This window comes from Macaca mulatta, chromosome 10 (genome assembly GCF_049350105.2).
Source record: "Macaca mulatta isolate MMU2019108-1 chromosome 10, T2T-MMU8v2.0, whole genome shotgun sequence".
Classification (NCBI taxonomy): domain Eukaryota; kingdom Metazoa; phylum Chordata; class Mammalia; order Primates; family Cercopithecidae; genus Macaca; species Macaca mulatta.
In genome coordinates this window covers 98,296,588-98,362,402 of record NC_133415.1, presented here as the reverse complement: position 1 = coordinate 98,362,402, position 65,815 = coordinate 98,296,588, and the positions used below count along the sequence as shown (strand labels likewise).

The 65,815-nt window shown below is 43.7% G+C and overlaps 2 protein-coding genes across 2 annotated transcripts; one reads left to right on the top strand and one right to left on the bottom strand.

Annotated features, from left to right (window-relative positions):
- The first annotated feature begins 6,386 nt into the window (after window positions 1–6,386).
- SPINT3 (serine peptidase inhibitor, Kunitz type 3) lies at window positions 6,387–10,120 on the top strand. The gene is made up of 2 exons (XM_002798117.4): window positions 6,387–6,856; window positions 9,587–10,120. Exons 1-2 carry the CDS (start codon window positions 6,781–6,783, stop codon window positions 9,778–9,780), a joined length of 270 nt encoding a protein of 89 aa, XP_002798163.1. The 5' UTR covers window positions 6,387–6,780; the 3' UTR covers window positions 9,781–10,120.
- A 27,568-nt stretch (window positions 10,121–37,688) lies between these two features.
- Window positions 37,689–49,458, bottom strand: WFDC2 (WAP four-disulfide core domain 2). Its single transcript, XM_015148938.3, has 4 exons — window positions 49,196–49,458; window positions 48,521–48,664; window positions 39,126–39,278; window positions 37,689–37,850 (listed from the first exon to the last, which is right to left on the bottom strand). Exons 1-3 carry the CDS (start codon window positions 49,269–49,271, stop codon window positions 39,127–39,129), a joined length of 372 nt encoding a protein of 123 aa, XP_015004424.3. The 5' UTR covers window positions 49,272–49,458; the 3' UTR covers window positions 37,689–37,850; window position 39,126.
- Between the last annotated feature and the right edge of the window lie 16,357 nt (window positions 49,459–65,815).

Here is a 65,815-nt window from a genome sequence, read left to right as displayed (position 1 = left end):
TCCTGCCCTTGAACATAGATTCACACCATCGACTCCCTTGGTCTCAGATCTTTAGACTCAGACTAAATTACACCATCAACTTCCAACTTTCCTGGGGCTCCAGTTTGCAGATGACAGATCATGTGAGTTTTTGACCTCCAGCCTCTATAACTGCAAGAGCCAGTTACACACATACACACACACACACACACACACACACACACACACACACACACACAGAGTCTTATATTGGCTCTGTTGCTCAGGAGAACTAGTATACAGACAAGTTTCCTTACCTCGACTGTACAGCAGCAACCCAATTTCCCCTTGGTTATCAGGATTAACCACCCATCTGGTGCAGTGACACCCTCCCCTTTCTTTTGATTAAGTGGTATGAAAAGCCAAAAATATCCAAGGGGCAGTGTTTGCTCTTAATTCTGCAAAATCCCGACAGTGTTTTCCTGTGGAAGCATTCCTCCCTTGAGCACTAAGACCACCAATCCCACTAAGCCCAGGATCGGGAGGATGAGAGGCAAAAGTTCGTCTAGTGGGTTATTATTAGATGTGAAAGTCAGAGAAGAATCCCTCTTAATCCTGGGCTAAAATTACAATCATTTCGGGAGCTTTTAGAAAATATTGATGGGCAGGGTGTGGGCATGGGAAAGGGGGTGGGGAGGGAGGGAAAGACGAAGGTAAGACAACAGATAAGGACCACTTCCATCAGGGACGGGTCAGTGTTTTGTTCTTACTAGAATAGATACTTACTCTGAACACTAATCTGCCCTCCCTGCATGGAACGCTTCTGCCAGAACTACCATCTGTAGACTTATGGAATGCCTTATTCACTGTCATAGTATTTCACACAGTGTTGTTTCTTATCAAGGAACTCATGTCATAGTAAAAAAAATTATAGCAATAGGCCCGTGCTCATGGTATTCACTGATCGTATTGTATTTCCCAGCATCCTGAAGCAGCTGGTTTGATAGTACCTTGCAGGATGGGGTGCAAAGGTTCTATAGGCTGTATATGCTCTGAATCAGCCTCCAATATATGGTATCCTTTCTCCCATAGTCAGGATTAATGTGCCCAGGAATAAAAGGGTGGAAATGGGAGTGGGCATTACTCACTTTTATCCCTGGTGACCTACTAGCAAAATTTTTGCTTCCTATTCCCATGATGATATAGTATGCTTCCCTAGAAGTCTTAGTTCCAAAAGGAGGCATGCTTTCACAAAGAAAACCAACAATGATTCCCTTGAACTGAAAGTTAAGACTGTCATCTGGCTACTTTGGGCTCCTCCTGCCTCTGAATCAATAGGCAAAGAAAGACATTACTATGTTGGCTGGGGTTATTGATCCAGACTACCAAGGGGGAAATTGAAGTACTGCACAATAGAGGTAAAGGAAGAGTGTATCCAGAATACAGAAGATTCTTTGGGGCAACTCTTAATATTACCATGCCCTTTGATTAAGGCCAATGGAAAACTACAACCGAACCCAGGCAGGACCATTAGCAAATGGCCCAAACCCTTCAGGAATGAAGGTTTGGGTTACTTCCCCAGGTAAAGAACAATGACCAGCTGAGGTGCTTGCTGAAGGCAAAGGCAATACAGAATGGGTAGCGGGGAAAAGTAGTTATAAATACCAGCTATGACCACGTGACCATTACAGAAACAAAAACTGCAATTGTCATGAGTATTCCTCCATATTTTGTTATGAATATAGGTGTGTATTAAGCAAATATCTTTGTTTTCTTCCCTCTCCTATTTCCTTATTATGCAACATAAGATGTATTGACTTTATTCCATAGTACTTAAGTATTGTTCATTTTACATCATAGAATTTTAAGCTATGAAATATCAAGAGGAGTAAATGTCACTCAAAAACTATGTTGTCTTTGGGGAAGGGGTTGGTGTATTTCCATTGTCTGCAGGATAATTGTATCATGTTAGGTGGGATTATAACCTTGTAATAGTTTTTATTTTAAGATTAAGTATAGCCTAAGGAGATCTGTATGGGTGCCAGGTTGACAAGTAATGGACTTGTGATTGCTCATTTTATGTATCATCTTGACTGGGCCATGGGGTGCCCAGATATATGGTTAAACATTATCTCTGGGTGTGTCTGTAAGGGTGTTTCCAGATGACATTGACATTGAAATTGGCAGACTGAGTAAAGCGATTGCTCTCCCCAGTGTGGATGGGCCTTAACCAGTCTGTTGCAGGCCTGAATGAAATAAAAGTCAGAGTAAGAAATATATATTTTTTCTGCCTACCTGCCTTCAAGTTGAAACACCAGTTTTCTCCACACTCAGACTTGAACTGGAACGTATGCCATTGGCTCTCCTGGTTCTCAGGCCCTCAGACTCAGACTGGAGCTTGCATAATTGGCTCTCCCAGTTCTTAACCCCATGGACTTGTATCGGTGCTGTGCCATTGGTTTTCTTGGGTCTCCACCTTTCTGACTGCAGATCTTAGACTTATCATCCTCCATAATCATGTGAGCCAATTCCTTACAGTAGAAAGTATATATATGTGTGTGTATATATATGTGTGTGTGTGTGTGTGTGTGTATCCCATTTTCAATATGTTACCATTAGGGAAACTAGGGAAACATTTAAAAATGTTAACATTAGGGGAAACCATATTATTTCTTACACCTGTATGTGAATTTATAATTATCTCAATAAAAATTTGAATTAAAGAAAATATAGGCAAAATAAAGACTTTCCCATATAAACAAAAACTGAGAGGAGGTGATACTTCTCTCGAACTAGACTTTATCCTTAAGGCTGAAAGAATATGAGACCAGATAGTAATTTGGATCCACAGGAAGGAATGAAAAACACCCGAAATGGTAAGTATGTGGGTAAATATAAAGTGTGTATATGTGTGTATAAGGGTGTGTGTGTGTGTGTGGTCTTCTCTTGATTATAACACTGCTGTAATAGACATAAATGTAATATATATGACAACAAAAGCACAAAGAAGGGGCAGGAGCTAGAGCTATACTGGTGCAAAGTTACTATATTTTCCCAGAATTAAATTAATTGCCTGACATATGGTGCTCATAAGATGTTAGTCCCCTTCTTCCTTCTAGAAAAGAGAAAGGTCATTTGGAGGTTAGAACCTGAAGGGTGAAACTTTATTCTTTCAAAATCCCACCCTTATTTACTTCCTCCTTCCTTAAACCAGTCAAATTAATGGATCTCAATCAAAAGTAAGTTAATTGGGGCCAGGCCCAGTGGCACGCGCCTGTAATTCCAGCACTTTGGGAGGCCGAGCTGGGCGGATCACTTGAGATCAGCCTGGCCAACATGGTGAAACCCCGTCTCTACTATAAATACAAAAATTAGCCAGGCGTGGTGGCGCATGTCTGTAATCCCAGCTACTGAGGAGGCTGAGGCAGGAGAATCTCTTGAACCCAGGAGGCGGAAGCTGCAGTGAGCCAAGATCACACCACTGAACTCCAGACTTCCAGACTGGATGACAGAGCAAGATTCTATCTCAAAAAAGAAAAAAAAAAAAAAGGAAGTAAGTGAATCGGAAGTGGAGCAGGGTTGAAATATTACCTATGGTATACAGTGTTCACTCTTCGGGCCCAGGCTTTGCCATTATGCAATATGTCCATGTAATAAACCTGCACATGTAGCTCCTGAATTTATTAATTTTAAAAAAAAATAATGTAATGATTTTTCACATGCATGTACACACATATGGTTGACATAGGGTTAGTAAGATTCCTGTAATGAATATAAGTGCTAGATAACTAGCTAGGGCTGCCTTCTAGCTGCTCTAACATGTTTTTAATAAATCTTACTCTTGCCCTCCCCTTTCTGGAATTACAATAACACTGCCACCCAGATCTCCTGAGAAAGAGCCAATTCACTGAGTCATGACCAAAGATCCCCAGGGCAACCTGAGTACAGAATGAGCTTTTCAAGGGCCAGGTCTTGTTGTACCTACCCACAAGGCCTGTTTGGTCAAACGAGTACAGACGCACCTCATCAGGCACTGCCCCTCGCTGCACTGGATCCTTATCATGCTGTTAATGTTGGAAATATTATTATAACTTTTTCAAAAAGTGCTTCTATCTATTGCTCTTCTGCAGGGTTTCCTAACCTTGGCGTGATTAACATTTGATGCCAAATGTGAGGGCTGTCCTGAGCAGTATAGGATGTTTAGCAATATCTCTGCCTTAACATACTAGAAGCCAGTAGGTGCCCCCAATCAAAAATGTCTCTAGACATTGCCAAGTGTCCTTGGGGGCAGTATCACTCCCTCCCCTGCTCTCCTGATTAGTATGTTTAAAGGAAACTTCTCACTTCCTGATCCATTGCCCCAGAGGAGGCAACACTGTAGGAAGCTCTCAGCCAAGGAGCATCAATAGGCACTCCCGCCTTTCCTCTGCCTGCACAAGTGACAGTCTATTCCTTTCTTCCTTCTATCATTATTTTGTTTTCTGATGAACAGATTTGATCACCCAAGAGGGCTAAGAAAGGAGATATCAAGGATAATGCTGGTGGACCCCTCAAGGTGCAAAAGAAGTTGGACCACAGAGATGTTGCAATGTAGGCTTCAGAGGTGCCTTCAAGGAAATAAATGTGGGGTAAACAGTAAAGATCAACAGATAATGAGAGGGTCGACCAACAATTGCATAAGCTATAGTTAGAGAAAGCAATGGCCAAGGAATGAGTATCATGGCTCCAGGGAATTTAAAGAAAAGGAAGAGCTATAACTAACATGCAAAGGTGGGGAAAACATTTCTGTAGGAACTAAGTATGCTGCTGATTCAGTTGGCACCCTCATTTTCAAAAAGGCATCATTGCCACACACACACACACACACACACACATCCCTTGCAAAAGACATGTGCCTGTGTGTGCATTCACAATGTGTGAGGCATTTGAATATTTATTGAACACTTGTACCAATTCTGGGAACTATGCTAAAGCCACATAATTAACCCCAATTTATAGATGAGAAAACTGAGGCTGGAAGAGGTTAAATGACTTGCCCAGGTCAAGAGTAGCTGGACTTAAATCAACCCAAGTGTCCATTACTGGATGGATAAAGAAAATGTAGTACGTATACACAATGGAATACTACTCAGCCCTTACAAAGAAGGAAATCCTGCCATTTGTGACAACGTGGATGAACCTGCAGGTTACGTGAAATAAACCAGGCACAGAAAGACAAATACCAGGTGATCTCACTTACATGTGGAATCTAAAAAAGTTGAAGTCACAGAAGCAGAGAGTAGAATGGTGGATACCAGGAGCTGGGGGGTGGGAAGTATTGGGAAGATGCTGGTCAACAAAGGATATGAAATTTCAGTTAGACAAAAGGAATAAGTTGTGAAGACCTATTGCACAGCATGGTGACTATAGTTAATAACATATTGTACACTTGAAAATTGCTAAGAGAGAAAATTGCTCTCTTTCTATATATATACACACACACACACATATATTTCAAAACATCATATTGTACATCATAAATATATAATGTTCCTCAACTTATGATGAGATTGTAGTCTAATAAACCTATCCTAAGTTGAAGATATCAGAAGTTGAAATACATTTAATACACTTAACCTACCAAACATCATAGCTTAGCCTTACCTACCTTGAACTTGCTCAGAACACTTACACTAGCCTACAGTTGGGCAAAATCATCTAACACAAAGCCCTTTTTATAATGAAGTGTTGAATAGCTCATGTAATTTATTGAATACTGTACTAAAAGTGAACACAGAATGGTTGTATGGGTATTCAAAGTACTGTTTTTACTGACTGTGCATTGTGTTTGCACCATCATAAAGTCAAACATTGTAAGTCAAACCATTGTAAATTGGGGACTGCCTTTATACAATTTTTATTTCTCAATTAAAAATAAATAACAATAAATATATGATAGAATGCTTCTTGAAAAAGAATAGCTGGACCCATCACAACCTCAGATTTTAAATCTGAGGCTCACTAAATTTCAGTAAAGCATGCTGGCTTTGTCTTTCAAAAGAAATTGGATATCTAGAGAATCAAGGAAAGGAGACAGGTGGAATGTACTGGATTCTGGGGTGTGTCTCTAGAGAGCATGACCCTCTGAACCAAACAAAGCTGGGCCCTCCTTCTACATGGTGCCTTTGATATTTCTATTAAAATATACTGAGTCTGCTTCTCTTCCAAGTAGGTGACTGTTTCTGACTTCCAATATGTTTGTGTGTGTTGTTCCCATAATTTCCTGGGAGCACCCAGATGGGATGGAGGCAGCATCTAATACTTTGCCTGGTGCCGTGTGGGTACTTGATGAATGTTTGTTGAATGAATGAGGGATACAAGAGCACTGAAGCAGACAGACCCGGGTCTCAGTCCAGTCTCTGAAACTTGCTGTAAATGTAGCAGTGGTCAAAGTAGCATAACCTCCTCTTATCTACAAAATGGGAGTTTTAAGTGTTGTGGGATTCTTGTAGAGACTTAAGGGAAGCAATGTGTGAAAACTATTTTTGCATGGTGCCTAGAAAATAAAAGGTACTAAAAAATGGCTACTGTCTTTTTAGTATTGTGAAAAGGGCTTCCACACTGAAGTGGTACTAAAGTAGCCTGGTTGGCCAGATCAGATAAGGCCAGGAAGAGAGAGGCGAAGCTGTGCTTTGGATGAACACTCTGTTCCTGAGGCAGCCCAGCCCCATGAAAAGCCTGAGTTAAGGGTGAATGAGCTGGATGTGGGGCCAGGCTCCTCCCCTTGGTCCCTTTTCTCCCTAAAATGGCAACCCCAGGCTGAGCCACTGGCTGAGTGGCACCATGCAGCTTCAGGCCTCTCTCTCGTTTCTCCTGATTCTCACTCTCTGCCTAGAGCTTCGATCAGAACTATCACAAGGTTGGTATAAAATGTGGGATCTCAAAGAGTAGACTGGGAATCAGGCTGAGGGTGGGTAGTGGTGGGGGAGGTGGTGCAGCACCAACAGAACCCACTTCTTACCTTACTGGATTGAGAGTCAATTCAGTTCAAGTCACTTCATCGGATATATGTTGGGCACATAGTATGTGCCAGACACTGTCCTAGGTGCTGGGGTTAAAGCAAGGAGCCTAAGACCCTGCCTTTGTGAAATTAAGATGTTAATGGGAGAGAGACATACAATACCTAACACACATGATAGATGATCAAAGTGCTATAGAAAATAAAACAAGCAAAGCAGGAAAAGGGGCCTTCAACATCTGGGGTGGGGCTGGTGGCAGGCTAGGAGAGGTTGGGAAAAGGAGATCAGAGCCAGAATTTGAGAGTGAGGAACTTAGCCAAGTTAGATGCACTTGTCAGAAATGGTTCCTTCCTGGACCACTTTCTCTGTGGAAGCTTGGAATCTGCAAATGGAAGTGGGGAGATGAAGTGCAGTTATAGCTAAGATAATCTGCTGGAAATGGGGATGGTAGGCAGCAGTTTCCAAGATTTTTAAGCAGCCAGTAGGATTCCCTGTATAAAAATGCATATTAGAATACACAAAAGGGTAAGAAAGAAAGTAAAAAATTATAGAAATCTTACCTTCTGGAGATTATCACTGTCAATGTGCCAGTGAACATCCTTGCACATGCAAGCATAGTTCTCTGCATGTATGTACATGGAGCTATTAATGATAGATTCTTAGATATAAATGGAACCGTAAACCTCCCAATAACCCTATAGATGAGTGGTTCTCGAGTTTGTCCCCTAGTCCAACAGCAGTAGCAGCAGCAGCATCAACTAGAAACATACTAGTTCCCAGTCCCACCTGATCAGAAACTGTGGAGGTACGTCTCTCTAATGAGCCTTCCAGATGATTCTGATGCATACTCGAGTTTGAAAACATCTGCCTTAAGTAAGAAGAATGTAGTGGTTTACAGGATGAGCATACCTGGAGTCAGACACACCTGGGTTCTGGTCCTGGCTCCTCTACTTACAAACTCTGTGCCTCAGGAACATCATTTATAGCCTTTCTGAGCATCAGTTTCTTCTTCTAAAAAAAAGGTTAACCACCTTTTCTGATATATGTCAAATAGTCTGATGTATGTCAAGCTCTCAGTACAACTTAGCTCTTAATAGGTTCTTGTAAAGCACTTAGAACAGCTTCTGTCACACTCAAAACACACACACACGGTGTCATTATCTACTTTACATAAAAAAGAAACAAGTCAAGTGATTTTCCTTTGGTTTAATGGAATGGAAGAGCAGAGAAGCAAGACTGAGAAAATTAAGAGCAGATGGGACTCCAGCCCCTACAGAGTCACCTGTAAGGGTCTAAAAGCCAATGCTGCTGCAACTAGGATGTCTTAAGAACATGCCCCTCCACCTCCCACCTTGATTGGATAAGCTATTCTGTCTCCTTCCCATTCTCCTTCACCCTTAGCGTTAGCCTTGCAGGTAGGAGGATGAGACAGAGCCTGAACCTTTCCAAGTCCTAGGTTGCTGCCTGAAGTTCCACCATAGGTGTGATCATTCATCCGTCCATTCACTCATTTTACAACAACCAAGATGGATGGAGAACCTGCAAGCCTTTGCAGTCGAACCATGCTGGGTTTGATTCTTGGTCCTACTGCTTCCTAGCCTGACATTAGGACAGATACTTCATTTCTCTGGCCTTAGTTTCCTCACGTAATGTTGGAAGTTCTACTAGCTACCACGAAGAGTAAAACTGCCCACCTGGTGACAGAAACATACAAGGAGGGCACAAAGAAACTTCTAATCCTGCCCCAGAGGAGCTCAGTGGTGGTGGTGGTGGTGGTGGTAGTGGTGGTGGTGGCGGTGGTGGTGGTGGTGGCGGTGGTGGTGGTGGTCTATTAACAAATATTTGCTAAGAACTGAGAACTAGGCCTGTGTTAGGCACTAAGGCTGCAGAAATGAGTACAATGAGATCCCTTTTCTCAAGAGTCTTATTGGTTAAGCAATAGAATGATTAAGAGCAGCTACTATTTACTGATTTATTTTCTATTTATCAATGCTTTTCACTGGTAATCTCTGACCCTTCAATAAACCAAAAATGTGGATATTATACCAGCATTTTTGCAACGAAGGAAATTGTCAATGAGATAAGTCATTTGTCCAAGATCACATAGCTAGAAGATAATTGAGACAAGTTTGAACCCTCTGAGATTCAATCTTGCTGTCAGATTCAAAGTCTGTTTTCCTTCTGTCACGGGATATCGATTCTAGAATTGATTATGAGACAGGAGGTAGGAACCTGAGGATCTTTATTATCAAATCCTATAAAATCAGATCTGGAAGGGCACTCAGAGATGATGGGGTTCAACTCCTTGATTTTACAAATGAAGAAATGGAGACATGAACAAGTTAGGTTTATACAACATCACACAGCAGCAAGTGGTTTGACTACAATCTCAGTCCACTTGAATTGGGTTCTCAAGCCTGTGATTCTCACCATATCAGGCTACTCTCAGAAGTCAAAATGTCAACTTCTGTGTAAACAGATCAGACCACGGTTGGGCAGAAAGAGGTACAGAGCACAGCCATTGTAGATGACCTCACAATTGTGCCCAGGGCTGTCACAGCCCCTGGCATATGAGGCAAACAAGGGGAAGGTGATGGGTTTGGTCTCCTTCAAACACTTTCTCTCTTCAGACACTATCACGGATCTCCTCCCAAATGTATGCTCTTTTCCTATGGAAAAGGGCCCTTGTCAAGCCTACATGATTCGATGGTTTTTCAACTCTGAAACTGGTGAATGTGAATTATTTGCTTACGGAGGCTGCAGAGGCAACAGCAACAACTTTTCGAGGAAAGAAGAATGTGAGAAAATGTGCAAGTTCACCTGATTTTCTAACAAGAACACAGCCTTCCATGGATTTGGGATTGATCTGAGGGCCATAGAAGGTATTTTTTTTTTTTTTTGTGAACAAGAGATTCATTCCTCTACCCCTACATTTATTCTCCCTGATGTGCTCCTAAAAATGCTTCATCTCTGTGCCCGAAATTCTATAAATGTTGCAATCAAGTTTAAAATCTCAAGACCTCCTTTTTAAAACATACACGTACTTACAAATACACTGGGGAAATTTAGAGCAGTCATTCACACCTTAGTGTGAAGTACTGCTTAACCCACTGGGAGATAAAGGTTTTGAAGGAGAAAGGGGTGGATTTGGAAATTTGGGTAAGATATTGGAAGGGCCTATATTGGACAAGGAGGGGATTTCAAGTCTTGTGAAATAAGACACAAGGAAACAACAGAAACCAGGGAAGAAAGGGGAATTGGGGAGAAACTGAGGATGTTAAGGACATTTTAATTAAAAAAAAGAAAAAGTAGTGGGCCGGGCATGGTGGCTCACACCTGTAATCCTAGCACTTTGAGAAGCTGAGTGAGGTGGGTGGATCACGAGGTCAAGAGATCGAGACCATCCTGGCCAACATAGTGAAACCCCATCTCTACTAAAAGTACAAAAATTAGCTGGGTGTGGTGGCTCACGCTACTACACTACATAGTCCCAGCTACTCGGGAGGCTGAGGCAGGAGGATGCTTGAACCCAGGAGGCAGAGATTGCAGTGAGCCGAGATCATGCCATTGCACTCCAGCTTGGTGACAGAGTGAGACTCGGTTTAAAAAAAAAAATGAATTTTTATGAAAGTTATTATCTACTAAGGCTAAACTCCATCTTCCTGCCAAGGGTTACACGGGGAGAGGAGTGAAGAGCCCTGGTTCTAGAGTTTTTTGGTTTGCCTTAAGCAACACCAATTACAACAACTTGGAGGGAGAGGAGAAAAACACAAGAATCATCTCATTCATTTATTTCAAGAGGGCCCACAGATGGAGAGGGACTTCTTTAAGATCACAGGGTGGGAATGAAACAGAGGCATCCTTGGTCTCACCAAAAGGTCTCTTCCATTGCATTGTAATCCCCCTAATCCATAATTTTTCCAGACTTCCTCCGGGATGGAGGGCAGAATTGAAGAGGGAGCATTCATGTGGGCACTGTCCCTTATTTACCACTGTGATTCAGGGTCCTCCCCCAAAGTCCAAGTCAGCTCCTTCCCATTGCCCAAGGAACAATAACTTGAAGCCATTATGCCAGGCCCCATGCTAAGCTCTTCATAAATAATACACATAAACCTCAGGGTAACCCTAAAAATCAGTTTACTACTCAAAGCATGCTCCAGGAACAGGTAGCTTCCAGGTCACCTGAGAAATTGTTAGAAATGCGGAATCTCATGACCAGCCTCGTAACAAGATTCCTGGGTGATTTGTGGGCACACTCAAGTTTAGGAAGCAGTGGTAGATGAGGAAACAAGGATAAAACAGAGCAGTAATGTTTCCAGGGCCACACAGCTGGAACGTGGCAGAGCTGGTCATTGAACTCTTGTCAGTACATTTGCAAAGTCCCTGGTATAATGGCTATGCTTCACTCTGTCATGGATCTCAGAATTTCCCCCATGGGGCTGATTTCCAGTTAAAGGTTTTATCAGAAAAATTTTAAAACACCAAGTTATGCTGCCAAGGCAACAAACACATCTCCCTTTTGTGGAGGACACCAGGAAGCAGGATTCCTGGATCATCTCTGGGAAGAGTCTGAGACAAAATCCTAAATGTCTCCTATGGCCGCTGTCTTCTTTTTCCAGGTTGGAGAGCAGCAGTCACACAACCTACTGAGGACTTCCACAAAAGAGAGCTTACCTCATTCCTAGCCCCTGGGCTCCATTCCACCCACCCCCACTCCCTCTTCCCTTCTCAACATTTCACAAGAGGGAGCATTCTCGATGGCTATCACCAATCAGATATTTTGTCTTACCAAAATGTTCTAGAAATTCCTGAATTGCTCAACACCTAAATCACTGGCTTTAAGCTCTGTCTCCTACTCATGAAACACCAGAACTATCTGGCCTTGAGATTCAGAAAATGTGATCATTGTCTCTATAATTCAATTGTGTCTGCATTAACCACCCCATCTTGTCAGAGAACCCTAAATTCAGGCTCGTGTACCCAATGTGTGCCAACACTGACACACAGGTGCTTGGAAATAGAGAAACGTTTATCTAATTTGGTCAAAGCAAGAAGGCAGGAAGGCAAGATCTCTCCGATTTACCTTAAGAAAAAGAAGCAGAGAGTTATGTGGCTACAGAGTAGGAGACGGGGAGTTTCAGGGAACCAAGGGGCAAAAGTCTGTGTTTCTTCACTCTCAGATAACACTTGAAACAATCAGACTTCTAGGAGTCAGCAGCTTGTCACAACATCCTTGAAGACATTTATTTCTTCTTGGATACTTTCTTTGTGACCCTGAAGTTAACTCCCCCTGCTTGACAGAGAAACAGTACATCAGCAGTTTATAATTATGTTGTGGGAACAAGGAATATTGGGCAAAAAGCAAGTGCAAGCAAACACAAGGGCCTGATCAGAATTTTCATTATTTCAGTCACTAAAAATGCTGGGATGCTGAGATCTCAAGGGGCCCTGTTACAAATCCCCACTGCCTTTTTCCATTCCTCACTTATGTAGGAAAAGGGGTGTCATTCTTCTCTGGCTACTTCCTGCTGAAAAGGGGCAAAGGTGTGGAAACTGAAGAGCGGCACCTATCCACCTGAAGTTGAAAGTATTTCCAGGGGCCGGGCCCATATCCTGCATACTGCAATTCCATTATCTGGGTGCCGTTACCTATTATAGTCTTGGAACAGCATCTTAATCTATATTTGATGATGACATTAATGAAAGCATGAGTTACAATAACGATAAGATAGATGGATGAGCCAAAAGTAATGATACCAGAAAATATAGATCGGATCCCTTGTGAGATCCAAGAAAACAATCCAGAATACCAATCACCTAATCCTAGTTAATCTTCTTTTATCTGTTGCCACCATGAAGTTTGCTCTCTTATTGTATTTACATGCATTTCAACTTCAGCTGAGGTGTTAATATAAGTGAAACAGGAGGAGTTGGCCTTGTTCAGCCAGCAGGTAATCTAATGCGATCCCATTATCTAAACAACTTACAACTTTAGCTAGAGAATCCAAAGACTTGCTGTGCTGTGATAGCAGCACGTTTCATTAGCTCTAACCCTTAAAGTAACGGACACATTTCTAAGCACGTGGTTATGAGCAGCCACTCCTCACCATGAAAGCAAAGTATATCTGAAGAAGTACCCTGTGTCATCAGGAATCCTGGCAAATCTGCTTCAGAGACCACCCTGTTCCCAACAGACAGACTCTCCTTCCAGAATTCCTTGGGAGACCCTGGGCAACAGTTTTAGGGAATTTGTCCAGTATTTGGTAACACTTTCATTGTGTACCAAGAAAGATATCACTGAGTATCCTAACAAACATTGTCCATGATCTCCTCTCCTAATGCACCTACAGGCCCAGGGTTGGTTTTCCTGACTGCAGATAGAAACATATCCCTCAGGAGCAGGCCGGGTATGGTGGCTCACATCTGTAATTCCAGCACTTTGGGAGGCCAAGGTGAGTGGGTCACTTGAGATCAGGAGTTCAAGACCAGCCTGGCCAACACAGCAAAACCATGGCTGTACTAAAAATACAAAAATTAGCTGGCTATGGTGGTGAATGCCTGTAATCCCAGCTACTCAGGAGGCTGAGGCATGAGAATTGCTTGAATCCGGGAGGGGGAGGTCGCAGTGAACTGAGACAGTGCCACTGCACTCCAGCCTGGGTAACAGAGGGAAACTGTCTCAGAAAGAAAGGAAAGGAGAGGAGAGAAGAGGAGAGGAGAGGAGAGGAGAGGAGAGGAGAGGAGAGGAGAGGAGAGGAGAGGGGAGGGGAGGGGAGGGGAGGCTAGGGGAGGGGAAGGGAGGGGAAGGGGAAGGAAGGGGAAGGAAGGGGAAGGAAGGGGAAGGGGAAGGGAAGGGAAGGGAAGGGAAGGGAAGGGAAGGGAAAAGAAACCTATCCCTCAGGAACACAAGGCACAGTGTCAGTAGTTGAGGCAGTCATTAAAGCCGCATTTCCTACCCCTGGATCTGTTAGACAGTTGCCACACTCAGGTAAGGCTGGGCCTATCCATTGTCCTTCCTGTGCAATGAAACTGGGGTCAAGTGGGGTGCTATCCAGATCACTATCCAGTGAGAATTGTCACAAAGGTCATGGTGACTCACCCAGGAAATGCAAATCCAAAAGTACACCAAAGTCAGGTACATGTCTTCACTCCAAGGGATCATTGCACCAAAAGTGGTCACTACTGGCAGGAAAGGAACCAGTGAGGGGTGTCCCCCAGGCAAGGTGCCTGGGCAGCTTTGGGGACTCCCTGTGCATGCAGATCCTGGCTGGAACTGCCCGGCCATGGGCACAAGGTTCTTCCATAGTCGCCAGAACTGTCATAGAACCCCAGATTCAGGCTTGTGTACCCAATGGGCAGCTGATGCCAACATTGATACACGGGTGTTTGGAGATGGAGAAAGGTTTATTCAGTGTAACCAAAGCAAGAAGGCAGAAGGTAGGAACTCTCAACTCCACCTTAACAACAACAACAAAGTGGGCTTTTAATGTGGCTGGGGAGTAGAGGAGGGGAAGTTTCAGGGAACCAAGGGGAAAAGCCTGTGTTTCTTCCGTCTCAGGTAACACCTGGAACAACTAGACCTCTGGGAGTCAACAGCTAGTAACAATATCCTTAAAGGCCTTCATTTCTTGCAAACCTTTTCGTGACCCTGAAGTTATCTCCCCGTTTAACAAAGAAACAGGACATCAGCAACCGTTTGTTTGCAACAAATAATTTTGTTGTGGGAACAAGGAATATTGGGCAAAAAGCAAGTGCAAAACATTTTCATTAGTTTAGTCACTAAAAATGCTGGGGTGCTGAAATCTCAAGGGACCACAGTCTCATGACTAAAATTGCATCATTCTATCTATACTCAACAACTCCAGACAAGACACACTTTCAGCACAGGCAGAGATAGACAAGTTAGTCCATACGCTCATACAACACTTATCTGCTGTTCCCCCACCTTTTAGTGGTCCATCTATCATCCATTTTTTAAAACGGAAATAGCCTCCCAACTGGTCTCAGGGCTTCAGTCCTTGTTCTCTACAGTTTATTCTTGAAAGAACAGCCAGAAAGATTCTTTATGTCCTGATACTCGGCTACTAACAATCCTTCATTGACTTTTCATCTAACTCAGAGCAAAAGCCAAAATCCCTATGAGTACAGTAGTTCTCCCATATTTGTAGTTTCACTGTCTGTGGTTTCAGTTACCCTAGGCCCAAAAATATTAAATGGAAAATTCCAGAAATAAACAATTCATAAGTTTTAAATTGCACATTGTTATTGGGGTGAAATCTTGTGCCATCCTGCTCACAATGTGAATCATCCCTTTGTCCAGTGTATCCACCCTGCACACATTACCTGCCCATTAGTCATTTAGAAACCAACTCAGTTGTCAGATCGGCTGTCACAGTATTGTAGTGTTTGTATTCAAGTAACCCTTATTTTACTTAACGCCCACAAAATGCAAGATAAGTGATGCTAGAGTATTGTTATAATTGTTCTGTTTTGTTATTATTGTTGTTAATCTCTTACTATGCCTAATTTATAAATTAAACTTTATTATAACTATATATGTATAGGAGAACAACATAGTGTATATAGGGTTCAATACTATTCGTGGTTTCAGGCATCCATTGAGGGTCTCAGAACACATGCCCCATGGATAAAGGCAGACTACTGAACTTGCCTCAGGTTCCTTCCCAAAGATTTCTGGCAGGTGCTGTGGACAGCACCCCTATTTCCCTTCAGGAATGAAGTGCCTATTACCCTACCTGGGAGTTTGGTAGCTGATGGTTCTCAGCTGAGTTCCTCTCCTCTATGGAAACCAAAGAGTCCAGATACTACTTCTCTCTTTTGACTGGCTGCTTGAGTGCGACTGTGTGACATGAACTTAGCCAGTCAGTTGCTCCTACCCTGGACTTTGGATCTGGAGGGAGTGATGCAAAGACCCAACAACTGTTGAGAAAATTTTTATAATTGTGATGGAGGTGGTGAAAGTCTGGAGGTCAAAGAGCATTGAGTACCTGGCAGTGAAGTGCAATTTGTAGCAAGAATGAAACTCTACTACAAACTCAGATATGCTCAAAATGTCTTTTAAAAAATTGTAATTGGTCCCTGTTTGCAGATGACATAGAGGACATGATTGTATATTTAGAAAACCCCATCATCTCAGCCCAAAATCTCCTTAAGTTGATAAGCAACTTTAGCAAAGTCTCAGGATACAAAGTCAATGTGCAAAAATCACAAGCATTCTTATACACCAATAACAGACAAACACAGAGCCAAATCATGAGTGAACTCCCATTCACAATTGCTTCAAAGAGAATAAAATACCTAGGAATCCAACTAACAAGGGATGTGAAGGACCTCTTCAAGAAGAATTACAAACCACTGCTCAACAAAATAAAAGAGGACACAAACAAATGGAAGAACATTCCATGCTCATGGATATGAAGAATCAATATCGTGAAAATGGCCATACTGCCCAAGGTAATTTATATATTCAACGCCATCCCCATCAAGCTACCAATGACTTTCTTCACAGAATTGGAAAAAATACTTTAAAGTTCATATGGAACAAAAGAGCCCACATTGCCAAGACAATCCTAATCCAGAAGAAGAAAGCTGGAGGCATCATGCTGACTTCAAACTATACTACAAGGCTACAGTAACCAAAACAGCATGGTACTGGTACCAAAACAGAGATATAGACCAATGGAACAGAACAGAGCCCTCAGAAATAATACCACACATCTACAAACATCTGATCTTTGACAAAGCTGACAAAAACAAGAAATGGGGAAAGGATTTCCTATTTAATAAATGGTGCTGGGAAAACTGGCTGGCCATATGTAGAAAGTTGAAACTGGATCCCTTCCTTACACCTTATACAAAAATTAATTCAAGATGGATTAGAGACTTAAATGTTAGACCTAAAAACCATAAAAACCCTAGAGGAAAACCTAGGCAATACCATTCAGGACATAGGCATAGGCAAGGACTTCATGTCTAAAACACCAAAAGCAATGGCAACAAAAGCCAAAATTGACAAATGGGATCTAATTAAACTAAAGAGCTTCTGCACGCAAAAGAAACTACCATCAGAGTGAACAGGCAACCTACAGAATGGGAAAAAATTTTTGCAATCTACTCATCTGACAAAAGGCTAATATCCAGAATCTACAAAGAACTCAAACAAATTTACAAGAAAAAAGCAAACAACCCCATCAAAAAATGGGCAAAGGGTATGAACAGACACTTCTCAAAAGAAGACATTTATGCAGCCAACAGACACATGAAAAAATGCTCATCATCACTGGCCATCAGAGAAACGCAAATCAAAACCACAATGAGATACCATCTCATGCCACTTAGAATGGCGAGCATTAAGAAGTTGGGAAACAGGTGCTGGAGAGGATGTGGAGAAATAGGAACACTTTTACACTGTTGGTGGGACTGTAAACTAGTTCAAGCATTGTGGAATACAGTGTGGTGATTACTCAAGGATCTAGAGCTAGAAATACCATTTGATCCAGTGATCCCGTTACTGGGTATATACCCAAAGGATTATAAATCACCCTGCTATAAAGACACATGCACATGTATGTTTACTGTGGCACTATTCACAATAGCAAAGAGTTGGAACCAACCCAAATGTCCATCAATGATAGACTGGATTAAGAAAATGTGGCACATATACACCATGGAATACTATGCAGCCATAAAAAAGGATGAATTAATGTCCTTTGTAGGGACATGGATGAAGCTGGAAACCATCATTCTCAGCAAAATATCACAAGGACAAAAAAATCAAACACCGCATTTCTCACTCATAGGTGGGAATTGAACAATGAGAACACTTGGACACAGAAAGGGGAACATCACACGCTGGGGCCTGTCATGGGGTGGGGGGAGGGGGGATGGATAGCATAGGAGATATATTTAATGTAAACGACGAGTTAATGGTTGCAGCACACCAACATGGCACACGTATATGTAACAAACCTGCATGTTGCGCACATGTACCCTAGAGCGAAAGGAAAATTAAAAAATAAAAAATTGTAATTGGCGGCCAGGCACCGTGGCTCATGCCTGTGATCCCAGCACCTTGGGAGGCCGAGGTGGGCGCATCACCTGAGGTCGGGAGTTCGAGACCAGCCTGACCAACATGGAGAAACCCCATCTCTACTAAAAATACAAAATTAGCAGGGCATGGTGGCACATGCCAGTAATCCCAGCTATTCGGGAGGCTGAGGCAGGAGAATCACTTGAACCTGGGAGGTGGAGGTTGAGTGGAGATCACGCTGTTGCACTCCAGCCTGGGAAACAAGAGCGAAACTCTGTCTCAAAAAAAAAAAAAAAAAAAAAAAAAAAAAAATTGTAATTGGCCTGAATTTTCATTTTGATCTTCCATTTAACCAGATAATGGAAATTAATTTTTGTGATTTCATTAGTTTGACCGCCACATACCCCTAAGGGTTGCTTCTACATTCCAGTGCACTGGCTTAAGTCCAAGGCATCCAATGGGAAATGTGCTTGATTCTTGGTCACTATCATATATACACACTGTTTTATTCCTGCCAGATATTTTTCTGGCAGGTAACTGTTGCATCCTCCTCATTTGATGAGAGCTCACTCAGTGACTTATATGCCCCATAGAGCTCAAAAAATACCTCACTGCTCTATACCATCTAGGGCTATCGGAAACTCAAAGGGACTCTCTAAAAACCCTATACATAGACCTCCCATGTTCCAGTTTCTGATCTACCCTGCAAGGTTCTCAGTTCTAACTAGTAGTTTTCCTTAATTCATACTTCCTAGTTGTGGAAGTATACCCTGGCTGTGGTCATTTCTCTTGATTCCCAAATATACCTGGTACCCTATCAGCCTAAGGGACTTGGCCTAAGAAGCCCCTTCTCAGGATCCCAAACCACCATCCATTTCCTTAAGTTAAGTTCCCTTCTAACTCTCTTCCTTAAACCTCCAATGGGGAGAATTTTATACATCTACTGGGGTGGGGACGGGGGCGGGGAACAGAAAGAAAGCAGGGGTTGTTAAAACCTGATTCTGGTTTTTCATACATTCTTTCATCTCGTGATCTGCATTCACTCTGATGTAATTAAAACACTTTTTTCCCAAAATTAAGGTTCTAGCTCCGATGGTCTAATGATCTCTAAGATCCCTGATACCCTTAATTGCTCAGTTGTCTCCAAACAAGCCCTTTGTCTTATATCTGAACCTTCTGTTTTGAACTCTACAAGCCAAGAATTTAAATATTCTGTGAGCTGTGTAATGCTGTCCTGTCTCCTCCCCAGGCATGAAGTAGAATGCCCAGGTGCCAGGAGTGAGGGAAAGACCAAAGAGAAGTAGATCTACAGGAATAAAGCTCCAATTAGCATCTCAAAGTAATATTCCTCTCCATATGCCTTTAATTACTTTATATATGTATATAAAGTACATATACTTTATATATAGTAAATAATACTGTATATTTTTGTGTAAATTTATGTTATTTATAAATTTATATATATATGAAAATAGTGAAAATAGTACTCATATACAATAGAGTATATACTCTATATATAGTGTGTATATATGTGTGTGTGTGTATATATATATGTAGAGAGAGAGAGAGAAGGAGGGAGAGAGAGTGTGTACTATTTTCACTATTTTCTACCAGGGTTTTTTTTTTCTACCAAGAGTTTTACTTAGCATTACATTATAAACATTTTCCCAGGTAGGTGAATATCCTCTGGTGTCATTTTTAATAGCTACATAATATCCTGATCTACCAAGCATTGTAATTTACTTAGTTTACTTGGTTTCCAGTGGTTCATTATTACAAAATAGCACAAGGTTAAACACAAGCACAGATACCCTTTGAAAATAACATCCTGTGATTCTGTGAAGAGACAAACTCCCAAAGAGAAAGCAGTTCTGTTCCAGTGGGGGCAGACTGGACACACCATTCTGTACCACCAGGGCAGGGATTCAGGGGAACTCTCACGGCGGATGAGGGAAGAGGCAGGACACAAGGACTACAGAGCTAGTCCTGTGGATCAGGGTCTTCTACAAGGATGAAGTCTAATTGTTGGCTGGCTGGGGCTCAACTAGGGAAGGATGCACTTCCAAGCCCACTTACATGGTTGCTGGCAGGATTCAGTTGCTTGCAGGTCACTTCCAGTTCATTGGTCAGTGGGTCCTTTCAGAGAGCAGCTTATAACCTATAGATTGCTTTATCAGAGTGAGCAAGCAAGAAGCTCCAGAGAGAGTGAATAGAAGGTAGAAGTCATAGTCTTTTGTTTTTAGATGGAGTCTCACTCACTCTGTCACCCAGGCTAAAGTGCAGTGGTGCAATCTCAGTTCCCTGCAACCTCCGCCTTCCAGATTCAAGCAATTCTCCTGCCTCAGCCTCCCAAGTACCTGGGATTACAGGCGTGTGCCACCAAGCCTGGCTAATTTTTGTATTTTTAGTAGAGGTGGGGTTTCACCATGCTAATCAGGCTCATCTCGAACTCCTGACCTCAGGTGATCCGCCCGCCTCAGTGTCCCAAAGTGCTGGGATTACAGGTGTAAGCCACCAAGCCCAGCCAGCCTTTTTTATTGATACATAACTGTTATACATATTTATGGAGGGCATGTAATATTTTGATACATGCACACGATGTATAATAATCAAATCAGAATAATTGGTATATCCATCACCCAAGGCAGTTATCATTTCTTTGTGTTGGGAACATTCCAAAGTTTCTCTTCTAGCTATTTTCAAATATACAATAAGTTATTGTAGTCATAGTCTTTTGTAACCTAATCTCAGAAGGGACATCACAACACTTTCCATGACATCACTGCTCATTAGAATCAAATCACTAGGTTCAGTCCACACTCAAGGAGGAGAACACACAAAGGCATGAAAACCAGGAAGTGGAGGTCATTGAAGTCATCTTAGAAGTCTGACTACCATCAGGAGCAACTTGTCCAGAGTCAAATGCAGTGAGAGCTTAAAGTCTCAATTCTTGGCTGAGAGTGGTGGCTCACACCTGTAATCTCAGCACTTTGGGAGGCAAAGGTGGGCTGTTCACTTGAGGCCAAGAGTTCAAGACCAGCCTGGCCAACATAGTGAAATCTACTAAAAATACAAAAAAGTTAGCCAGGTGTGGTGGTGCACACTTGTAATGCTAGCTACTTGGGTGGTTGAGGCATGAGAGTCACTTGAACCCAGAAGCAGAGGTTGCAGTGAGCCAAATTTGCGCCACTGCACTCTAGCCTGAGAGACAAAGTGAGACTCTGTCTCAAAAAAAAAAAAAAAAAAAAAAAAAGTCTCAGTTCTAGAATTGGGAAGATTTGTTTAGAGAAACAGGGTGGGCAGCTTTACCATCATCTGGTTATGATGGATTGTAAGCTTGGACAGATGTAGTGGCATTGAGAATTCAAAGCAAAAAAATAAGAACTAATAAAAACACACTGCTTTGTTTCAAAAAAGTTTTACAGTTTCATATCTCTTCTCTTTAAATCAGTAAGAAGGCCACACTGTGGGGAGAAAATCTCAATTCTTGGGTCTCTTCCCTCTCCTCTCTTTCTTCCCTGAGATTTATTCACAGGTAAAGCTCAGGGCTCATAGTGCCTGGTCCCTATCAGTACAAATACCCAGTAGTTCTACATCACCATGTCTGGATTCTGAGAGCTGTTGTGATGTAAAAGTTGCTGGCATGCAAAGACAAACAGATAAACCTAACTCTCTCAAAGTATACCAGAGGCTAGTGTGTGCCAGATATGCTATGTGGGCACTGGGAATAACCCTCCTGACATAATATTGAGGTCCCATTAAATTTTTAAAATCACACTTGCTAGAGAAGAATCTTCCAAATACCCCTTGGGGCAGTGGCAAGCTCCTCAAGTCCTTTAAAAATGTTTCTAGAAAGAATGAAAGAAATATATGGGATAGAGAACAGTTTAAGACCATATATTAATGCAGATTTATAGCCTCTTTTTACCAGTTGACAATATTAGGTAAAGATTTTCTTCTATCGTTAAATATTCTGTAACATAATTGCTAATGTGTGTAGAGGTTTACTTGCACTAAGAGATCATCATTTATTTAAACAAGCTTCAATGGTTACATGTTAATGTTAAATGTTAAAGGTTGTTGAATTTTTCTCGATATAGTAAGTAATCACTATGGGCATTTCCGGTTGTTTACTCATGATAGAGTCTAAGTGGAATTTCCGGGTCAACAGTGGACATGCATTCGAAAAGCTTTTGATACAAAATACTTAAAATACTTTAAGATTTTAATACCTACTGTTTATGAAACACTTAGGATATGTCAGGAACCAACTTAAGTGTTTTGCATACGTTATCTCATTTAATATTTCCAACAGCCCTGAGAGGAAGATTCTATTAATAACTGTATCTTACAAATGAAAAAGTTGAGGGTCAGAAAGATAAATTACTTGCCCAGAATAACAAATTAGGAAGGAATGAGGATGGTGAATTAGACTTTGAATCAAAGTCTAATTCTAGAGCCAATGCTTTTAATCAGTTTGCTATCATTAAAGCTCAGGTCTGCCATGACCTATTTACCTCCCCATCCCATAAAATCCCCTGGACCTCTCCATGTAGACTACACAGAGATATTCCAGGCCTGCCTGCTTCTACTCTTCATGTTTACAGCTTGTAGGTTCTTGAAAGCAGTGACTTTGCCTTACACATTTCTTCTCTACAGTAAGCCAAGCAAACTGGCCTGCACAGAATAAGTACTCAACAAGTACTTGTAGATTAGTTTTGTAGACATGATACCATGGAGGAAAAGAGGGACCTGGGATTTCTTTTTTAGAGTTAAAGTGTTAAGCTATGAATCACAGCCATGAGTCTCATAATCTCTGAATTATGGAAGGAGGGAAGGAGAGAAAGAAGGATGGTGGGAAAGTGAAGCTTAACGCCCTCTCGGGTGTAAGACACTCCACTAACTAATGGAGTAAACCCTGGCTTAAGACATTTAACGCAAACCTCAGAGAGATCAGAGCCCCAAACCTCCCCTACCCGCATCGTGTCCACAGGCTCAGAAGAGTAGATGGAACACAACACCAAAATGTCACATTGTAGGCAAGGATAGGAAGCCAAAAAGGGCTCAATAAAGGTAGACAAAGGGTCAAGGATAGAATTAGAAAATCATCATTTAACAGCTGGGCATGATGGTTCACATGTGTAATCCTAGCACTTTGGGATGCCGAGGTGGGAGGAACTCTTGAGGCCGGGAGTTCAAGACAAGCCTGAGCAATATAATAAGACCGTCTCTACAAAAGATATAAATAAATAAAAGAAAATAATAAAAGGAAAACATCATCTAGCAACCATTAAATAATCATTCTTCCCACAAATACTTATTCATTGCAAATGGGAAAATAGGCAGCCACTGTCTCACTCAAGTAATCAAAGTTAACACCCTTAGTAACAAAACAAATCAACAGCATGTGCCTCATGGTATGATCCTCCACAAAGAACACAGTATCTTTTCTATTATATTCCTGCCAGAAATGCATAACATGAATCTAATTGTGAAGAAATATCAGATAAACTCAATTGAGAGACAGTCTATAAAATAGATGGCCTTTAATCGTCCAAAATGTTAACGTCATGAAAGACAAAAAAAGATTGAGAAACTTTTCTAGATGAAAGAAGATTAATCTGCTCCTGAACTAAGTAATTTAAAGAAAGAAAAAGAAAGAAGATTAAAGAGGTGTGACAACTAAATGCTTCGTAGGATCCAGGATTTTCTTTTGTTGTAAAGGACATTATTGAGACAATTGGTAGAATCCGAATAAGGTCTATAGATGGGCTTTGTAGACATGCACTCAAGTCACACAAGGCCCTGGATGCAGAAGGACCCTGCACCCAGGTTGTAATTCCCTGTGGTCATTGTCTTAAAATTCTCAGTTATTTAAACTTGTGTTTGTAAGTGAAGGTCAGTTAGGCAACGGTGCATGCTCCAGGAGCTAGGAGTCCGGACTCAAGAGCAGTCCCACCTCTGGTTGCCTTCCCGGGATGGGTTCTCAGCAGCTCACCCTCCACCCACTGGCACCATGGCTCTGCTCAGCCCTCCCTTTTCCACCTTTGCCCCCTGACTGCTGCTATGCACATGGCAGTTGAATCACATTGGCAAGGGGAGGCCCATGTTCTACCGTTGCCAACCACTCCCAGTGGGGCCTTGGGAAAGGGTGCAGGAAGGGTCAGAGTTAGGTGTGCACATCCTGTGGCATTTCAGGGAATGCCAATTACTGTCCCAGTCCCGGGCTGGCAGCAGCACAGTACATTCAACCGGTGACTTGGCAGGAGCGAGCCTCTCACCTATCCCAATCCTGTACTGAGCATGTCTTAGCACAGAGGTTGCAATTGCTTGGGGACTGCCCATCCGTGGGTTAGTGCAATGGACCTGTGGACAGGGAAGATTGGTTTCCCACCCCCAGCTGAGTCACAGAGCTTCAGTCTGGCAGCTGGCATGAGGAGGAATCCGGCAGCAAGAAGAATCCTCCAGGATACACCACCAAGTAGCAGTCAGGGACCCTAGGTAGTTCTGAGGGTCTGCACTGCTCCACAACTATCCCCGTGCCTGAGGGATAGTGACAGAAACAATAAATCAAAAGCTCCATGACAGGTCTAGAGAGAGACTCTGCAAGAAAGAAGAAAGTTTTTTGAGTACCTTTAGTGATATGTTTTCCCCTGTTTTTTTGAACAAGGAGCTCCACGTTTTTACTTTGCACTGGGCACCCCCACTGTTATGTAGCCAGTTTTGCCATAGATACTAGTATAGGTACTAGTACTGTATTAATGTTCATTTCCTGAATTTGACTATTGTACTGAGGCTATTTTAAAGAATACCTTTATTTTAGAAAATTCATTGAAGTATTTAAGATGTCTGCAACTTATTCCCATATATTATGAACAAATGTGGGGTGTATGTGTGGTGTGTGTGTGTGTGTGTGTGTGTGTGTGTGTGTCAGAGAAAGACAGACAGAGAGAGGATTAAGAAAAATGTGGTAAAAATGTCAGCATTTCGGGAATGTGGGTGAAGGGTATACAGGAAATCTTGGTACTATTTTTGCAACTTTTCTTTCTTTTTGTTGTTATGAGACAGGATCTCGCTCTGCTGGCCAGGCTGGAGTGCAGTGGCGTGATCACAGTTCACTGCAGCCTGAAACTTCTAGGCTCAAGAGATCCTCCTGTCTCATCCCCCTGAAGGGCTGGGATCACAAGTGTGCACCACCATGCTGGGCAAATTTTTTAATTTTTTTGTACTCACGGGGGTCTCTCTGCGTTGCCCAAGCTGGGTCTCAAACTCCTGAGCTCAAGTGATCCTCTTGCCCCAGCCTTCCGAAGTGCTGGGATTATAGGTGTGAGCCACTGTGCCCACCCATGCAACTTTAAGTCTGAAATTATGTCAAAATTAAACACTGAAAGAAAAAAATAAAACATAAAGAAAATGGTGAAGGATAAGTCACCACAGTGGTATATAGTGGTATCCTATGAAACCATAGAGAAAAGTAAAAGAAATGACAGTGACTCTGCTAATCTACCACAGCTGAATGGGAATCCCCCAGAATGGATGGAGAACTGTCCTTCTGATAAGCATACGCTCACCTAAGTCATATATTAAGAAGTTGAGAGATTTCTATTATTTCAAACCAGAGTCTCTGGCCCTACAACATAGATCACGAATGAGCCAATCTAGGGTTTTCTGCGCTCCAACCACTCAACCATCCCAGGCACCTACCATGAGGCTGCAGAGCTCACCGGACATTTTGTTTTGTTTTTTTGAGACAAAGTCTTGCTGTGTCGCCAAGGCTGGAGTACAGTAGCACAATCATGGCTGACTGCAGCCTTGACTTCCTGGGCTCAAGGGGTCCTCCCACCTCAGCCTCCAGAGTAGCTGGGACTACAAGCATGTGCCACCATGCCTGACTGATTTTTGTATTTTTTGTAGAAACCAGCTCGGGCTGGTCTTCAACTCCTTGGATCAAGCAATCCTCCTGCCTCCGTCTCCCAAAGTGCTGGTATAATAGACATGAACTACCACACCCGGCCAACCACTGGGGTCTTGTTTGAAGTAGGTCCTGTGGTGCCACCTAGCTTCACAGAGCTCTACTTGCTGAGGAAACCACCGACCTTTCCATTTGTACTTACTCTGAGATTGATGGAAGAGGGCAGTTGTCTTCATTGTTTATCCCCCAGGTGGTGTAAAAGTCCCAACCCTAACCCATAATAAACCACAGGCTATGGATTGTTCATCCAGGGAGAAATCCTCTGAGGGGTGTTCAAGATGTGAAGGCCATAAACACTAGGGCAGAGCAGCCCCAGGGGGCCCATCTCTTGCAAGTTCACCAAGTTTTTATGTAATGAGCTCATCCCAATGGGTCTGGTGTGGCTGGGCCCTGGACATTTGGGGGTTAATGTCTCAGCTGGGGAGGGAAATATACAGAAACTTGTGTGTCTAAGACCTGTATGCTCTGCAGGCAGAATTTACTAATGCTATGCTGTTCTGTGGAAAAAGTCAGCGTGCTGCCGGGCTCGGTGGCTCACGCCTGTAATCCCAGCACTTTGAGAGGCAGGTGGATCACTTGAGGTCAGGAGTTTGAAACCAGCCTGGCCAACATGGTGAAACCCCCTCTCTACTAAAATACAAAAGTTTGCCAGGCTTGGTGGCAGGTGCCTGTAATCCCAGCTACTCAGGAGGGTGAGGCAGAAGAATTGCCAGAACCCAAAGGCAGAGGTTGCAGTGAGCCAAGATCGTGCCATTGCACTCCAGCCTGGGTAACAGAGCCAGACTCCGTCTCAAAAAAGAAAGAAAGAAAGAAAGAAAAAGTCAGGGTGGGGGGTGGTGTGGTGCATGCTGAGCTCCTCCAAGCACCACCTTTACTAGCTAAGCAAAGCAGACCCCTATCTGCTGGCCAATAGGCTGCAGCAATGACTAGAGGGCTCGTTTTGTTTGCTTCTGTTTGTTTTGTCTGCCATCGCTCCATTTGCACTTTTTCTACACTCTCTCTCTTTGCCGTGACCTTAAGGTAGAATTATAAACTTGGTAAACACGGTGATGAGGTGGGAAAGGAGGAGGATATTTTTTTTGTTTGCCATTTGCTTATTTTTCAAGTTAGGGTCTCCAAAGTCTGCATCAATGGACAGGACAAGCGGAACCACGCAGCAGTCCAGCAGTCACAGCACCAGCAGGTGCAAAAGTGAAGAGGGGAAAGCTGGAGCCATTACAACTGGTATGGGGCTATGGGACTCGGTGCTGCAGAAGCACTGAGGTTGGTAGAGTGGGGCTGATGGATGATGGTAGCATTAGGGTGAAGGGTGAGGGCCAGGCTGGGGGCAAGAATTCCAAGACTGGCAGTAGGCAGGAAAGGGTAGCATTACTAGATCCTAGCTCTACCACAATTTCTGTCTTAATAGCATGGATTGTGTTTAATAGCGTAACCGAGCAGTTTGGCTTCAAATTGCATTTTAACACTTTGTTTTCTTGCCTCCTTTCTCCCCAATCTCAAGATATCACTTCGAGACAAACTGCATATGTGTTTCCTTTCATCTTGAGACACAGCCTTGGAATAGGCTGTAAACCTCCACTCTCTTTCTTTCCCCATTCTGTGCCCCCACACCTTATGCACATTTATTTATCCAGATGCTTGTTAAGCACACATCATATTCACTTACCTGGTCAATACTTTCCTTAGAAGCTTCAGGGGCTGGATCCTGATACGGACCAGATACTCCCAGCCACAATGGTGCTGGCCCTTTCGCCAGACAGAACAATAATTCAAGACAGGCCATAGGAGTGGGTCACCCCACCTGATACCTCCTAGCCCCCTGCCTCTTCTGCATTCCGACCCTCTCTTTAAAAAACCCTGTGTTCCCTCTACAAATTATAGAGTGGAAATCTTTGGAAAGAATTACATCCACTTCTCCTCTATCTAGCATGGATAATAAAATCTTGCTCTCTTTTTATCACACCTCATTCTTATTATACTGGCTTCTTTTTACAAGAGGCAAGCAGCCAAACCCTTCTGCCAGTTACAATAGCGGGCAGCCTCTCCAAGAAGCAGTGTATTTTGGGCTCCAAGATCCCAAATCACTGGGCTATGATTGAATCCAATAATTAGCTCCTCTGACACTTCTGGACACCATGTTCTGCTGGGATGGCCCCTGTAAGGACTTAAGCTCATTTGCAAATAATGGGTGTTAGGACACCTCAAAATCTGAAAGAGATCTTGTCTCCACTCTTGACCTCTCCTCACTTAAACCAAGCCCTAGGTTGGACACTACATAAATGGAATTGGACTGGGTTTGAGGCTTAGAGAAATGAACATTTAAATCATATAGCAGTTGCATTTACTGCAATATGATCAGATGATGCATTTTCAGAAAAGCAATACAGAGGACACAAGATTGGGGGGATTTTCAATGAGTGTTGCTTCTCTAACCTTCCAGTTTCCTCAAAAGGAATATTTGGGGTTGTGCAATCCTACTAGATAGAGGAAATCCCACATGGGGGTTGCCAAGTTTCTTACATTCGCAACATACCACCCTGATATGTTGGGTCAAGCAGTCTTCACCATCTTGATCTAATATCCGGGTTATAAACACAGTTTCTTACTGCACAATTAGTACCATCTTCCTACAGAAGCTATATGAAACTGAGACAGCACACTTGCACAGTCCCGTTGTGACAATGTAATAATGGCCAGTACCCAGTATGACAACATGTAGAATTAGCTATTTCTTGGGCCTCAAAGCCAAAGAGGAACTGAGCCCAGGAGGTGGGCCAAGACCTCTCTCAATGTCCTGCAGGCACTTCACAAAAGCTACAAGAGAAGCTCTTGTAATCACTTAGAGAGGATGGCACCCCTGTAGATGTCAGTCAGCCTGTCTCCCTGGCCACCCTAGTGCTTGCTCAGGGGACTCATAAACAAAGCACCACTTGACGGTGGTGGGGAATAAGCCTGGGGCCAATAACATGGACTTCCCACTTAGCAAGGCTGATCTGCCTATTGACATTTACGGTATACCAGCAGTGTACTCCAGCAGTGAGCCTGCTACCGTGGTGGCCAATCTAAGCCCTGATATAGTGCCATTAACCAGAGAAGATGAACCAGCTATCTGGTCACAGGTACATGAGACCCCTTCAAAAGCATGGAGGCAGGGGTGATTGGCCCTCACGGGAATAGATATTCTGAATTTGAATTTTATTTCAAATTTTATTTCTGAATTTGAATTTTATTTCCTTGCCTTCCATGCCTGTGCCAGTACTGGAATCCATGGATTTGTGGAATTTCTTAATCACAGTGACTGTATCCCATATGATATTGCTTCTAGCAAATAACTCCCCATTCATTCATTCATTCAGTCATTCAATTAACATGTATTTATTGAGTGCCTACTATATGCCAAACACAAAATGGACAAAGCAATAATCTTTTCCCTCCCACTTCTTGATCACAAACACTCTGAGAGCTTACATTCAGAGTGGGGCAAAGATAATAAATATTATATTCAGGGTGGGGCCCAGAAAATAAACAATAAGCATAATGCATAATTTAATTATATAGACTAATAGTACAAGGTGCTATGGGGAAAAAGTGAGTAGAATAGGGGGAACTGGGGATACAGAGATTGCAATTTTAATGAGGATGGTCATAGTGGACCTTTTTGAGAAGGTTACACTTGAGCAAAGACTTGAATGAGGTGAGTGAAGGTTAACCATACAGATATCCAGGGAGAGCGCTACAGTAAAATAAAGAAAGAAAGGGCCTGTTATTTCATGGGATTCACCAGTTTTATCATGTTCTCCATCACCTGGGTAAAGGATGGGATTGGGTTAGAAGCCCAATTTAGGAGAGTTAGAGTCCCTCTTAAGACAAAGAGGCTTAAAGGCCCCTATTAATAAAAAGCAAGGACGCTTGACCAAACTTGGGTTAAAGGCTTAACTTAGAAAAATTAGAGTCCCTTCTAAGACATAGGGGGTGGCTGGGTGCAGTGGCTCAAGCCTGTAATCCCAGCATTTTGGGAGGCCAAGGTGGGTGGATCACCCGAGGTCAGGAGTTCCAGACCAGCCTGGCCAACATGGTAATCCTGCCTCCACTAAAAATACAAAAATTAGCCGGGTGTGGTGGTATGTGCCTGTAATCCCAGCTACTCGGGAGGCTGAGGCAGGAGAATTGCTTGAACCTGGGAGGCAGAGGTTGCAGGGAGCCGAGATCATGCCACTGCACTCCAGCCTGGGCGACAGAGCGAGACTCCATTTAACAACAACAACAAAAAAATTATTTACCTTATATACAGGTAATAAATGCATGTATAGACGCATACACAAATAATCTGAGGCCCGCAGGTCACTGCCACCTCTATCGGCACCATGGGACTGTGAATTCCAGTGGGGCCCAGCCATTCTCCCTCAGCCATGCCTGGATCTGCAGGTCCCAACACAAGCCTCTCATCCAGCAGCCGCTCAACAAACACTCAATCCATCAGGCCCAGTTTTTGGAGAAGGCTGGGACTCACCTTGAGGGAAAGGATGTCCTCTGTGCGGATGACGAACTCGTCCCGCTCACGAAAGATGCCCCCTCCGCCACTCTCGCCGGCCTCCTAGTCCGTCTCCCCACACACGGCCACCGCCTCCTGCTTCTTGGCCAGGTACAGAGGCCAGGTGTCCGGCAGCTCGGGGTCCTCGGGGGATGGGGGGCGGTCTCCTCCGGAGGGGCAGCCAGTGGGGCAGCGGCTGGTGGGGTGGGGGTGGAGGCGAGGGCACAGCTGATGGAGGTGCCAGAGGCGGTGGTGAGCTGAGTGTGGGGGCCAGCAGCGGGGGTGGCGAGCGCAGGGCTGGCTGTGGCTGCGGAGCCGGTGGCAGAGGCTGAGGAGTCGGGGCAGGAGGTGGAGTGGGTGGAGGTTTCTCTTCCAGCAGCAGGGGCTCTTTCTGTATTCTGTAAATTTTCTTTCTGTATTTTTCTGTCATAAAGAGGGGTACCTTAGGATGAAACACAACTCCAGCTTGGGCGACAGAGCAAAAACTCCGTCTCAAAAGGAAGGAGAGCGAGAGCAAGCGCGAGAGCGAGAGCAAGAGCAAGAGCAAGAGCGAGAGCGAGAGCAAAGAAAAGAGACAGTGGGTTAGAGGTTCCCCTCAGTAACATCCCTCTTGGCTAGAAATGGATTTGGCACTGTGAAATGTTAACCACTATTCTCTTTGGATTAATCTGCCTTGCACTCTTTGCTGATGGCTACAGGTGACAGGATTAGGCATGTACAGGATCATGGAACATGGGGAACTTTTTTTCTCCCCAAAGGGGGAAACTTGAGAGCTGAAGGGACTGCTGGAAAAGATCCCTTTGTGACTGACAAGTATCCGCCTGAACTTTCGATTCAGTGTTGCTGCAGTGGGTGGGTATTTCTCTGGCCTCCCTGAGCTCCCTGCTTCCCCACCCTGCCTCAGACAAGGCTTCTCTCTCTCACTCTCTCTTTCTCTCCTTTTCCTTTCCTGTCTTTTCTGTTACTTAAGGAGACTATCTGCTCTTCCATCTTACCCAGAAACCACATGTTGAAATTCCTGGTGGGAGGTCATTCCACCCCACTTTGAATGGATTAAAGATGACAAGGCCCAACGGGGAGCAAGTTTGAGTCTTGCCAGTTAGATATTAGGTGCCAAGCAGAGCGGCTAATGTCTATGTTTTGTCCCACGTAGTTTGCTCTGGCTGGAATGGAAAATGTTAATTTGATTACCCCATGCAACCCACTGGGCAGCATCTTACAAAACTGATATATTTTTTTTTAATTTTACTTTGTGTTGCAGGTTGGCCCCCAGGGCTATGATGCAGCAAGTAGATTCTCTAGGGCCACTCAGGGAAAGGGAACCCAGAAACCTGGCATGCCAGCAAAAGGGTAAGAATTTCTTACCAGTCAGACTTCTGGCCTCTCTCTGTGCGCACCGATTGTAGCAATGGTAAAAATCACTGTCTCCTCTGCAAAGTTTCGATTAATGAAACAAAAGGCTTCATGAGGCTAGTCTTAAGCTGTAGGAAATCTGGTGTACTTTGTGCTATGAATTCATCTTTCTGTTTCTGTCATAAAGAGAGGTACCTTAGGATAGAACATGGGCTTAGGACCCCATAAGCTTGCCGTTCAAGCCAGTCCGGCACACTGGTCAGTTACAAACTTTGCTGCAGGTCCATGAAACAAACAAAAAACTGGATGAAGTTTCCCCTTGTCCTGTTTTATGTCCTTGGGATCTTGACCTTGTAACCATATGGTGGTACACCCTCTTAGTCTCCACCATCCAGAGGACAGGAATTTTGAGGTTCACGTCATAGCCCGAAAAATTGTCTTGAGCAGTTAAAAGCCTTTGCAAGCTCAAAATTGGCTATCTCTAGGGTCCTTCTAAGAAAAGAAATGGAAACTGCCCAATGCTGAAGCTTGGTAGCTAAGGATTTGTCTTTTCACAATGGCAGTCCAGATTCAGGATTCGATTCCCAGCTCAGGGAGTTAGTCCTTTCTGGTTTGATATCTGTGTGACCTTTGCCATTTGTTGATTCTCTGCCCTTCCTTCAACAACATCTGGCTTCCCTTTTTGAATTTTCCCTTCTCTAAGCTACCTTTGTAGATTCTAAATCTTGTAAAAACCGCTTACCACCTGTTTGAAAATACTTCATACACCTGTGGTTAAGTCATAACCTTACTTAAGGCTTATTGGTTTCACCTGGGAGATTGCCTTTGGTAAAGTTTAAAGACCATAAATATTGGCTGTTTGTCCCAGCTAGAGTCTGGTAATAGGAGATTTTGTTAAAAGTTAGCTTAATTAAAAGCAGATATCCAAGCTATATGTATATTTAAAAGGCCTTTATGCTTTTTTTTCTTCTTGGGTCTTATTTTTCTGAAGAAAAAAGTATTTTTTTTTTTTTTACAAAGGGAAAACAAGACAAGGGGAAAAAAAGGTATTTTTTTTTCTCAGTCGACTGAATTGTTTTTTTCTCTGTTTTGTCTTCTTGCTGTTGTGGGAAGTCAGGGACCCCGAACGGAGGCACTGGCTGAAGCCATGGTGGAAGAACATAAATTGTGAAGATTTCATGGACGTTTATTAGTTCCCCAAATTAATACTTTTATAATTTCTTATGCCTCTCTTTATTGCAATCTCTGAACATAAATTAAGATTTCATGGACACTTATCACTTCCCCAATCAATACCCTTGTGATTTCCTATGCCTGTCTTTACTTTAATCTCTTGATCCCGTCATCTTCGTAAGCTGAGGAGGATGTATGTCACCTCAGGACCCTGTGATGATTGTGTTAACTGCACAAATTGTTTGTAGAGCATGTGTGCTTGAACAATATGAAATCTGGGCACCTTGAAAAAAGAACAGGATAACAGCAATGTTCAGGGAACAAGGGAGATAACTTTAAAGTCTGACTGCTAGTGAGCCAGGTGGAACAGAGCCATATTTCTCTTCTTTCAAAAGCAAATAGGAGAAATATTGCTGAATTCTTTTTCTCAGTAAGGAACATCCCTGAGAAAGAATGGCCCCTGAGGGTAGGCCTCTGAAATGACTGCTTTGGGGGCAGCTGTCTTTTACGGTCGAAGGCGAAGGGATGAAATAAGCCCTGGTCTCCTGTAGTGCTCCCAGGTTTATTAGGACGAGGAAATTCCCGCCTAATAAATTTTGGTCAGACTGGTTGTCTGCTCTCAAACCCTGTCTCCTGATAAGATGTTATCAATGACAATGCATGCCTGAAACTTCATTAGCAATTTTAATCTCGCCCTGCCTCCATTTGCTTTGTGATATTTTATTACCTTGTGAAGCATGTGATCTCTGTGACCCCACACCCTATTCGTACACTCCCTCCCCTTTCGAAAATCACTAATAAAAACTTGCTGGTTTTACCGCTCAGGGAGCATCATGGAATCTGCCAACATGTGATGTCTCCCCTGGACATCCAGCTTTAAAATTTCTCTCTTTTGTACTCTTTCCCTTTATTTCTCAGACCAGCTGATGCTTAGGGAAATAGAAAAGAACCCACGTTGAATATCGGGGGTGGGGTTTTCTCCCGATACTTGCCACTCTTGATGCATACATGAGAGGACCTAAGATAATTTCTAACAGCCTTGGACTCCTTGAGAAAAACAGAGGAGGCGCCACAGACCCCGTTTTAGGGAAAACTGTTTTCCTCATTAAACCCCAGGAATTGAAAGCAGATCTCTCTCAAAAGCTAAGGCTCTGTTCTGTTTTGCATTGCATTATCTGACTTTTTTACTTTTTAGAGTATCAGAAATTACTTCACATTATGAGCGAGATTTTGTGTGTAATAACTAGGTAGCAAATACACTTTTGGGCATGACCAGTGGCAGTTTTGGGGGTATACTTGGCTCTCTGCACGTTTGGATCAGAGAGGCATGCTCTCAGCCACCTGGAAGGTATGGAAATGTCCCCACCCCCCACCCCACCACTGAGATAAGGCTTCCATGGGGGATAGGCTGATCACAGAATGGGCCGACTGACTCTGGGTCTTGCAATGAAACTCACAGTAAGATCATTCATTGTCTTGTTCTGTAGTGTTTCTTTTTTGGAAATCCAGGATCTGGCATAAAAATATGACCTTGAATTTTTGGGGATCTCTTTTGCTTTCCATCTGTATCTGCTTATTAGGCCCTAGAAATGGCATGTTTTCTTAGCCCTCTTCCTCAAAGGACCCCACCCTGAAGCCAGTAATCCAATTAAGAAACTTAAAAACTGCCCAATGAAAAATCTTACAACTACTGGATCTTCTTCTGTCTGTATATTTATATGTGTTTTGTGTGTGACATTTATATATGAAGGAGCTCTGATTAATTGGCTTAAAAATAAGTGCTTAAATAAAATATTTTGTCAGGAAAATAAAAACTAATGCCTTTTAGTTCACGTGACTTTAATAAGCTTTGGAAGATAAGGACAGTTTAAAAAATTGTTGGTAAAATAAAGACATTTAGTCTAAATTAGGTCAGATATTAGGTTTGCTAATGCTTTAAGATCTTGACGTGCTTCTTTGACTTTTAAAAAGTCAAAGAAGAGCTATTCTTTGAGCTATTAGACTCTAGGTAAGGCCTGTGGACATGTGGAGTTGGGGATGCCCCCTCACTATGCTGGAAAGAGACCTTACCTGCATCTTTGTCTCATATCTTAGGCTCCACACCTGCTACATAATTAAAAATCACTCACTTATTGGGGTTTTCAGCAAAAATAAAAGTTGCTAAGAGTTAACAGTGTAACATGTAATTGAGACTACTAAAGAAACGTTTTACATGCAAGGTGTGTTAGGAAAATGAAATGTGTTTTCGGTAAAAAATTATAAGAAGGCATGGAGATGTGGGAGTTTTTTGGCTACACTAGTTTAGAGAGTTAAAGGTTTTAAGTAAGATAGGATAAAGCTGAAGGTTTGAGCAAGTTGTGATAGGTTTGTGAAAGATTAATCTTATAAAAGAAATTCTGTGTGTGAACATATTGGCTAAAGTGATAGTATTCAGTTTTTTTGTAAATTGAACATTGGAATAAAAGCACAAAAGGGTTTTCTTGGAGCACTGATCTGCTCTTTAACAAAAATGTATAAAGGGTCATAAGATTTATGAGAATCTTACCTTAGGGTCAAATATTAAAATTGAAGAGATTTGTCTAAGGTTCTACTAAGAATTGGGTTTGATATTAATAGTATACAAATGCAAAGGCGAAATTTGGCTTTCTTTTTTGAACAAGATTTTCCGTGAATAAAGTTTTTTGCCTTTTTAAAATTTTTGAGTTATTTTGGCTAGATGACTTAGGATGGCCTACAATTCTTTTATAATACCAAGTGTTTTAAACCTTTGATAGTAACAAACTTTCCAAAACCAAATTATAAATTATGTCTTTTTCTGACCTAATTAATCTTATAGCTATTAGGTCCCCTAAAGTCCAAAAATGACACATTTGGCTTATTAGGTATAAAAATCATATAGGAAGCATTGTCAAATATGAAATGGTGTTTAGCTTTCTTTGGGCTGTATTTGTATAAATGTTATTAGTATGTGTTCCAAAATTATTGGAAAGTCCTGTAATTCTGATATGGCTTAGTGTATATAATTAATAACTTGTGTAAAATTGTTGTATGCCACAGAAGTAACCAAAATTCTTAGTCAGTTGTGGCCTTAGTAGTGGCTGTTCTATGACTTTTTGTCACCCAGACAATTATTGTCTTGTTTTGATTCTCTTCAAAAGGTGGCTTATAATCAGCTATAGGACTTTGACAGGTGCTCTTGAACGCAGGTTTCTGATAACTTTGGAGACTGTGACATGAGAATCAAGGGAAAACTTTCAGGACTCTCATGGAGAGCTGAAATGTTCATGAATATCAAGCAGAACAGGTGTTAACTGTATAGACTGAACTAATAGAAGACTAAAATAATCCTTTTTATTACTTTTTACTTAAAATGTTGCTGATCTTTGTTTTTCAGAGCCAAGAAAACTTTTATTTGTAATTTTTTTTATTTTAAAGAAAAAAGATGGAGTCTCTGTCTGTCATCCAGGCTGGAGTGCAGTGGTGTGATCTGAGCTCACTCCACCTCCCGGGTTCAAGCAGTTCTCTTGCCTCAGCCTCCAGAATAGCTGGGATTACAGGTGCATGCCACCATGCCTGGCTAATTTTTGTATTTTTAGTAGAGATGGGGTTTGGCCATGTTGGCCAGGCTGGTCTCAAACTCCTGATCTAAGGTGATCCACCCGCCTCGGGCTCCCAAAGTGCTGGGATTACAGGCATGAGCCACTGCGCCCAGCCCAATGATCATGTTAGAGAGACAGTTTAACCACTACCCAACCATCACCTGATAGTCAGCCGACATTCCTGGGTGTGTGAGGGGGAGCCCTCTCTTGTCCTGCTCATGTCTACCTACTCTGATAGAGATAGGGAGTGAGGAGAGAAGGGGATAGAGAGAGGAATGTACATAGACAGAGGGGCATTAAGAGAGGGGGCATGGAGAGAGAGGATGGAGAGGAAGGAATAGAGAGAGAAAGAATAGAGGCAGGCATAGAGGGGGAATAGAAAGGAAAAGAGGAAGAAACAGAGAAGGGAGAGAGAAAGGATTGAGAGTTGGGGATACACATCTGAAAAGAAACACAAGAAACTGAGAACAATTGTTGTCTCCATAGAAAACAACTTGGTGGCTGGGGTGGAAGGTGGAGGCAGGGGGTAAAGGGTGAAAGACACTTTCCATTGTATATCTTTTCTTAATCTTTTGAGTTTTGATGCATATGACTATATTACTTATATAAAATAAAACTTTGATTTAAAGTATCAACAAGAGAGGATCCTGGCTTTGCCATCTTTCTGTGTGGCCACTGGCAAGTAACCTCATGGAGTCCAGGTCTATGACAGGGGTATGTTGTTTACCACTCTGGGGACTGTTTTGAGGAGCCAGAGGATCTCATAAGCAAACCTCCCAGCACCGTGTCTGGCACCTGGTACATGCTGCTGCTATTATCAGCACCCCCAGCAATGAATCTGAGTGACTTTGGAAGCATCCCACCACCCGTCTGAGCCTCTGTTTTCTCATCCATCCCCCTGGAGGAATAATGACCAGATTCACAGGGTTGGTGCAAGGATCCGCCAGGAGAGTGCTGACACCTACCAGTCTCTTTCATGCCTGGATGATCTGGTCACACCCTTAACACTTGCCCACCCACCTCAGCCCAACTCAGGGGAGACAGAGACAGAACGTGCTGAAAGTGGTTACTTTATTGGTTGGAAAAGGGAGAAGCTGTGGTCAGCCCAGGAGGGAATACAGAGGTCAGAAAAAGGGGAGGGCAGGTGGGCTGGAACCAGATGCAGGGCCAGGCAGAAACTTTCTCTCCCCACTGCTCAGCCTGGTGGTGGCTGGAGCTGGAGGAAGAAAATCACAACAACACCATCGACAACAATATCCATTAGATTAGGCAAGAGTACCTGCAGCTTAAATCCTAGACCAGCTCCTTGACCCCACCCCATCCCACACACCCATGCAGCAAAGCCTCACCTTCTGGGGGGGGCCTGCTTGCATTTTCTACAGACTCTAGACATACTCTTCTCCTTCAGACCATCCCTAGCAGGCACCTGGGTATACTGTGGTCCCGGATGTCCACTGTGGCCTTCCTGAGGGACCTTGGCCATTTATTTCCCTAAGAATCCCTCTACTATTAGGAAGTTCTGCCATGCCTTCATTCCTTAGGTTTAAATGGGATTATCTGATCCATTAGATCTTATTTAGCTGCATTTTATAACCAAGATAACTGTGACTCAGGGAGGTGAAAGGCTAGGTAAGTGTCAGAGCTAACATTTGAACCTGGGTCTTCTTGACTGCAAAGCCTATCCATGCAGTTGGCGTCTGAGAGCTCTGGCTTCAGGGAGACCATAGCTTAGTTTAGAGAAACCACGGTTCCCTCTCGGGCACCAAGAGCACACCCCCTCTCTGGGCTTCAGTTGCTCACCTGTGCACTATTGAATTCTATCAGTTATCTTCAGATTCCTTTGCTGAGAAATTGTTAAAAGTAGCACATGACAACCACAAGATTTCAGCCCAAGGGTACGACCAAGCTCTTGCTTTTTTTTTTTTTTTTTCTTAAATTTGAGACGGAGTTTCGCTCTTGTTGCCCAGGCTGGAGTGCAATGGTGACATCTCGGCTCACCACAACCTCTGTCTCCCAGGTTCAAGCAATTCTCCTGCCTCAGCCTCCTGAGTAGCTGGGATTACAGGCACCCACCACCAAGCCCATAAAGGTTTTTTGGTTTTTTTTTTTTTTGGTTTTTTTGGTTTTTTGGGGGGGTATTTTTAGTAGAGATGGGGTTTATCCATGTTGGTCAGGCTGGTCTTGAACTCCCGACCTCAGGTGATCCGCCCACCTCAGCCTCCCAAAGTGCTGGGATTACAGGCGTGAGCCACCATACCTGGCCAAGCTCTTGCTTATTCTGTTCCCTCCACCTGAGACAGCCTCCCCATGCAGCTCATCAGACTGCCCACCTTTCACTCTTCTTTTAGAACAGGCTGAGGGTCACCCCTCTGGTATACCTTTCCCAACTCTCTCTGCAACTAACCTCCCTTCACCTCTGCCTGGGTGACGTTTTCTCCTGTTTCCCACAACACCTGGCCATCAATGTGCTTTCTGTCTCCCATTCACCTACCTCAGAAATTGGGAGTGACACAGGACACTTTCCCACAGCCATTGTGGCAGCATTTCATCCGGCCAGGACACTGGCTGTCCACCTGGCACTGGTCCCGACAGAGGCCGAGCTGGGGGAAGTTCCTGTTCACCCGGGGGCAGGAACCCTCCTTATCTGGGTAGAAAAAGGAGTAAGGGTAAGTGGGCAGAGGGGATACAGGGAGGTTAAGTTGTACTTGCAGCATGCTCCCCCTACTGCCCCTCACTTGGCTTCACATACAGCAGAGCTGCCTGCCTGAGTCCATCTTGGGCACCTAAGGAGGCCCAGAAAGATCACCTGCAAATCCCTCTTCCTGCTCCCCAATGGAATCACAGGACCTCAGCTTGAGTCCCAACTCTGTCTTTGTGGGACTTTATGGCCTAGAGCCAGAAATCTCCCAGAGCCTCTGTGTCTTTGGGTGTCAGCGGAACCAGTGCTAATTACAACACAGGGTTGTGAAAGCAGTGGAAACAAACATATTATTTCTCCCTGAAATATCAAAATACTCTGTAGTTATAATGAGAAATTATAACAGTGAACACTTAATTAGCTCTTACTACATGCCAGGTATTATGTTAAGCCCCTAACATATATTAACTCTTCTAATTCTCAAAATAATCCTAAAAGAGGGGGAGGGATCTGTTAATATTTCCTCGTGTTACAAGTGAGGAAACTGAGGCACTGAGAAGTTAAGTAATTTGCCTAAGGTCACACAGAATTAAGGCAGAATTTGAACCCCAAGAAATCTAGCTCCAGAGTCTATGCATTAACCGCTGCTGCCATGGTTAAGCACTATGCTGCCACTTAAAGTATAAAGTACAGTACACATGTGAGGGGTTACACACTTATAATCTTCACTCATACCCATAAACCTAATCCCAGTTACAGTCTCTCAGCACTGTGACCCTCCAAATACACTCATTCATCCATGCAGAGAGAAACCACACATCCTTCCACTAACACACACACACACACACACACACAATCACACTCCACTTCCTGGTTAGATAGAGGGGAGCCAGGCCCAGGCAAATCCATTCGTCAACTGAGGGACATCTTGGTTGCTTCCAACTTTCGGCAATTATAAATAAAGCTGCTATAAACGTGCAGGTTTTTGTTGTAAAACACAGGCACAGAGTTGGGTGATTAGCTACAGAGGACAATGAAAGTGGCCGACAGATCACCGGGTGTGGTGGCTCACGCCTGTAATCCCACACTTTGGGAAGCTGAGGCGGGTGGATCATTGGAAGTCAGGACTTCGAGACCCCCCCCATGTACTAAAAATACAAAAAAATTAGCTGGGCATGGTGGCATGCACCTGTAATCCCAGCTACTTGGAAGGCTGAGGCAGAAGAATCTCTTGCACCCAGGAGGATGGAGGTTGTAGTGAGCCAAGATCATGCCACTGCACTCCAGTCTGGGCGACAGAGCGAGACTCCATCTTAAAAAAAAAAAAAAAAAAAGATTTAGGTTCAGCTTTCAAGATGGCCGGATATCCAGTCTGCAGCTCCCAGTGAGATCAACGCAGAAGGCAGGTGATTTCTGCATTTTCAACTGAGGTACATGGCTCATCTCATTGGGACTGGTTAGACAGTGGGTGCAGCCCATAGAGGGCAAGCAGAGGCAGGGTAGGGTGTCACCTCACCTGGGAAGCCCAAGGGGTCAGGGAACTCCCTCCCCTAGCCAAGGGAAGCTGTGAGGGACTGTGCCATGAGGAATGGTGCACTCTGGAGCAGATACTATGCTTTTCCCACAGTCTTCGCAACCCACAGACCAAGAGATTCCCTCGGGTGCCTACACCACCAGGGCCCTGGGTTTCAAGCACAAAACTGGGTGGCCATTTGGGCAGACACTGAGCTAGCTGCAGGATTTATTTTTTTTTCTTTCATACTCCAGTGGCGCCTGGAATGCCAGTGAGACAGAACCATTCACTCCCCCGGAAAGGGGACTGAAGCCAGGGAGCCAAGTGGTCTAGTTCGGTGGATCCCACCCCGACAGAGCACAGCAAGCTAAGATCCACTGGCTTAAAATTCTCGCTGCCATCACAGCAATCTGAAGTCAACCTGGGACTCTTGAGCTTGGTTGGGGGTGGGGCATCCACCATTACTGAGGCTTGAGTAGGCAGTTTTCCCCTCACAGAGTAAACAAAGCCACCCGGAAATTCAAACTGGGCAGGGCCCAGTGCAGCTTGGCAAAGCCGCTGTAGCCAGACTGCCTCTCTAGATTCCTCCTCTCTGGGCAGGGCATCTCTGAAAAAAAGGCAGCAGCCTTAGTCAGGGGCTTATAGATAAAACTCCTATCTCCCTGGGACAGAGCACCTGGGGGAAGGGGCAGCTGTGGGCATGACTTCAGCCTGCCTGCCAGTTCTGAAGAGAGCAGATGATCTCCCAGCACAGTATTCGAGCTCTGCTAAGGGTCAGACTGCCTCCTCAAGTGAGTCCCTGACTTCTGTGTCTCCTGACTGAGAGATACCTTCCAGCAGGGGCTGACTGACACCTCATACAGGAGAGCTCCAGCTGGCATCTGGCAGGTGTCCCTCTGGGACAAAGCTTCCAGAGGAAGGAACAGGCAGCAATCTTTGCTGTTCTGCAGCCTCCGCTGGTGATAGCCAGGCAAACAGGGTCTGGAGTGGACCTCCAGCAAACTCCAACAGACCTGCAGCTGAGGGGCCTGTTAGAAGGAAAACTAACAAACAGAAAGGAATAGCATCAACATCAACAAAAACAACGTCCACTCAGAAATCCCATCCAAAGGTCATCACCATCAAAGACCAAAGGTAGATAAATCCATGAAGATGGGGAGAAACCACACAAAAAGGCTGAAAATTCCAAACACCAGAACACCTCCTCTCCTCCAAAGGATCACAACTCCTCGCCAGTAAGGGAACAAAACTGGATGGAGAATGAGTTCGACGAATTGACAGAAGCAGGCTTCAGAAGGTGGGTAATAACAAATTCCTCCAAGCTAAAGAAGCATGTTCTAACCCCAATGCAAGAAAGCTAAGAACCTTGGAAAAAGGTTAGAGGAATTGCTAACTACAGTAAACAGTTTAGAGAAGAACATAAATGACCTGATGGAGCTGAAAAACACAGCACAAGAACTTCATGAAGCCTACACAAGTATCAATAGCCGAATTGATCAAGCGGAAGAAGAATATCAGAGATTGAAGATCAACTTAATGAAATAAAGCATGAAGACAAGATTAGAGAAAAAATAATGAAAAAGAATGAACAAAGCCTCCAAGAAATATGGGACTATGTGAAAAGACCAAACCTATGTTTGATTGGTGTACCTGAAAGTGACGGGGAGAATGGAACCGAGTTGGAAAACACTCTTCAGAATGTTATCCAGGAGAACTTCCCCAACCTAGCAAGACAGGTCAACATTCAAATTCAGGAAATACAGAGAACACCACAATGATACTCCTTGAGAAGAACAACCCCAAGACACATAATCATCAGATTCCCCAAGGCTGAAATGAAGAAAAAAATGTTAAGGGCATCCAGAGAGAAAGGTCGGATTACCCACTATGGGAAGCCCATCAGACTAACAGCAGATCTCTCTACAGAAACCCTACAAGCCAGAAGAGAGTGGGGGTCAATATTCAATATTCTTAAAGGAAAGAATTTTCAACCCAGAATTTCATATCCAGCCAAAGTAAGCTTCATAAGTGAAGGAGAAATAAAATCCTATATAGACAAACAAATGCTGAGAGATTTTGTTACCAAAAGGCCTGCCTTACAAGGCCTCCTGAAGGGAGCACTAAACATGGAAAGAAACAACTGGTATCAGCAACTGCAAAAATATACCCAATTGTAAAGACCATCAACGCTATGAAGAAACTGCATCAACTAATGGACAAAATAACCAGTTAGCATCATAACGACAGGATCAAATTCACATATAATAATATTAACCTTAAATGTAAACAGGCTAAATGCCCCAATTAAAAGACAAAGACTGGCAAATTGGATAAAGAGTCAAGACCCATCGGTGTGCTGTATTCAGGAGACCATCTCACGTGCAAAGACACATCGGCTAAAAATAAAGGGATGCAGTAACATTAACCAAGCAAATGGACAGCAAAAAAAAAAAAAAAAAGCAGCAGTTGCAATCCTATTCTCTGATAAAACAGAGTTTAAACCAACAAAGATCAAAGGAGACAAAGAAGGGCATTACACAATGGTAAAGGGATCAATGCAACAAGAAGAGCTAACTATCCTAAATATATATGCACCCAATACAGGAGCATCCTGATTCATAAAGCAAGTTCTTAGAGACCTGCAAAGAGACTTAGACTCCCACACAATAATAGTGGAAAACTTTAACCCCCACTGTCAATATTAGACAGATTAATGAGACAGAAAATTAACAAAGATATCTAGGACTTGAACTCAGCTCTGGACCAAGTGGACCTAATAGACATCTACAGAACTCTCCACACCAAATCAACAGAATATACATTCTCCTCAGCACCACATCGCACTTATTCTACAACTGACCACATAATTGGAAGTAAAACACTACTTAGCAAATACAAAAGAACGGAAATCATAACAAACAGTCTCTCAGACCACAGTGCCATCAAATTAGAACTCAGGATTAAGAAACTCACTCAAAACTGCACAACTACATGGAAACTGAACAACCTGCTCCTGAATGACTACTAGGTAAATAACAAAATTAAGGCAGAAATAAATAAGTTCTTTGAAACCAATGAGAACAAAGACACAACATACCAGAATCTCTGAGACACAGCTAAAGCAGTGCTTAGAAGGAAATTTATAGCACTAAATGCCCACAAGGGAAAGCAGGAAAGATCCAAAATCGACACCCTGACATCACAATTAAAAGAACTAGAGAAGCAAGAACAAACAAATTCAAAAGCTAGCAGAAGACAAGAAATAACTAAGATCAGAGCAGAACTGAAGGAGATAGAGACATGAAAAATCCTTCAAAAAAAAAAAATCAATGAATCCACAAGCTGGTTTTTTGAAAAACATCAACAAAATAGACTGCTAGCCAGATTAATAAAGAAGAAAAAAGAAAAGAATCAAAGAGACACAATAAAAAATGACAAAGGGGATATCACCACTGATCCCACAGAAATACAATCTACCATCAAAGAATATTATGAACATCTCTGCACAAATAAACTAGAAAACCTAGAAGAAATGGATAAATTCCTGGACACATACACCCTCCCAAGTCTAAACCAGGAAGAAGTCGAATCCCTGAATCGACCAATAACAAGTTCCAAAATTGAGGCAGTAAAAAAAAAGTCTGGGACCAGATGGATTCACAGCCGAATTCTACCAGAGGTACAAAGAGGAGTTGCTGGTACCATTCCTTCTGAAACTATTCCAAACAACAGAAAAAGTGGGACTCCTCCCCAACTCATTTTATGAGGCCAGCATCATCCCGATACCAAAACCTGGCAAAGATACAACAAAAACAAAAACAAAAATTCAAGTCAATATCCCTGATGAACATCAATGTGAAAATCCTCAATAAAATACTAGCAAACCAAATCCAGCAGCATATCGAAAAGCTTATCCACCACGATCAAGTTGGCTTCATCCCTGGGATGCAAGACTTCAAGCTAAAACACTCAATAAACTAGGTGTTGATGGAATGTATCTCAAAATAATAAGAGTTATTTATGACAAACCCACAGCCAGCATCATACCAAATGGGCAAAAGCTGGAAGCATTCCCTTTGAAAACTGATGCAAGACAGGGATGCTCTCTCTCACCACTCCTATTCAACATAGTATTGGAAATTCTGGCCAGGGCAATCAGTCAAGAGAAAGAAATAAAGGGTATTCAATTAAGAAAAAAGGAAGTCAAATTGTCCCTGTTTGCAGATGAAATGATTGTATATTTAGAAAACCCTATTGTCTCAGCCCAAAATCTCCTTAAGCTGATAAGCAACTTCAGTAAAGTCTCAGGATACAAAATCAATGTGCAAAAATCACAAGCATTCCTATACACCAATAATAGACAAACAGAGCCAAATCATGAGTGAATTCCCATTCGCAATTGCTACAAAGAGAATAAAATACCAGGAATATAACTTACAAGGGAGGTGAAGGACCTCTTCAAGGAGCACTACAAACCACTGCTCAATGAAATAAGAGAGGATACAAACAAATGGAAAAACAATCCACACTCATGGATAAGAAGAATCAATATCATGAAAATGGCTATACTGCCCAAAGTAATTTATAGATTAAATGCTATCCCCATCAAGCTACCACTGACTTTCTTCACAGAATTAGAAAAAAACGACTTTAAATTTCATATGGAATAAAAGCCCACATAGCCAAGACAATCCTAAACAAAAAGAACAAAGCTGGAGGCATCACGCTAACTGACTTCAAACTATACTACGAGGCTACAGTAACTGAAACAGCATGACACTGGTACCAAAACAGATATATAGACCAATGGAACAGAACAGAGGCCTCAGAAATAACACTACACATCTGCAACCATCTGATCTTTGACAAACCTGACAAAAACAAGCAATGGAGAAAGGATTCCCTATTTAATAAATGGTGTTGGGAAAACTGGCTAGCCATACGCAGAAAAGTTAAACTGGACCCCTTCCTTATACCTTATACAAAAATTAACTCAAGATGGATTAAAGACTTAAATGTAAGACCTAAAACCATTAAAACCCTAGAGGAAAACCTAGGCAATACCATTCAGGACATAGGCATGGGCAAAGGCTTCATGACTAAAACACCAAAAGCAATGGCAACAAAAGCCAAAATTGACAAATGGGATCTAATTAAACTAAAGAGCTTCTGCACAGCAAAAAAAAAAAAAAAAAAAAAAAAAAAACTAGCATCAGATCGAACAGGCAGCCTACAGATTGGGAGAAAATTTTTGCAATCTATCCATCTGACAAAGGGTTAATATACAGAATCTACAAGAAACTCAAACAAATTTACAAGAAAAAAACCCCATCAAAATGTGGGCAAAGTATATGAACAGACACTTCTCAAAAGAAGACATTTATGCAGCCAACAAACGAAAAAAGCTCATCATCACTGGTCATTAGAGAAATGCAAATCAAAACAACAATGAGATAGTATCTCACACCAGTTAGAATGGAGATCCTTAAAAAGTCAGGAAACAACAGATGCTGGAGAGGATGTGGAGAAATAGGAACGCTTTTACACTGTTGGTGGGAGTGTAAATTAGTTCAACCATTGTGGAAGAGAGTGTGATGATTCTTAAGGATCTAGGACAAGAAATAACATTTGACCCAGCAATCCCATTACTGGCTATATACCCAAAGGATTATAAATCATTTGACAATAAAGACACGTGCACATGTATGTTTATTGCAGCACTGTTCACAATAGCAAAGACTTGGAACCAACCCAAATGCCCATCAATGATAGACTGGATAAAGAAAATGTGGCACGTATACACCATGGAATACTATGCAGCCATAACAAATGATGAGTTCACATCCTTTGCAGAGACATGGATGAAGCTGGAAATCATCATTCTCAGCAAACTAACACAAGAACAGAAAACCAAACACTGCATGTTCTCATAAGTGGGAGGTGAACAATGAGAACACATGGACACAGGGAGGGGAACATCACACACCAGGGCCTGTCAGGGAGGTTGGGGGTTAGGGGAGGGATAGCATTAGAAGAAATACCTAATGTAGATGACGGGTTGATGGATGCAGCAAACCACCATGGCACATGTATACCTATGTAACAAACCTGCACGTTCTGCACATGTACCCCAGAACTTAAAGTATAATACAAAAAAAAAAAAAAAAAATTAAAAAGTTGCCGACAGTCTTGACTTCCTAATACAAAGAAATTCATTCTCTTGAAAGGAGTAGGAGCCTTCAATATTGGGCTGTCCTGGGAATAAATAGGGAACCATTTATGATCAAAACAAGTCACTGTGTATGGAGTATCTTCCCACTAATAGACACTTTACATGCATTATTTCATTTAGTCATGACAATCCTATAGAATTTGGAATTATTCCCACTTTAGAGCAGAGGCTCAGAGAGGTAAAACAACATGCTCAGGATCACACAACTAGAAAATGGCAGAACTAGGATTCAAACCTCCAAGCTTCCTCCCTGGCACAGGAGGCCATCTGACCTTGTCCCTCTTCCTGCCTCAGTCTGTCCATCTGAGATAAGGGAACAAATTCTTCATCCATCAAACAGCAAAGACTCCCTCCTTTGCTCCTCCACCTCTCTCATCTGCCTGCTGCCTGCTTTCTCTCCAAATCTTCCTCTCCTTCTGGTCCTCCTCTCCCTGGCCCAGAGGAGGGGACTCCTGACCTTGAAGCCGCCCTTGGTGGGCTGCCAGTCCCCCTCCACTTACCACTTCCCTGCTGGTCGGTGTCTGGGGGCCACCGTATTACAAACTTTCCCAGCCTGTGCTGACATCTTCAGGGAAATAACAAAGAGGAAAAGTCACAGGGACTGTATTCTGGGAAAGAACATCATTACAGTACCTTGGTTCTCTCCAGGTCCTATCCCTGCCTCTAATACTCAGCAGTTCCCTCTGGAGAACGAGAAGCTGAGGTTCCATGCTGCCTAAGCCACCCCCTGCTCTGATCAGCCTGGTGGAGACACTGCAGCTCCAGCAAGCACCTTTGAAGGAGTCCCCAGCTCGCGCTCACTCAATCCTTAGAGTGGAAGCGATTGACTGAAAGACAACAAAGGGCGATACGGTGTCCGGGGAGGATTCCTCGCTTTCTTCAAATCACTCAGCCAGCTGGCCCGAAAGGCAAAAGCTGAACCCTCACTATGACTCCTGCAGCCATGGGATGGCCGTGTGACCTTGGGCAAGAACAATTTTTTTCTCGCCGATGCTCCCTTCCACATCTTTAAGATGAGCGGGACACTTTCCTAAATCTGTAAAGTTCCCTTCCACCTGGACAGAGGAATTGGGGAAAATCTTGCCAGGCCAGGCCCTCCCCGTCTTTCCCCCAGGGAGGGACTCCAAGAGGAGATGTGAGAGCCCCAGGCTCCGGGCTTTCCCGCAGGGCAGGCTCCGGCCAGTCCGAGAAGGAAACTGCGGCCCCGGGTCCACAGGCCGCGGGGAACAATGTCTCGGCTGTGCGTGCCCGGAAGCCCGTCATGCACCAGAGACTCGAATCCAGCTAGGGGTGGGGACCCCCACTTGGCTGCGCTTCAACGACGCCTTTGTCTCCCCCGGGACCGTGCGAGGGAGAGCACTGGCGGATCTGGTTTCATCCGTCTTGACTTTCCCGGGGGTCCCCGGGTCCTGGGGCGCCCCTGTTCCCGGAACCCAGGCCCTCCCGCCTCCTCCCAGCCCACCGCAGCCCCGCCCCATCCCCGCTCGGCCGTGGTGGAGTTACCATTGGGCAGAGAGCAGAAGGTGGCGCAGCCCGCGCTGCAGCACTTGAGGTTGTCCGCGCATTCGCTGTCCGAGACGCACTCCTGCGTGCAGTTCTGGTCCGCCTGGAGCTTGGGGCACACGCCCGTCTTCTCTGCTCCTGTGCCTGGAAGGGCAGGCCCGTGACAGTGGAGGGTGGGGCGTAGCGCCAGCCCCAGAGGATGGCCACCTCCTGCTCCAAAGCTTAACTCCAAGGAATTCTCAGTCTCTGGCCCTAGGAGTCCCCTTACTGCCCCCAGAGACTCCCACTTCCAGACCAGGAGGAGTCCCTAGCCCCTGGGAATACCAGAGCTTCCTAACCCTTGGCGTCGGGGCCCTCGGATCTCAGCCCTAGGGGACCCGGCACAGCTGAGTGTCTAGGAGCTTCCGCGGTCGAGGCAGAGCAGCCCCCACCCCCAGCCCACTGCAGCCACGGAGTGTCTTCGTTCAGCACAGAACCCTCCCAAATTTCAGCCATCAGTGGTCTCTCCACCTCCAGCACATTGGACCCCACACCCTAGGCTCCAAGGGTCTCCGCCACTTCCGACCCAGGAATTCCCACTTCCCCGGCCTCCAGAGGCTACGCCTCCGCCTGGCTCCATCCTGGAGCTCGTGGCTCGGCCCCTCTGGGCGCTGGGCGTCTCCCCGCCCCACTCACCTGGGACTAGGGTAAAGCCGAATAGCAGCAGGCCAAGGAGGGCCGCGGCTAGCGAGCCTAGGCGACAGGCAGGCATGGTGCTATGCCGGGGCGGGGTGCAGGTGTGAGCCGCTGCTCAGGTGCGGGGATTTAACCGCGCGCGCGGGAGGGGGCGTGGGGTAGGGGTGGAGCTGAGCGGGGAAGGGGAGGGTGGAGGGCTTCGCAGGCCCCGGGGGCGGGCTGCCACCTGAGGTCATTTCACAATCCCCCAGGATCAGGTATCACTCTTGGCCCCGGTGGGAACCAGGAACTTAAAGCAGCTTCCAGGACATGACCGGCTGCGGCCGGACCCTTGTCCACTCCTCCCTCCTGACCTCCCTCCTGGGGCCTGAGGGCCAAGGCTCAGGGCTCCTGGGTTTCTATTCCAAGACTCCGAGGTTTCTCCAGAGTGTCCCCAGTCGGGGGTTGAGGCGGATGGGGCAGGGCCCGCAGGGAGGCAGTAGAGCATTCGAGTTAAAGGGTTCTATTTGGGGTTAGCCAGATGAGAGGGCAGATCCCCCTTGATGGAGGGCTAGGGTAGTGATACAGAGCACATAGTAGGGTCTACAGAAGTAGCACTTATTATTGATAAACAAACCCTCCTCACCAGAAACAGGCCCAGGAAGGTGAAGCACCTACCAGTCTCAAGCCATTTGGGTGTGTGTTTCTGCCGCCCTTTCTTTGTCCTACCGGCCCCTGATCAGGGCTGACTGTGCCAGGCTCTGTGCTCCTTGTCTCAAGGAATCATCCCAGCAAACCTCTGACCGGAGAGTTACTGTTATCAGCTGTATATGACAAAGGAACTGGGTGTTCAGGGATTTAGGACCGCACCTCCACCACAAGGTCCCCTGCAAAGCTGTACAAATAAGGTTTTGAACCCAGGTGTCTCCCTCCAGGCACTCGTTTTTTCCATTCCATTGTAAATATTCACTGGCTGCCTACTGTGTAACATATGCAGGTCAAGACGCTTGGTGAAGAGAAAGTCGTCAAAAGGGGCCCTCCAGCACTGGTCTTGAAGGGGTGACAGAGTCTGGGGTCTGACTCCCACCTCCACCACTTCCCACCTGAGGGCTCTAGAATGAATCCTTTCCCGGATCTGAGCGGCCACATCATCAGTGAAAATGACACCTATGTGGGACTTCAGTGAGAACACAAATGCAATGTTCCTGCCATGGAACAACCATGTACTCACTGGGAGCATTGAGTAGATCCACACGATTGACACAGGGACTCCAGGCCTGACCCGTGAGAGGTACTGGATCAATGGCCGTGAGTGCTCCGGAAATAAGTGTCTCCCGTGATGGAGGAGACCGATAAGTATAAATCAAGTTTTAGAATCCAGGGTGTTAAGTGCCAAAACAGAGTTACCCAGGGAGTTAGACAAGAAGTGCCTTCGAACATCTTTCCTGCTCCAATGATTTGAGGTTCTAGAAGCCCCAGGAGGTCTTTGCTGCTGGAGGCTAGAGTGAGTCTGGGGCAGTGAATGCTGGGATGACAGTGACAGGTGAGTAGGGTTTGGTGATGTGAGGACATCTGGCCACCATCCCCAAAATGGATGCTGAGAACACCTCCCCAGGTTTCTCATGCTCAGCTTGGGGACTGGGGACATGCTGTTGTTGGGAGGGGCCAAGGCTATTTACTCTGAGCTCAGTCAACAATAAGAGCAGGAGCCAGGCGGGGACACAGCCCATAGCAGGCTAGTGAAATCCAGTTAGGGCACAAAGAGAACACTGGGGTGAGCAGCCGATTTTTAGCCCGTGGACCCAGCTGGCTACTGTATATTCAGCCCTAGGCACTGCTGCCAACAGCTTTCTTCCCGGCCCTATTCAGCTCCCTGGGCCAGGAAATTGCCCAGCCTTGCCCCTCCCAGGCCCTTATGAGCACCCTGTTGATTGGCTCTCTCTTACAGGAATGCAGACTGAGGGAGGGTGGCAGGGCCAGGCAGAAGGATGGGGAAGGAATTTTCATCAGTCAATGGCATCAGATGTTTAGCTTTTGTGGTGCCAAGTTCTGTGCTAGGTATAGTTACATATATTCTCTTTACATCATTTAAAAGGGCAGAGGCTTTAGAACCAAATGCATCCATGCCCAGTCAGGGACAATGCATCCATGGCCACTTTCTGGCTATGTGACTTAGAGAAACACTTCACTTTTCTGACCGGCATCTTCTTCCTGCATAAACTGTATATCATCCTAACAGTCTTGGAGGATTATAAGGGTTTTATAAGATTATTATAAGGTTTAAAGGAAAAAGCATAAATCAGAGGTTGCAAATCTGGCTAGAGCACATACATTATTAACTACACAGTATGTTTTGAAATTTTAAATTAGTTGCCAAGATTTAAAAGTAGGGAATTTCATATAAAAATAAACCTCTAGCTTCTCTTGGAAAAAGTAAAAGATCTGGCAACACAGTCTTGCAATCTTACATATAACAACCATCAGCTAGAGCAGCGTGTCTCAAAATTGAGCATGCATCAGATCATTATTTGGTTGTTTTTTGGTTTTTTGAGACTGAGTTTTGCTCTGTCCCCCAGGCTTCCCTTCCCTCCCCTCTCAGCCCCTCCCCTCTCCTCCCCTCCCCTCCCCTCTCCTCCCCTTCCCTTCCCTTACCCCACCTCCTAGGTTCAAGTGATTCTCCTGCCTCAGTCTTCCTGGTAGCTGCAATTACAGGTGCCACTACACCCGGCTAATTTTTGTATTTTTAGTAGGGACAGAGTTTCACCATATTGGCCAGCTTGGTCTTGAACTCCTGACCTCAGGTGATCCACCCGCCTTGGTCTCTCAAAATGCTGGGATTACAGGTGTGAGCCACTGCACCCGGCCTAAGCATGCATCAGAATCACTTGGAAGGCTTGTTAAAATACAGATTGCAGGATCCCCGTTCCCAGAATTTTGATTAGTAGGTCTGTGGTGGGACCTGAGAATTTGCATTTCTAACAGGTTTCCAGGTGATGCCAGTGCTGCAGGGCTGGGGACCATACTTTGAAAACCAGAACCTAAATAGAGCTACTCTTTTTCTATGAGAGAAGCATTCCCCCCAGTTTCCCATAATCCCTACCACCACCATCCCCCCTCTCTGCAACTACTTCCATTCACAGCGCTCACCTGACCCCAGGAGGGCACATAGTGTTTGGTGAAAGGTAGTTTACATTTATTTAACAGTCTTATGGATTAAGTATTATTACTCCCATTTTACAGGTTAAGAAACTGAGATTCAGCTAAGCAAAGTGACTTACTGGAGGAAACACAGCCGGTAAATCAGAGGGAAGACTCTTGCCAAATTACTTGTGTTGTCCCGGTTATTTCAATATTATACACATTTACACAGCTCTATCTGAAGTTAACATAGATGATGCATCCAAAGTTTTGTCCATGACTTCATGAGTGTAAAAAATATATATATCAGGGAAGAGGAGGAAGAAAAGAAGCAGAAAGGGAAGAAGGAAAAGTTTATAGTGGTAGGTGATGTCAGGTAGCTGTAGACATGCCCACTCTAAAATGACTGTAAATAAATTAACGGTGAATATTTAAGAAATTTCCAGGAACAAAAAAGGTGTCTTTAATCATGCAATGGGCCTCTCCTGCTAGACTTTTGGACCCGGTCAAACTTCCTTTCATTCCATGGAAACCTTTCTTTGGATATACTGACTGTTTTGTTTTGTCACCTCACATCCGTTTGTCCTTTTTCTGATAAACCACCCTGAGTTTGCTTTGGAGGAAATAACTCTTCCTCCAAACCAAGACAGGTGGGACCAGGCAGACTGTCAATTAAAGTGTCTGCCCTACCCCCAGACAGAGTGGCCAATCAGATACTGTTCCTAGAACTGTAATCTTGAGCAATGAATCATAAAAGACCTGAAAATGTATGGAGCTAACTCAGAGGTGTCCTGGGAAGAACTCAGTTCTGACTTTATCATTCTTTCCAAGCTGTGTTCTTTTAGCTTTCCCTTCAGTTCTGAGAGCTAAACTAAATCAATTAGTGCTATTGGGTGCAAGCAGTAGAATTCAACTCTGGCTAACTTAAAGATATTATTAGGAAAGGAGAATGGATGCCCACTACATCCCCCACACCATTTTTATAAATTTCTTCTTGGTTTACAATAGCCAGAGTTGGTTTCTGTTGAGAGTAACCAAAGAGATCTTACTCCCTATACCAATGTAACCACCAAGTTCCTCATTTCCAAATCCAGTGGCCTTCTCTTAGCTCTCATTCTCTTCTAACTCACAATTAAGGTCCTCGTGGCATACATGCAATACTGTTCAAACCAAATCCTCATTAGAAAAAAGAATACACATGGTCTCAGCACAAAAACCCATGAAAAGCAAAGCTTCTCTATTTGAAGTGGCTCAGGTCCAGCCCCAAACCAAATACTCTTCCTAGAACAGTGCACTTTTTGAGTTATTTCCTTGAGTGTAAATTCTACTGGCTCTTCACTGCCTTCAGGATAAAGGCTGAACTCCTTAGCCTGCCTTTCTGACTGATTCCAACTTTTATTTCCAGCTACATTCCTTACTTCATGCTGCACAAACCTTCCCTGGGCTCATTGTCTTATCCAACATTCCTTGATCAAGCTCACCCCAGAGTCTTCTTTCTCAACAGCCCCTAGTGGCCAGTACATAGATGCTGACAGTCAGGTTTCCCCCAGAATGCATAGGAAAAGTCTGTTTTGGTGCAGAATCTGCAAGATGTAAGTTATGTACTTTTTTTTTTTTTTTGAGACGGAGTCTTGCTCTGTCGCCCAGGCTGGAGTGCAGTGGCTGGATCTCAGCTCACTGCAAGCTCTGCCTCCCGGGTTCACACCGTTCTCCTGCCTCAGCCTCCCTAGTAGCTGGGACTACAAGCGCCCGCCACCTCATCCGGCTAGTTTTTCGTAATTTTTTTTAGTAGAGACGGGGTTTCACCGTGTTAGGCAGGATGGTCTCGATCTCCTGACCTCGTGATCCGCCCGTCTCGGCCTCCCAAAGTGCTGGGATTACAGGCTTGAGCCACCGCGCCCGGCCCATTTTTTATTATCCAACGCTGAGGGCTAGGGTTAAAAAAGATTAAATGGCTTCAACCTGTGTACTGGAAATTTTCTTCTGCAGAAAGTTTTTTCCCTCCTCCCTCAAGGAGTAATTTACTACTTCAACACATATTTATTGTGTCCTACAACACATTTGACACTGTCGAGGATGTTGGAGAGACTGTGTGGCAGACTGTATTTCCTAAAGATGGTCATGCCAATATCTCTGAACCCACAACTTTTCTGTAATATGACCTAGCAACCCCCATCAAGAGGCAGAGCTTACTTCTCTACTCACTTGAATCTGGGCAAGTCTTCTGACTGCTTTGATAAATAGAATATGACAGAAGTAACATGGTGCCAGTTGCAGGGGGCAGCCTTAACTGACCTGGCAGCTTCCATTTCCTGCCTCTTGGAGCATTCCCTCTTAGAATTCAGCCAGTAGGCTGTGAGATGCCCAAGCCATATGTGTGCTCCTATTGATATCCCCAGCTGAGCTTTCAGCCAACAGCCAGCCTCAGGATGCTAATCTTGGAGGGAGCCATCTTGGACATCCATCTCAATCAAGCCTTCAGATGACAGCAGTCCCAGACAACAGCTGACTGCAATCTCATGAGACAACCCAAGCAAGAACCACCAGCTAATCCAAGTCAACCCATAAGACCATGAAAGAGAATAACTTTTTGTTTTACGCCGCTAAGTTTTGGGGCGCTGCATTACACATGCAATAGATAACCAGAACAGTGATCAATCAGATGAAGAAGACTATTTACTCTCATGGACCATACTCTTGAGTAAAGAAAATAAGCAAATAAGTTAGTAAATAGAAAATATAATTGCAGATATGGATAAATGCAAAAAATAAAATAAAGCAAGGTCATAAAATTATAAGTCAGGAGTTGGAGAGCACAGGAAAGGGCTTTCTGAGGAGGTGACATTTGAGCTGAGACTTGAATGGTGTGTAACATCTATCTACAACATCATCTGGGGCTGAGTGTTACAGAAAAAGGTTAAAGCAAGTCCAAAGATCCTAAGGCGGGGACAAGCCTGATGAATGCCAAGAAGAGTAAGAGAACCAGTATAGCTGGAGCAGAGTTAAAATCAAGGGAGATGAAATCAAAGACGTAGGCAAGAACAAGATCATGAAGGGCCCTGAAGGCTATGAAAAGCAATGTATCTTTTATGTGCAATGGGAAGTCATAGGCTAGTAAAAGCTGGGAGATTGGGGGATGAAATCATCTGATTTATAATTTTTGAAAATCCCTCTGGCAGCTCTGAAGAATGCATTGTAAGAGCACAGCTATGGAAACTGGACCAGTAGTAAGAGGATTTTTGCAGTTGTCTTAGCAAAGGATTGATAGTAGTGGTTCCTTTTATTAGGCAAAAGATCATGAATTACTGGATACTGGTCAGTCCATCACATCAGGAGACAGGTCTGATTTATTAGACTTACCACCCTAAGGTAAAGTCACAGGGAGAAGCTGTGAAGTTGTAGCAGTGAAAAAGGAGGCTTAGCAAAAACTAGGTCCATTTTGCTGCAAACTCCTACCCCACTCCTGTGGTGATACATTTTGGGTTAACTGCTTTTGCTCATTTCTACACATAGGCTGAGCTAACTGTGGGAGAAATTTAGTTTATAGTTTAAAGCAAGGTTGCTAATAGTCCCTTCCCCAAATTAACTCCTGAGGAGATAAGGAGGGTGTATACATAAGTAACAATATTATGTTAAAGATGATTTATAGGAGCATTCTGACCTGACCAAAGACAAAGAAGTTTCACCACACCCTCTTGGACCCTCACTGCCACCCAGATGTGTGTGATCATTGATCACCTCTTGATCTCATCCCCCTTTCTCTTCCCCTTCCCAACATAAAAAGAGCCTACAATTCTCTTAACTTGGGATGTTTCTTTAGGATATTAGTTTACCATCTTCTCAGTTTGTTGACTTTCTGAAATAAAGTCGCCTTCTATACCGCAATACCTTGTCTCTCAACTTACTGGATGTCATGCAGTGAGTAGTATGAGCTTGGACTCATTTCCGTGGTTACTAATTCATCTGCTAGCAGGATGACAACCCCATTTTTCTGGTCCTTCCTAGGATGGAAAGGATGGGTACCCACAAAGCTGCCATGAAAGCCATATTCATCCCAAAGGGAAGCATGAGACTCATGAGATTTTCCTACCCTGAGGCCAAGAGTGTTGTGGCAGTTTTTAAACATGACAACAATTGTTTTACACCCCTCTATATTCGTCAGTTCTCATTGCTATAAATACCTGAGACTGCGTACTTTATGGAGACAGAGGTTTAATTGACTCATGGTTCTGCATGGCTGGGGAGGAAACTTACAGTCATAGCAGAAACTTACAATCACGGAAACTTACAATCATGGCAGAAGGGGAATCAGACACCTTCTTCACAAGGCAGCAGGAAAGAGAAGAGTGAATGAAGGAGGAACTTCCTGATACTTATAAAAACATCAGATCTCGTAAGAACTCACTCACTATCATGAGAACAGCATGGGGGAAACCACCCCCATGATTTAATCACTTCCCACCAGGTTCCTCCCTTAACACCTGGGGATTACAATTCAAGATGAGATTTGGATAGAGGCACAAAGCTAAACCATATCACCTTCCTATAGAGAAGTGGGGTTTATATCTCATTCCTTGAATCTGAGTAGGTCTGTGATTGCTTTAATCAAGAGAGTCTAGTAGATGTAATGCTATATGGCTTCCAAGGCTAGATCATAAATGATAGTGCAGTTTCTACCCTTTTAACTGGAACACTAGCTCTTGGAGCCCTGGGCTGCCATGGAAGAAGCCTGCCTATTCTGAGACTGCCTTGTTGTAAAGAAGCTCAAGGCACATAGAGAGTGCACATGTAGGCACTACGGTCAGCAATCCCAGCTGAGCCCAGGCTTTCAGTCATCCCAGCCCAGGTGCCAGCCATGTGAATGAAGGCACCAGCTGATTCCAGCTCCCAGGCATTGAGTCACCCCCAGCTGTTTGAGTCTTCCTAGCTGAGGCCTGAGGCATCATGGAACAGAAACGAACCATTCTCATGTTTGTGTCCTGTTTAAAATTCTGACCCATAGAATCCAAGAGTCTAATGAAATGATTGCTATTTTACACCAGCTTTAGGATGGTTTGCTGCCATGCAGCAATACATAACTGAAGCAGGCAAAGATTGTTGGTGAGCTTCTTTATAACCCTGTTGGACCCGTGGGGGGACTATACAGAACTAGAGTAGGCTGTAAATTACTGAGATTAACCCACAGAAATCAATCTGTAACAGAAGTGAAGAAGAAACAAGCAAGTAGTTTCATTATTTGTCAAATTGCCCCTATTCCCCATCCCATAAGAACTGGTAAGAGCCTAAGATTTGGAGTCAAGAAGACATCATTTGAGTCCCAATTCTATCACTTCCTAGTTCTGAGACCCTGGGCAAGTTATTTAACCTCTCTGGGCCTCAGTTTTTTATTTACAACCCGAAGATATTTCTTGCCTCATAAGCTCATCATAGATTGAGAGAATATTTTGCAAAGCTATCCTAGGATTTCTGCAACAAAATACCACCAACTGGGTGGCTTAAACAACAGAAATTTATTCTCTCACAGTTTGGGGGGTCAGAAGTTCAAGATTAGAGTGTCAGCAGGGTGGGTGCCTCCTGAGGGCTGTGATGAAGAATCTGTTCCATGCCCCTCCCTTAGCTTCTGGAAGTTTCTCTGGCGGATCACCTGAGTTCAGGAGTTCGAGACCAGCCTGGCCAACCTGGTGAAACCTCATCTCTACTAAAAATACAAAAATTAGCCAGGCATGGTGGTGCAAGCTTGTAATCCCAGCTACTCTCAAGGCTGAGGCAGGAGAATCACTTGAACTTAAGGGGTGGAGGCTGCAGTGAGCCAAGATCACGCCACTACACTCCAGCCTGGGTGACAAAGCAAGACTCCGTCTCCGTCTCAAAAAAAAAAAAAAAAAAAAGTAAAATCTATTTCTTAGGCCAGTCACCAAAAGGCAAAGAAAAACCTTCTGCAGTGTGATTGCTTTTCCTTATGGGAAACCCATTTAGATAACCTGGAAGTCAAACCTAATGCAAAGGGTATTTGAATTAATCAGACACAGGAAGAACATGGCCAGGGTTATGAACATATATTATATTATAAAGGAAACTAGAAACTAGAAGTTTCCTGGTTACATGGAACAATTCAGACATCTCAAGAAAAGCCAAGAGTTACAGAATCAAACTATCCTGGAGAAAAACATTGCTTTTCTAGGCCTTCAAAATAAAATATTTTAGCACCAGGCCATAATAGCATTTAGACCTGGAGTAAAAAAAAAATTACAAGAGCTTATGAAAAAGTTGAGGAAAAAAGTTATCAACTCAGGCTGAAAGGGAAGAAAAGGTTGAAAGCAGCAAGATACAGCAAAAGTTGAACTTCTGAGGTATAAATCTGAGAAGTTTTCAAAAAGAACCAGGTAATGGAATTAAAAGTCAAAACCTCTTTTAATTTTATTAAGAGCAAATTAATATTTTAAGAAAATCTTCTTTTAACCAATACTTTTTAGTTTTGCAGTATTGTACTTTTAATATAAAAGCTCAATTATTAGAGAGACTATCATAAATAATTTCCCTTTAATTATAGCCAACATAATCATGTACAAAATTCCTTTCATAAACTCCCTTTCATGAACATTATCATGACTTACACAGACCATTTGCAACTTGGACTTTCTGATTTGCCCAATACTGCCTCTTTCTTAACCAGTCATTTTACTTTAGGACAAAAATTTGCCATACAAAATCCTTTCTCATACAAAATTATTCTCCTTTCTTTATAACTTTTTTTTTTTTTTTTTACCAAAAATTCATCTTCATATTCATAACTTTCTTCACATCTGTCTCTCCTACTTACTGGTTCCTATCTTATTTTATAAATAACCTTTAAATAACCTCTGAATTAGACTTTATTTTTCAATAAAGAACATATTTTATGTCTTTCTTATAATTCCTCTTTTTTTAAAAAAAGACACATCTGGTTGGGCGCGGTGGCTCACACCTGTAATCCCAGCACTTTGGGAAGCCGAGGCAGGTGGATCACAAGGTAAGGAATTTGAGACCAGTCTGGCCAACATGGTGAAACCCCATCTTTACTAAAAATACAAAAATTAGCCAGGCATGGTGGTGGACACCTGTAATTCCAGCTACTCAGGGGGCTGAGACCAGAGAATCTCTTGAACCTGGGAGGCAGAGGTTACAGTGAGCCGAGGTCGTGCCACTGCACTCCAGCCTGCATGACAGAGCAAGACTCCGGCTTGGGGGAAAAAAAGGCACATCATCTTTGGCACATTTTTTATATACAAAATTATAGGCACTTGACCTTGGTGCCCACTCGGGGCTCTTCCAAGTGTATTTTCCTTTCTTTACTGTTCTAAAGCCTTTAAAAATAAACTTCCACACCTGCTCTGAAAAAAAAAAAAGGATTATATATTAACTAGAATTTTTCTTCTTAGTAACCTTAAATTTTAGCAAAAAATTGGGATGCAAGCAATGCTGAACTGAGTCTGAGTACAGAATCAAGTTATCCTGGAGAAAATCATTGATTTTCTAGACCTTTGAAATAAAATGTTTTAGCAACCGGCCACAGCAGTGGTTAGAACTCGAGGGAAAAAATAATTACAGGAGCTGACATTAAAGTTGAAGGAAAGAGTTATCAACTAGGGCTTTGTACTCAGTTAGCAGGATTTCATAGATGAGAACGACTCCACAATTCTTAGCAATGTTTCCCCATATCATAACCCTTTCTTAATTGGACATCACCCAGATGTCCAATGAGCATTTTAAAGAATTGTCAGATTTTTAAACTAAACAAAAAGTTTACCTTCAAGCATTTATCTCATTTACATTTACTCTATTTTTAGGAGTTTAGATGACTAGGAGAACTGAGATATTAGACAAAACTAGTCATCATTTCAAGTTATTTCCTTGTTAATTGTTTTAATAGCCTGTTCACCTAGGTAAGAACCTTCAGTTAAACACATGGGTATGTGCACAAAGGCCCTATCTTTTTTACCTCGGAACTCTAGCCATGAGACAGCAACACAAACTTACCAGTTTACAAAAGATGGTTGAATCCAAATTATATTTTTGACAAATTGGAACCTATTTACATGGCTAAACTTTGTTTTCCCCAATAGGTAATCCAATGAAGGCTGTGGACCAAAATTGTGGGTAAACCAGTTTCAACGGTAGTTTAATTTTTAAAAACCTCTTTTACTTGCTTTTCCCCTCTTTAGTTTCAAATGAGTTTTCAGTGTTTACATTTTAGCTATTAATAGAACTAGCAGAACTCTATTAGAAAAACAAAATCTGGGGCTGGGTGCACTGGCTTATGACTGTAATCCCAGCAGTTTGGGAGGCTGAGGCAGGAAGATTGCTTGAGCCCAGGAGTTCAAGACCAGCCTGGGCAACATAGCAAGACCTCGTCTCTACAAAAAATAAAAAAAAAAAACTATCCAGGCATAGTGGCATGCGCCTGTGGTCCCAGCTACTCAGAAGGCTGAGGTGGGAATATCCCTTGAACCTAGAAGTTTGAAGCTGCAGTGAGCCATGATCACTCCAGGGCACTCCAGCCTGGGTGACAAAGTGAAACCTTGTTTCTAAAACAAACAAAAAATAAGAAGAAGAAGAAAAAAAAAATCTCCAAATAGCTCTGAATTAGTAGTACCTTAAACAGTGATTTTTATTTCAATACCAGTAGCTAAGTGACAGGCGATTCAAAGCAGGTGAAAAAGAGAGCTTTAGAAGACTCTGCATTTAATTCTGTAATTGCAGGTTGCCCATTTGAGCTCTGAATTTTCCATGCTGTAATTTGTCTATAGGTTTAAAAATGTGCACAAGAGTGGGCCATAGTATGTAACGAGCTGAATTCCCAGAAAACCTGGCATGCCACTGAACTTTTCCATAGTTTTCCACTGGAGTTCCTGCCTTAAGTGGGTAAGTTCCCTATTGCACCAACCTTGTGAAGACGTATCTTCCAGTGCCCTTCGCATGTTCCCACAAACCTATGGACCACCTGAGGCTGACCTGAATCCATGCCTCCCTTTAAGTCCAGGGCCCACAAAGACATGCCTTCTGGGGTCCTTGGATGGAGGGAACTGGGAAGGCCCCCTGTAAATGTGGGGCTAACAGATTCCTTGCAAGAACAATGATAATGATGTTCTTGCACTTCACATAGGGAAAGAGACAGAATGTACAATGTTAACTGGAAAAAAATCCTCACGATTTATACATTTGAAAAAGGAAAGGATACTTTCTTTCTTGTATAAAGTGGTGTGTCTGACCTCCCATCCCATCATGGCTGGGAACTAAGATTTTAAAGTTTTCTGGGGTCCCCTTGGCCAAGTGGGGGTTCTGTTTAGTCAGTGGGGGACTTAGGACTTTATTTTCAGTTTACAACAGAATTGGGGGTACTCAGCCAGGGAAAGTTATGCAGGGCTTTCCAGAGCTGCTGAGCCCAGGCTGAGTCCCAAAGAAGAGTAAGGACTTTTCTTGTCAGTTGAGAAGGGGAGTGGGTACTAACTGGGAGAAGAGCATAAGGCAAGACTCAGAGGGGATTTTAAGGATGTGTAAATGGGTTTGCACGGCTGATAAAAGTGCCATGGAAACACGGAAGAGGTCAGAGGGATGGGGTAGGGAAGGGGTGCAGGATGTAGGACCTTGCTGTGGATGGGTTCCTAGGGCTGGTGGTGCAGAGACAGTGTCAGGAGGAACAGCAAGGAGGCTGCTGCAGGGCAGCTGAGAGCTGGTGAGGAGGCCTGGGCTGAGGCTGTGGCCGTGGGATGGAGAAGACGACTGAATTTGAGGGATGTTGAAGAGCACAGGAAACTGTCCTGCCCATCTGCCCTTTTTTCTGTTGGTTCTCAAGAGACCCTTCCCAGAATGTGCCATACCTCAGGTAATGCTGTTGCTGTTGGAAAGGTGATAATAATAATAATAAAGACCTGGGTGTATTTTTTTGTTGTTATTTAGAGATAAGGTCTTGCTCGGTTGCCCATGCTGGAGTGCAGTGGTTCAATCACAGCTCACTGCAGCCTTGAACTTCTGGACTCAAGTGATTCTTCCACTTTAGCCTCTAAAGTAGCTGGGACTACAAGCATGCGCCACCATGCCCAGCTAATTAAAAAAAAATTTTTTTTTTGTAGAAATGGAGTCTTGCTATGTTGCCCAGGCTGTTCTCCAACTCCTGGGCTCAAGAAATCCTCCCACCTCAGCCTCCCAAAGTGCTGGGATTACAGATGTGAGCCACTGCTCCTGGCCCCTCAGTGTATTCTGAGGCCTGGACTCTAACTGCAGAAAGAAACTAATGCATTTTAGTTAAATGGTTCAGGAGGGTTGGCAGTGAGTTTGGGTCCCATGTAGCAAATACATATTGATTCTTACAAGAGGGCCAGGCGCTGGGGACACAGTGATGACTAACACATAGCCCTAGCCATTGAGGCCCAAAGACCCAGTAGGGGAGACAGACAAGGAAACAGGCAGTTCTGATAAGAGATTGGTTTTTAAACAAGTGTTCTAGGCAGCCAGCAGGGGAATTTATTCCCTCTGCCTAAGGAAACTATGGGCAGAGAAAGCAACATCTGAATTTACTGGAAACACGTGGGGAAGACATTCTCCACCCAGCTTAGAAAAAGGACGAAAAAATTGTGCAACCGTGTATTTACCCAACATAAGAAGTCTGGTGGTTAGGGAGAAGGTGGACTCACTCATGCAAGCAATCAGAATGAACCAGCCCCAAGCTATATTTTTATTGTGTTTATGAAACCATAAACAGCAAAATAATATTTATAAGACATGTTGAAAATACAAAGAATAACAACACAGCAAACACTTGTGAAATTAACGTGGGTGGTGGATGTATGAGCACTTGCTGTCAGGATATTAATATGATCTGTGAATCTTTCTGTGTTCCTATGATGTCATTTCCCTTTCCTTCCCCCTCAGAGCCAACAACTTAAAATTTATTCTTGTCAGTTCTTTGCATTGCGTTACAGTTTAGCCACATATGTGTTCATCCCTGAACAATATATTTAACATACTTATTTGACATTCTTGTTTTTCTGTCCTTGGAAATCTTAGCTGTGTGGGTTTTGTTGCATTCTCTGTCATTTCAGTTGACTCTCACTTATCAGGCCTTGCTTCCCTTTTATTTTGTAATTTTTGACTGTGAGCTCAGGTGCCTTAAAACTTTATCCTGTGGGAATTCTTTGAGACCTCAAAGGTAGATTCCTCCAGAAAGACTTCATTTCTGCCAAGTTTCTGGAGACACAACTCACACAGGACCTCTTTAAACCAGATTTGCAGCTTGAGGCTTTTCAGATCGTGTATGTATTGTGCACTGAAGCTGAAAACTCACTGGAGAGCTAGCTCAAGGTAAGACGAGTAGGGAGTAACACCCTACTTTCCAGATGCTGAGTCTCCTCCACGTGTGCCCTGTGAGGTCCAGCCAGCTAGGACACGCCAGTCCCCAGCCCAGTCCAAGAAAGACTTTCTGGGCCATACGTCAGGGGCCTTGAGCTCCACTTCTTTTATTCTCCACTTCTTTGTTCCAGAAGTCAGATGAGCAGATCCTCAATGGGAATCCTGCCCCTACTCTTTCTTTTCCTTTGTGAGACAGGATCTTGCTCTGTCACCCAGGCTGGAGTGCAGTGGCGCAATCTCAGCTCACTGCAATCTCTGCCTTCCGAGCTCAAGGGATCTTCCCATCTCAGCTTCCTAAGTAGCTGGGATTACAGGTGCACACCACTGCTCCCCTACTTTTATTGCTGTGTGTCCTCAGCAGGTCGCTGAGCCACTCTGAATGCCTTGTTTTCCTCTGTAGCATGGGAAAATGTAGTGAGTGTGGTGGAAGAAGAAATAAGGCGGTATTATGTGCCGACTGAGTAATCTCTCAATAAAAGTTATTTTCTTTGCAGGATGGGGGCAGAATATAAGAGCTCATTTTAATTGATCATTTACTATGTTTCAGGCCTAAGACGCTTCCATGCAACGTCACACCTCTTTTTTTCTTTCTTTTTTTTTTTTTGAGACAGAGGCTCGTTCTGTCACCCAGGCTGGGGTATAGTGGTACGATCTTGGCTCGCTGCAACCTCCGCCTCTCGGGTTCAAGCAATTCTCCTGTCTCAGCCTCCCGAACAGCTGGGACTACAGACGCACGCCACCATGCCTGGCTAATTTTTGTATTTTTTTAGTAGAGATGGGGTTTCACCATATTGATCAGGCTGGTCTTGAACTCCTGACTTCAGGTGATCTGCCTGGCTTGACCTCCCAAAGTTCTGGGATGACAGACGTGAGCCACCGTGCCCAGCCACAACCTCATACCTCTTTATGGGTGAAGAAACCAAAGTTGGCAGAGAGAGCAATTGGCTTGAGTCTTGCAGCCAGGACCAGCAAAGCCAGGAATTACACTCTAGTCCTTCTGACACCAAAGCTTGTGCTATTAACTCTCTGTTATCCATACCACCACCTCCCTAAGAAGGAGAAGCAATGCTGGAATTCTCCATTTCCCAGACGCTTCTAGTTTTTGAAGGAAGCCATATGTAGTGTCGTCTCAACAGGTATGGGGAAAAGTCCAGGAATGGAAACCTGGATTTAAACATGCATATCGACTATTGATCTGATCAACATTATAGTATAACTTCACTGGGAGGATGAGTCATAGAAAGGGTTTGTAAAAGGCATGGAGGCAGGTGGAAAAGAAAACCAAGTCCTCATTTTCCATAGTGGTAAGTCTTAAACCTGAAAAATCAAATAGTAACAATTTAGGTAACACACCTAAATTTACACACAAGGAAGAAAGTTCCAAAAGAATCAGCCAAGGGGCTGAGGTGGAGGATCACTTGAGCCCAGGAGTTTGGAAACAGCCTGGGGAACATAATTTGTCTCTCCAAATAGTTTTTTAAAGTTAACCAGGCATGGTGGCATGTGCCTATAGTTCCAGCTACTCGGGAGGCGGAGGTGGGAGGATGCTTGAGCCCAGGAGGTCGAGGCTTAGTGATCTATGATCATGAGCTATCATTGATCTATGATCAATGAACTATGATCACACTACTGCACTCCAGCCTGAGTGATGGAGTGACTCAAAAAATAGTGACTCTTGACTCAAAAAAAAAAAAAAAAAAAGTCTGTGATGTGAAGTAACTTAAAAGAAAGAAAGAAAGAAAGAAACCCTTTCTCCATGCCACCCTCTCAAAAAAAAAAAAAAAAAAAAAAAAACCTCTTCGCCAGGGGTTTCTCTAATGTCATACTTCATGCACTCCTGAGAAGTAAGCAGAGCAGATTTTATCATCCCTACCTTACAGAGGAGAAAACAGAGGCTGAATTGGCATCCCAAGTTCAGGCAGCATAGCACAGGCCCCGCAGGCAGCATAGCACAGGCCCCGCAGGCAGCATAGCACAGGCCCCGCAGGCAGCATAGCACAGGCCCCGCAGGTAGCATAGCACAGGCCCCGCAGGTAGCATAGCACAGGCCCTGCAGGCAGCATAGCACAGGCCCCGCAGGGGCAGGCTGTACTAGAATCCACAGCAAGTACTAGAAGA

Bases quoted from the DNA above. Each gene is read 5' to 3' on its own strand.
- SPINT3 (XM_002798117.4), top strand. From the start codon at position 6,781: ATGCAGCTTCAGGCCTCTCTCTCGTTTCTCCTGATTCTCACTCTCTGC. The intron at 6,857-9,586 runs GTTGGTATAAAA...TTCTCTCTTCAG, and splicing joins TCGATCAGAACTATCACAAG to ACACTATCACGGATCTCCTC.
- WFDC2 (XM_015148938.3), bottom strand. From the start codon at position 49,271: ATGCCTGCCTGTCGCCTAGGCTCGCTAGCCGCGGCCCTCCTTGGCCTG. The intron at 48,665-49,195 runs GTGAGTGGGGCG...CTGCCCTTCCAG, and splicing joins CGGCTTTACCCTAGTCCCAG to GCACAGGAGCAGAGAAGACG. The intron at 39,279-48,520 runs GTAACTCCACCA...TTTTCTACCCAG, and splicing joins CTTCTGCTCTCTGCCCAATG to ATAAGGAGGGTTCCTGCCCC.